At 46.5% G+C, this 72,089-nt stretch overlaps 3 non-coding genes across 3 annotated transcripts; all 3 read left to right on the top strand.

Annotated features, from left to right (window-relative positions):
- Nucleotides 1-32,289: 32,289 nt before the first annotated feature.
- LOC138474918 (U1 spliceosomal RNA) lies at nt 32,290-32,451 on the top strand. Its single transcript, XR_011269139.1, has one exon. It is a non-coding gene; the product is annotated as a U1 spliceosomal RNA (small nuclear RNA).
- Nucleotides 32,452-39,783: 7,332 nt separating this feature from the next.
- Nucleotides 39,784-39,945, top strand: LOC138474917 (U1 spliceosomal RNA). The gene has a single exon (XR_011269138.1). It is a non-coding gene; the product is annotated as a U1 spliceosomal RNA (small nuclear RNA).
- Nucleotides 39,946-47,280: 7,335 nt separating this feature from the next.
- LOC138474922 (U1 spliceosomal RNA) lies at nt 47,281-47,442 on the top strand. The gene has a single exon (XR_011269142.1). It is a non-coding gene; the product is annotated as a U1 spliceosomal RNA (small nuclear RNA).
- Nucleotides 47,443-72,089: the final 24,647 nt, after the last annotated feature.

Genomic DNA, 72,089 nt, shown 5'->3' with positions numbered 1-72,089 from the left:
TCAACAAGGTGACAAAGGCACCGTAGTCCTGGAGTACCGGATTATTGTTAGTCACCAAAGGGGAGGCCCAGGCCAAGGCATTACCGGTTAGGTTCGAGATCATAAACCCCACCTTGGTGTGGGCGCTAGCAAAAGAATGTGGGCGGAAGGCAAAATATATGGCACAGGATTCAAGGAATTCCTTGAGGCGTTTTGGCGATCCATCATATTTTCCAGAGGACAGGGGCATGGGGGGGAGATCCGTCTCCCTAGATTCACGAGCCGTAACCATTTGTCTCAGAGCGGCGTTTTCAGCTTTAACATTCTGCAGTTCTACGTTCATTCCCTGCACTGCTTGGATCAGCTCTTGAAGCTGTTCAGGGGTAGCCATGTTGTCTTTCAGGCGTTGCAAACTGTCACCGCCAAGCTCCAAATCGTCCTCTTCCTCTCCTAACTCCAGCCCTCCAACCACCTCCTCACCTGTAGAGCTGGTCTCCTCTGGCTGTTCCAACCTTTTCTTCCACCAAGCTGTTTTTTTTGTCGGAGGATAGGGCCTGCCCCGGAAAGAAGCCACCCTGACCTGGTACAAAGTGGGGACTTCCCTGCCGGAGCAGACAAAGTGGGGGAAAAAGCCCAATGGCATAAAAAAACCCCAATCCAAGCTGGTGTGAGCGGGTACCGTCGTAGAGTAGAAGCCGGAAAAGCAGGTTGAGCGGTTGAGATAAACCGAAGTAGAAGGGAACTGAGCGTCGGAGTGAAGGAAGGGAAAACAATAGGAAGGCAGGATGGAACGGAGTCAAACAAGCAGTCTGGTAGGGAAAGCCAACTGGGGACAAAACGAAAGTACAGGAGCAGGAGTGCCGGCTGAGGAAGTATTGACAACGGCAGAGTTAGTAAAACAGGAGTACAGGGAAGAGGAGTGTTGACAACGGCAGAGTTGGCAAAAATAGCAGGGAGTGAAAGAAGGCGAAGAAAAACACGGAGGAAAACCGTAGCGTCTCACCCGAAGCCTGACGCGAGAGGGCTGCAACGCGCAGGCTTCCGGGTGAGATGGGAAGATAAGGCGCTCCGCGGCTGACGTTGCGGAACAACTAGACCGCTCTCCCAGTACGCGGCGAGACGCGATGGGCTGCTAATGGCGGCGCAGTCTCCACCGCGACCATATCCCCCAATGCTGACGGCGCATGACACTATGTCATCTGCTGCCCCAAGTATGCAGGGTGGGGAGGCTGCAGGGGCAGCTGCAGCTCCATCCGCCCCAGCTCTGACTCTCCCAGCCAGGACAGTGCCAGTCCCAGTCCATCAAACTGATGTTCCCCCTGCCAACATTACCCTGCAACTAATGCCTGCATCAAGACCTATGGTCATTGTGCATTCCCACACTCCTACTACCCAGTCCACTGGTGATTCTGCCCCTACTGACCAGAGCGGCGTAAGCCACTCTGGCTCTGCTCCATCTTTAAAGAAGAGGAAGAAGGGTGCTCTGGCATGACAGGCTGAGACCCCAGACACGGCTACACACTCCGGTACCTCAAGGAAGCCTTGCTTCAATGATCCGGAACTTGATGCACTTGTGGGCTATGTGTCGGCACATAGCCACAAAATGCTGGTGACTGCAGGGTGCAAGACCACACCTGGTCAACGTAAGGCACACTGGCAGACCATCGCCGACCGCATACGTGCCCTTGGATTTGTGAGGCGCACAGCTGATGATTGCTACAAGCGGTGGAATGACCTGAAACGCAGAACAAAGAACAAGCTGGCCTCAAATCATGCCGTACTCTGGTGACTGGCGGTGGGTCTCCACAAGAGGACAACAAACTCACTGAACATGAGTCTGTTGCTGGGGCCTTCGTCACAGAGGAACAGATCCAAGGTGTGGGAGGACTACCTGATTATGATGCATTGTCCGGTGAGTGCCCATGCATGTGTGTGTAATGCATGTGTATGTTGTTTGGGTGACGGGTTCTGATTGAGTGCCAGGTGAGGGTGTATGTGCCTGAGTGGTATGGGTCACCCATGTGCTTCATCCAAAACATTCAGCGGCCTTGGATTTGGGTGTGACAGTATCCCTTCTGCCCACATTAGTAATTTGGCTCAACATTACGGCAGTTGCCCTTGAAGTGGCATCTTGCAACAACATTGTTTGTATTTTTCAGTGTTCGTTCAGGCTGATTGTTTCAATTCTCCCACTTTTGCTACGCATTCCTCAGCCCTATTGTCACATTTGTGACATGCTTCTGTCATTGATGAACCCCACATTGGACCACATGTCTTACCTTGTTAGATGAATGATTTGACCATTCAGGCTAATTGAGTATTGGCCTGATCACAGGAATTTCTGGGGTCTGTTTGAATGTGGAACATGATAGTTGTTTCCTGTCATGTTGAAGTGACAAACCATTGATGTGTACATCGGCCTGCAATCACTGTATTTTTGTACACTGGATGTGTTGCAGTGTGTGGCACATGCCTATTTTGTCACACTATGTAGCATTTTTCATCTCATCATGTCCATCTCACATGGATGGCTCACAGTATTCATTCACTGACATATGTATGTACTTGTGGAATGTACCATGGCTATGGTACATGCCATCTGTGTGATGGCATGTGTCATGTATGTGTATTGGAAATGCCACTCACAGGCCAATGTGTGATGGCAGTGCTACCCAGCATGCTGTAAATGTGTTGCTCTTCCATGTTGGTGTCATCAGTGTCTGCCTTTTGCCTCCCCTTCAAACTCAGTGACAGTGCATGCAAGGGAGGGTTATAGTCATGTGGGACATGTGTAAATCATGTACTGGTTCTGTAGCTTGTCAGGCCTATTTGTATGCTATGGTGCTAATGCCTGTTTCCATTTTTTGTCTTTCATGTTTTTGCAGGGGATGACGCACTTGATGCTGTTGAGGTTGAGGGGATGGTGCAGACCCAGGAGGAATCTCAGACACGACCAGGCACCAGTGGGGGACGTGGTGTGGTGGTGGGTGAGAACCCAATCTTGCTGCAGACCATTCTGTCGAGGGGTGACTCTGGGTGCACCTCCCCCGACCTCTATTCAGGTGCTGATTCGGATGATGAGACCTATGTGGCGTCGCAGGTAAGTGTTCTTGGCAGGGATTCTGTTCTGTCCAACCCACCTGTACCAGGGGTAGAACCCTCTATGGGGATGTCAGTGTTGGTAAGTCCGCCTTTGGTGGTTACGGATGCAGGGTCACACTCCACAACATCTGATCCTGTTCCTGGGCCAGCAGATCAGAGGGGAATGCAGTCCTGCAGCCTCAGGCAGTGCCGGCACAGCAGATCGCCTGCCCCAACCAGGTGTGGTGCCCACTGACGCGGTGGCCGTACGCCACCAGGTAATTCCACATGGGAACAATCCATTTACGGTATGGCAACCCAACAAGCAGCATCAGTTGAGATGATGGCTCAAGCAATGGAGAGGGTGGCCACTTCCATTGTCCCCCCTTAAAGGCAGATGGAGCTACTACAGCAGGCAACAGACTCCATTTGCCAATCACACAGGGAGGACATGTTGGCGTCCAACAGGGACAGACGGGCGGCACTCTACGCCAATCGATATCAATAGTGTCCCAGGGCCACAGGGAAGCCCTGAGGGTAGAACTCCATCACCTCAGGGAGACTCTTGTTGACCTTGAGGCTTCCACTAACTTGAGGACAGAACAGCAGCTGGAGCGGCTCACACGTTCGCTCTCAGCTGAGATGTAGGCAACTCGGGAGGAGATCCGGGCATCACGCCAGGTGCTGCATGGGAATCTCCACACTAAAATCCTCCGGAACTAGACCTTCCACACCCGCATGCTTGCTGCCATGGAGGACCATACCAGGGCTTTGCATGGGCTGCCTCCCATAGCACCACCACCTCCTGTGGCAGCACCACCTCCTGTGGCAGCACCACCTCCTGTGGCAGCAGCAGAGGGTGATGAGAGCGACAGCAGCAGTTCTCCCACATTGGCATAGCCGTGCAGGCCATGACCCCATGGAGGTGTTTTTTTTCCCCAATATCCACACAGGTGGGTGTTGGTGCGCACCCTGTCCTCGGACCTCCTGGGTGGCCTCCCCCCCCAGCCCCCACATGGCCATTTTTGATTTTTTTTTTTTTGCAGTGTGTTGCCTTGTGTGGCTCCCGTGGGCATCCACTGTATTTCGGCTGGGCACATGCAGGCTTGTCCTGAGTTTGGGTTAGATGCTTGGGTTCGTGAGACACACACCCCTCCTGCTTCCCGTTTCCATGGGCTTGCAAAGGGTGTGCCCAAGTGACATTGACTTACACGGTGACGTCGGACTCCCATGAGCTGTGTGGGCAGTCTGTAGTCAATACTGTGTATACATTCCTAGTGGATATTGTTGTTGAATTGTACACTGCATGGTGTATTGCTATGTGCTTGTGCATCCATGTCTTTTGCCTAATTTGCAGGTTAATTCCTCATGTCTTCACAAGGCTGTCTACTTTGGAGATGGAGTTCATGTTGTAAGCAGTGCACTTGGACATTTGTGTGGCAGCAGCACTGTACAGTTGGAAGTGGCTGATGTGCTGGCATGATCAGGTTGTAAGACTACCACTACTTTAACTTAGTACTGTCATGTTTATGCTATGTTTGAGGTTGTGTAGCTGCATTGTATTGTTGGTAAGTATTTGGTGTGTTGTTAGTTCTATATTACTGGGAGCATATTGTGTGTGGGCACTTTCCATTAAGTACACTGTACTTTGACACTTGTGTCATGTTTTGGGGATTGCCTTGTTTGCTCTCACATAGCATGACATGCCATGGTGTGTTGGGTGGCGCTGCTGGGGAGGGGTTCGGTGACATGGCACTGTTGTCATGTTGTATTCTGCAAGGGGGTAATGATTTTTGCAGCATAGAAGTGTGTCTTTTGATGACACAGCATTGGTGGTGTTTGTGTAGGTAGGTAGGGATGCACACAATGTAACACTTCCAGGTGACCAATCTCAGGCTGGTATGGTTGTGACAGTTGACCGTCCCTTATGTCATCATCATTGATTGTCAGCTGGTATGTGCCAGGGCTGTGTGCACTCCACAGGGGTGTGATTTTAGGTGAAGTAATTAGCCACCAGCTGCGTACGGGCTGCCTCACCCCGTGCCCTTTCCCCTCCCATGTGCAGCGGGCGTGCATGTGGTTGGGGATGTGGGGGCACCAACATGTCCACGGGCAGGCTCCGGCATGTTGCAACATTGTGCAGGACACATGCTGCCACTATGATCCTGCACACTACTGGGGGAGCGTATAACAGCTGCCCGCCAGAACGGTCAAGGGAGCGAAAGCGTGACTTGAGCACTCCGAATGTGCGCTCCACTATGCCCCGGGTTGCAATGTGGGCTGTGTTGTATCTTACCTCGGGTGGCGTGGTGGGGTTCCGAATTGGCGTTATCATGTGGGTGCTCAGAGGGTAGGCACTGTCCCCTGGGGAGGTGGTGATGGGTATCATTAGTGGGGTTGTGACATTGCTCAGTATCTGACATGCAGCATGTGCTGTGGCATTTATACTCACCGAGCAGCCATGTATCGCCATGCCGCCCAGCTTCTAGGTCCCGGTTTAGGGTTGACATTCTGTAAATAAAACTGTCGTGGGTGGACCCTGGATAGTTGGCATATACTGAGGTGATGATTCCCTTGGCATCACATACTACCTGGACGTTGATGGAATGCCAGTGCTTGCGGTTTCTATAGATGTGCTCTGATGCCCTTTGGAGACGTAGAGCCACATGGGTGCAGTCAATGCCACCTAGCACTTTGGGGAAGTGCGCCACCCCGTAAAGATCCTGGACGACAGCCTGCCTTTCTGCAGGTGTTCTGGGCAGGTATATGTGCCTGCGGACTGATGGGCGTGCAGTCATGACGGCCAAGACTTGGTGTAGGCAGCGTGACTGCGTGGCCTGTGACGCCCCCCCCCACTATAGCAGTTGTCCGTTGAAATGATCCAGTGGCCAAGAAGTGCAGTACATTGAGGACCTTATGCAGGGGGCTGAGTGCTTGGGAGCACAGGGTGGGTGATGTGAGGTCATCCTCCCACTCACTGACCAGGTTGAGTATTATGTGAGGTGGAAACCTGTACCTCCCATACACCTGGTCATCAGGCATCCCAAAAAGGCTGGTCTGGGTGTAAAAATTCTGGGCCTGACTATCCTCCTCCTCCTCCTGCGGTATCCCACGACCACTGCTGCTAGGAACGGTATATTCATCCTGGCGTCTGTGTTTGTTTGTTGTTTGCACGCACTTTTATGCTGCGTTGGTCCACGTACGCCTGCTTCCTGCTGGCGTACGTGTTTCCTGATTAGCGCATCTTTTTTGGCGCACGCCTTAGCCCCGTTCGATTCCATGAATACATGTTTTGAACGTGCGTGTGGGCGTTCCATGCACTTGCCTCCTGTACTTCCCCCGTGATGCCCACATTTTCACGAGTTGTTCCCCATTCTGCGTGTCACGCCCCCTGTTCCTCCTACTTTTGTTGTGTGCGCCGCGCTATGTGCGATTTCGCTGTGCGCTTAGCGCATGCTGTTTGGAGACGTGTGCGCCACGCAGAATTTTGACACACATCCTGGGATTTTCACGCGCACGGACTTCCATGAATCGCTGTGCGCGGGTTTCGCTGCGATTTTCGCACTGGCACTGCGATTCGCACGCTTTCGCACGTTTGCGCTGAAAATTTCAGTGCACATTAATTCCATGAATCGGCCTCATAATTGGGAGTGAGCGCTTCCCGAGAACAATTACTATTAACCAAAATAAATTCCCACCTTTCACAAGCAGGATGAGGCCATACAGCATTTTGTTTTTGTTTAGTATTTTTTCACTGGAAATGCAAATTGATTCCTCAGGAATTGCTGTCCCAACGGCATTTTCATGGCCTAAACCGTCCTATTGCCGGGTGCTTTACATAGACAAGATATATTGTAGGTATTATCCAAATTGACCTTTTACAATTGACCTTTTGTCCTAATTGACCTAATTATAGTGGTCCTAATTGACCTTCTGCAGAATTGACCTTTACATTATTTTATATATGCATTAGGTTGGTTTTGGATTATAAATAATATAAGGGGATTTGGTGGAGGGTTGCAGTTTTTTTTTGGATTGGGTAGGTGGTTGCAGGTGTTTTTCCCTGCATATATGTCCTAATTGACCTTTTAAATTAGGCCAATTCTCCCGAAGGTCAATTGTGAAACGGTCAATTAGTATACAACCATATTGTTGGCGCTTTCTGTGTTTTCATCGCAGGCATTTTACACGTTATCATTTTAACCATGTAGTTAGCACCGCAACCGTTTTTGCCGTTTTCCTTTTACTACATATATGTGGTTTATATGGGGTAAGGATTGGGGGTGGTGGATTGCAGGGACCCCCCCCCCCATTAAAACATTGTGAAAATTCCAGCAGTGAAAACTACATGGTTAAAATGACAATGGGCCTCATTACAAGTTTGGCGGTAGCCTTGCTGGTAAAACTGGCAGGCTGCTGCCAAACTTGCGATTTTTTCTGTCACCCGCAAATGGGCAATTACCGGGCCATTCCGGCCCGGCCGGACCCGGTAATTGCCCTTTCGTGGATATCGGAAAAAAATGCTCCCCATACCCATTTGAGCCTCATAGGGCTCAATGGGAATAGGGAGGTCTGATGCACCGGCACCATTCAGAGTGGTGCCGGTGCATCCGACATGCTCTGCTCGTGGGTGCCGGACTGGCCGCTAGGTCAGACCTGGCGGGCAGAGAGGCACCCGTGAGCACAATCCGAAGTTTGCCAGTGCGGTAGCAACAATGCTGGTAGCTTACCGGCACCGTTACTACCAGACCGGCAAACTTGTAATGAGGCCCAATGTGTAAAATGCCAGTGATGAAAACATGTGGAACTACAGTAGGTAATGCATTAAACCGGGTGATGTTGGGGAAGGACGCAGACAATCTTTGATGGGGCCGACACATGTCTGGGGTTACTTGTTCTTCCATGCAAAGGAGACGTGGACTTGCAGTTTGGGCTGGACTGATAAATGGTGGTGTAGAAGTTTGCTGAATTCAATGGAAGTAGTTAAGATTTATTCTAAACCTTCTATCCATCACATTTTGTTGTGCCACACCAGAAACCATACAGATATTAAAAACATCTTTGGTAGTACAGTATTTACAGCTCTATGCAGACATGCAATCCAGTGTTAACGGTGGCAGAACCACAGTGGTGGGAGGGGGGGCAGTGATAGCACCATAAGGCGCTTGGCTTCCGTTCCTCCTGTGAGAAGAGGTGGTGCTTGAGGGTGATCATGAAGTCAGTCACAGTAGGAATGTCCTTCATTTATTTTATTTTATTTATTTATTGGATGTTTGTAAGGCACCTCTACATCAATTGGTGTTTCAAGGCACCACAAGACAAAAAAAGGGTGGGAACAAGGGAGAAAGACAACAATAAAGGTCCTACTAGACCTTGTGACATCCGGATAGTGCACGTGCAGTATCAAGAAGTGCAAGAGAGTGGGGAGTGCATTCAGCGCCAATGTGAAGTGCCAGGGTGGGAAGGGAACATCAGGGTAATAGGAGGGAGTACAAGTGCAAGGAGGAGCAGGAGGGGGGAACAGGGCCAAGGTGAGTGCTAAGGGAGGGCCACGAGGGCAAGTGCCAGGGAATTGCAAGGTATGTAGGGGTGAAGGTTCCAGTGCTAAGTGCGAAGAGAAGGGTGGACTGGGTGGGGGGGGCTGGTGCCCAGTAGAACTCATAGAGAACCAGACAGCCAGTCACTGTGGCAGACAGGGGTGTTAGCAGGGGAGGAGGAAAGGGAAGGAAGAAGAGAAAAGGAGGCCTTGAGGAGCTTCCGGGAACATAAGGAGAACCTGCTCAAGCCTGAGAGGGGCAGAGAGACAGTTCTAGAGGGAGGCTCCTGCGGAGGAGAGAGATCTACCCCCCACTCTCTGCTTAGAGAAGCGTCTGATCTGCAGAAAGGTGGAGATAGAGCACCGAAGGGCTCTAGCAGGGAGGTATTTATGGAGATATAGTTGGATGCAGCAGTGTCCCAGGACCCAGAAAGCCTTGTGGATGATGCAGATGGTCTTGAACTTGATCCTAGCAGCAACCAGGAGCCAGTGGAGAGATTTTAGGGCTTGGGAGATGCAGTCCTCGGGCCTGAGACCAAGGATAAGTCTTGCAGTCCTATTCTGGATTAGTTGAAGGGGGCGAAGTAGGATGAAGGAAGATTGAGGAAGAGGCTGTTGCAGTAGTCCAGCCTAGAGAGGAACAGAGCTCTGGAGACAATGGATTTCTAGGGGAAGGTGAGGAAAGGGAGGATGCCTCTGAGGAGGTGCAGTTGATGTGAGGAGACACAGAGAGGGAGGAGTCAAAGATGGCAGTGAGAGGGTAGGAAAAAAGGAGGGAGTTGAGGTCCCAATGAGAAGGATGTCAGTCTTGCTGGCATTAAGCCAGGGTTCTTTGGAAGCACACCATACCTGACTAGCAGTAAGATAGTCAGGGATGAGAGAGGAAGAGGAGGAAGTAGAGGGAAGCGTGAAGGAGAGCTGTGTGTCATCTGTATAGCACTGGAAGTGAGGAGGGAAGGAGGGGATCAGGTGGGGCAGAGGGGCAAGGTAGATGTTTAAGAGCCAGAGTAAGAGGATAGAGCCTTGAGGCACACTACAGGTGGTGAGTTAAATAGCGAAGAAAAAAGGGCCAAGTTGAACCTGGGAAGGTCGTTCAGAGAGGAATGATATCAACCAGTACAGCACCAGGCCTGTGATGCTATGTTCATTTCGTGAAGGGATGGGTTAGCATTGATCGGGTTCAAGAAACACAAAGGAGCAAAAGCAGAAGCCAGAACTGGGAATGTCAAATACAAGGGGACGACCAGCATGAGATTGATTAAGGGAGGTTAGTCCATGAATCTAATCAGAATCTGCTGTGAATCTGATTTGAGAGGGCTACTGAATCCATTGGCAATGTTGCAGTTGAATGCTTCTCATTCTATAACCTTGGAATCATAAGGAAGGAGTGACGCAGTTCAATAGTTGGGTATGATGTTGGAGCCATGGGTGGGTTTCTTCAAGACAGGCATAATGGTGGCATCGTGCAACAGGCAACTACGATACCAGAGGAAAGTGAAGGGCTCAAGAGAGGTAGTAGCAGGTCAGGCTTTATAATGCTTGGACAACAGGAAGATTCCCCTCTACTATTTTTGCTGTAGAATTATGTTGAATTGTGGCAGTGTGGGAGAGAGCCCTTTTTGTTGGAGACTCCTGCAATTTTCAGGAAACTTGGTTGGCAGGTCTGCGGTCAACAGGTGGTAAAGCCTGGTGACACCGAGTGTCCTAATCTGGAATCAACTTCTGTATTCTCTTTGGGCAGAAGCTGGATTAATAGGCTGTAAAAAGCTTTTTAAAACGTTTTTGTTCTAGTAATATATTGATCTCATTGTTTCTCACTATATTGGTTGTTCATACACTGTTTTCCGTTCGAGCAGCAACAATTTGTCACCAGCCAGTTGACAGTGCTTTATTGCCTTACAGTTGTTGACTCTATAAAGACTGATATTAATGCCATTGGGAGGGTTCATAACTGTGTATTAAAGAATTTAGAGTAACACATGGAAAGCAGCTACTCACACGGCATTCTGTACTCTGGGCACTTGGTACCTCATACAGCATTCAATGGAGATAGGAAAGACGGACACATTTCAACAAAGCATTAATTGTGGCAAATTAAATCAAGGGCCTCTTTAGGTGCTATGTTCAAACATTTCTACACTGTACACAAGTTTTAGGCACAAGGATTTTGTCAAGTGACCGAGCACACCGAGATGGAATGTCTTGTGATGATCATAACAGAGACAACGCCAGAAACAACAATAATTGCAACTTGCAAAAAGCAAAATACATAGTCTGAAATTGATGCTTATTGTACTTTAAATGCCTTTTGGACGTTTTTGTCTGCATTGTCAATTTGAGTTGTGTAAGAACAGACTAAATCAGTGACTCACACCCGAAGTGTGCCTGAAATAAACCTTTAATGTGTCTAGCAATAATTGTATAGAATTCTAGAAAGACACATTTTTTGTTATCCCTGCTCTTTCTTATTTAGGGTCACTGCTCAAAGTGTTACACTTGTGGAACCCCCATTTTATTTTTTTAAAGAGGCCTGAACAATAAAGCCAGTCACACCAGACACAAAGAGCCACATGGCGCTGGCCCCAGCTCAGTGGCTTCCATGAAAGATTTTGTTTTTGGGGATGGCAAGGGAGACCACAGGAGTAGCAAGGGAGATCTCAAGGGCCACAGGTGCAACCCGTGGTGACCTCCAAATGACGGACCTGGCACGCAGTATTATTTAAAACACAAGCAGACTTCTCTTACTTGTTATCTTCGCTTGATAATTCTGTCATCCAAAGCGCCAGATTTCCTATTCTTCCTGCATGAAGATTGTGGACCAATTCAGTAATGGAGGGATGAAGCGGGACATTTCCATGGCTTATCCCCTGTTGTTATGTGTCGCTTAAAAGGCTATATGAACTGATATGTTTTTTGGGCCTTTCCCGTAGATCTAGCCTCATGGCTACTTTTACTATAGTCTTATCGACCTTTGGATGGGTGATTATTGTGGGATAAGCACCAGCCCCCTACTTTTGATAAGCATTTAAATTACAAGCTTGGGTGATCTGGAATGATTTTAACTTGAGCATACATTCTGCCCAATTAAAAAAAGAAAATAGTTTATTTATATGTAAATTAACAATTTCCATTTGCTTTGTTAAATTGGATGTTCCATGCAGGGTCGTTGCTAGGTCTGGAAAAGATCTGGGGCTATGCTATTGTCAGGACAGTTGTTACTCAGGGCTAGCTAGTATTTTGGTTGTAGTCCCTGAGCTTCTATCTGGGGCAACAACCAAAAGACCAGGGGCTATAGTCCCCTCAGCCCCTTCCCCCGCCTCTGGTTCCATGTAACATTGCCTGTGAAACCCTGCTTGCTGTGCCCCCTCACCCCTGCGCACACACTCATACCCTGTTCCTGGCACCGCCATCCTCCAACTGGTGCCGCCAACCTCACTTGCTTGCCCCAGAGTTGCTGCATCTTCATCTTCTGCCTTCCTGAAAATTCCCAGTCCATTGACCAATCCCTTACTTGTGTGGCCACTGCCACTGGCCAGCCCTTGCCTGACCAGGGTGACTTCTTTCCTGCCCCACATCACCAGGCACACACCAGGATCATGCTGCACAAAGTTCATGGGCGAGGAGCTGAAAGTACTGCTGGATGGAGTCGTTAAGGAGGCAGTGCACCTCTTAGGTCCCAGACGACAGAAGATCTTGCAACAATAGTGCAACAAAATTTGGAAGGCCACCCTGACAAACGTAAATGCTGCCGCAACATCACCTAGTGTGGTCCAGATCCAGAGGCGCTTGCGAGAACAGAAGGGGCATGTCTGTTTGATGGTCACCACCAGTCACCTTAGAGACTGCCTATCCGTATAGGGTGACTCATCACCTCCAACCCTGGACCTATGGCAATGGGAGGAGCATTGATGTAATTGTCCTTGTGGCAATTGTGGGAGTTGAGACTGGTGCCGAATTGGGTCCACCGCATTCATGGTACATAAACATCAAACACCTCATAGTTAAAGTGTGTGTGTGTGGCAAAGACCTTCAAATCCTCACAGAGCTGGGCACAAGCTCTTGAACAACCCTCCACCACTCTGCGTCTATCAAGATGGACATATTCAATCTACAGAAACAACATATACACCTTCAAGAGTTCTAGCCAATGTGCACGTGCCTGTGTCCACATAGTGCTACTTCCCATGTACAGTTGGGAAGATGTTGACCACATGGGGTGAAACAGGTGAATGTGCACACCTGGCGAAACTCATGTACCCAAATACTCTCTGGAAGTCTCATTGATTAATAATAGTTGTCACATTACATTCCAGTAAAGGATTGATCAGAACCAGTGGCTACACCACTTCACATCATCTCCAGGGATATGGAGACAACATTGACTGTACCCCTTTTGGATATATGAATGTGTCCACACCTACATGTAGTTCCAGTTATTCCCATGTAGTCAGAATATGAGCAGGCACATGCACCAATGAATGGGGTATCCGCAGGCCACTATTTTCACAGCATATAAACATTAATGTCAGCCTAAAACAAGACTGTGCTTTAGCCTCTGTATTATATAATTTATATGTTGCAGACATGGGGCTTGCACTTAAGAATGTAAATAGTTATCCGTCGAAAAATTGGCGGCCATCACATACAATGGCTCACATATGCAGATGACACTGGGCTTCTGGATCTTATTCCCATAGTGCGGTACAGATCACTTTATGCTTCCTATGAGTATGGTAATGAGCATAACCTGCAGATTAACATTAACAAGACCAACGTTTTGGTCTTGGGTGGAAGGTCCACCAAAAGCACCTAATTTAAATTGGAACCAACTAGAAATAGTGAAATAGTATCCTTATTTGGATGTCACAATAATTAACCATCGTATTAGATACTTTTACGAATGTGCCCTTCAGACTAATGCAGTTCCTCAAATGGAATGTCATCAAGAACCTTGTAGGGAGGAAAAGGGGCTGTTCCATAGAAGGCTATTTAAAAATGTATAAACAGAGTGTGATACCTCAAGGGCCCTAAGGCCCCGAGGTTCCCAAAGAGAAATGTATAGCTTTGCTGGATAAGTTGTTTGGCAAACTTTGGAAGGGAGTTCTTAGAATCACTCAATCTGTAACCATATAAGCTATGATGTGTGAACTGGGTATTACCTCACTACTTACACTTTGGAGAACTCAATGCTGCAAACTATACTTTAAATGCATAGACATGAAGGACCCAGCAGACACCTCAAAGCATTTGATCTACCTACACTCTGTGATCCACCAAGGTAACCCTGCCCTCATTGAGCTGGAGAAAATGGTGGTAGCATTTCTCCAGAATATTTGGTGGACTCCCAGTATGACAGAGCATCTGATACTAACCTCCGACTATAGAACATTGAAAGAAAAAGCCATTGAGTGGGACCTGATTAAGAATATAGAAACCCTTTGCACTAAAAGACGCTATGAGACATATGTCCTTCAGAGTGTTACGATCGGTAAACCAGGTACACATCTCATCAAATTATGGTTCTTGGGAAGACATCCCCGGGAGGAGAGAAGAAAATGGCATTTCTGTATAAAGGAAACAGAAAATGGAAGACACATCTTAACCTCCTGCCCGCCCCGGTTCCCGTATTAATAAGGGATATAATAATAGACTTTCTGATTTGGATAGGGCTACAACTGATCAATTGCGGTCAACAATATAACCAGATGTATAACTAGTTATCTATAGCGTGGCTTATTATGTATGGAAAAGGGCATTCGAATATCACAAAATGTAAGGTTAAACAATTTTATAAAAATCTCAGAGATTAGAGGTTAAATATTTGAAATGAAGGATAGTTTGGAATGTATCTTCACTATTAACTGAGCCATAGATTAACCTTCTGGTTATGTCTTTTAAAATGGGACCTAAATGATCTGTTATATGATCTATGTCTATTTTGTTTTTTCTTAAAATGTAATGTTTATATAATTTTGTATTCTGTGTAAAACATTATGGTAACTTAAAACACATAAATAAATTAAAAACGAAATAGCAGCAGTGAAATGTATGGCTGATGCCACACTGCTCTCCATGTGTCAAGCTGCATCAGGTGTAGGTCAGCTGTTAAAGGTGTGAGTAGCTTACAATGGAATCACATAGATTCCCCACACTTGGGAAAAACATCACAAGCTCCATGGAAGTCACATGTACATGTGCATTCGAGATAGGCACCTGTGGTTGCAGATGGTGTAGATGGCAATGGCCATTTTGTCACAAAACTTCTAATTTTCAGTGTTTCATTTTTTTACTCCAGAGATAATAAAAAATGACAGAATCTGCGGCTACCAGTATTTTTCCCATGTTTTACTAGGACAAATTGTACACAACTGTATTTGTGCAGTGTATACCACATGGGGCTGGCTAACCCCTGAATTTAAGTGGTTAGGTGCAAAGTACACAAATTACATTGTAATGCAACCAGGAAATATATTGTAGCATGCAGGGGTGAGGAGACAGAGGTGGCATTTCAAATGTGTTTTTATTCAACGAAAGAAGAAAACACCTACATTTCCCTAGTTCTAAAGGGGCCATCCCTTCCTAACCAAAGAATAACTGGAGTGTTTGTCGTCATGGTGGATGTCAAAATTAATATCCGTTTCTTGTCCAAAAAACTTGTCTACTCTAGCCCTACCACTAAACAACACAAACAAATCTTAATAGTACCAGTAGAATGACTCCCTTTTCCTGGTCAGGCAGGGATCAGTCCTAAAAGCAATATTCAAGAGTATTTGTTTTAGCTCAATTCTTATTTTTGAAGATAATATGCAGGGGAATGACTCCCTTCTCCTGGCTTCACAAGTTTACAACCTTTAGCTTCTGATTCAACAAATACCACCCAGGAGAATGACTACTTTCTCCTGTCTCCGTGACTCAGAGCGTTCTTCTATCTGTTTTTCACGAAAGTTCTTATGAGCCCTTCTAATTCATTGCAGGCTTCTCTGAAAGCTCTTTTGAAAGTACTGTACTCTTTTTGTCTGGCTTTGAAAATCTTGTCCCAGTTACTGAGATGAGGGAAATTGCTCTGGTTACTACTGGAACAGTTACTGACATGAACGAGATTCCTTCCAAGATGTTCTCTCCAACTGTTTTTATCTTCAATGTGATTACCGGGACAAGGGAGAGCCTAGCCAAAGCTTTCTTCACAACTCTTATTCTTAATGTGATTACTGAGATGAGGGAGATCACTCCCAAGGCATCTTTCGTAGTTCTTATTCTTAATGTAATTACTGGGACGAGGGAGATCACTCCTGAGGCTGGCTTCACAATTCGTATTCTCAATGTAATTACTGGGACGAGGGAGATCACTCCCAATTCTTATTTTCATAGTAATTACTAAGAGTAGGGAGATCACAACTGAGGCTTACTTCACACGCCCCCACTCTCCTACCGGGTGTCCCGTAGCTACCGTTACCTCTACGTAGGTCGGAGCACATCCTGCTGGCACGTCAGGCTTCTGTGTTTCCAGACAAACCTTGATCAAATTCGTTCTTCTCTCTCTGCAGTCCTGCTGTATATCTGCAGGTGTTCTAGACAGGCAGTATTGTGATTGTTGTGGGACTACCCGGTCCACCTCCTTAAGCTCACACCACTGTCTCCCAGATTCCAGCTTTCAGCTCATCTTGTCCTTTGGTCTGTGGCTGGCATCCTACCAACATCTGGATTGCTCCTGCAATGTCTCGTCTTCTGTCCTGGTTTGAATCTCCAGAGCGGCCCAGGCTTCACATCTGGCTGTTGCTCGCTTTAGTGAGTCCTTACTTGCTTTTTATCTTATTTGGCTAGAACCTCCCGAATAGAGAGCTGTAGTCCCCAAGCAGGCTTACATGTGTCCTCCTCTTGTCTCCTTGGAGCCACCTAGTACCAATATCTTTGACAAGAGTATTTTGTGTAACTCCATGGGTGTTCCTCTTCTTTTCAGTACCTTTGTAGCACAAATCCTGCTTAGACTAAACAGGAGTGTTCTTCTTTTCTCTTTTTAAATTTGTTTGATCTTTTATTGATTAAAATTAATTGAACCTTCACAATGAAAAAAACAATTAATCAAAACTGACAAAAACATGCAATTCTCAAAATCACAAACACAAAATGTTGAAAAGGTGGCAATCAAAAGAATACAGTCAAGTAACTTTTATGCTTTAAACCCAGTTAAAATTGCTAAAATAAGATAGAAGAACAGAAAAGAGAGAAAGTAAAAACAACAAAAAGAAAACAGGCACCTAATCATTACTACTTTCCATTCTTTTTTGTACTTCCTGTCACAGAGTTCCCCCCTTCTCACCTGAGACCAATCCTTGCTGGACTCCGTGGGCGGTGTCTTCTTGCGGACAGACGTGGACTTGAATAAGGCTGAGCGAGTCTCTTCCGACTCCAGCGTGCGTTTAAGATTCCGGGATGCAGCAATCCGGGGATCCGGGAAACGAAGAAGACGTGCTGATGGCGCACAAGTCCAGGAAGCAAGAGGAAAGGGCAAGGAATGGAAGTAGAAAAGCTAAGCACCAGGAAAGCAATACAGCGAACTACGTAGCACACGTTTGATCACTACTTGGCAATAGCATTGAGACGCGCGGAGCCGCAGGGGTGCGGTCTATTAGTAGAATACGTTACGTCCAACGTATAGACCGCGGAAGGCGTGTCACGCTGGACGGCCATGTTGGGAGTGTCAGGGAATGCACGGCCCGTTGCGATAAGGACCAGGAAGACAGAAAGGGGCGCGCCCTGTGGGTCATATTCATATATTCATTCAAATTCAAACTCTAGAAAAAAATTAATCCTTGAAACCACTAAATTTGTCTCTGGACCAGAGGTACATTTTCTCCAAAAAGATTTGCTGTCAATGTCCCTACATGTATCAAGGAAACTCTTAAAATGCAAATACCTCCTAGATCTCAAATTCGGACATCTAACTACAAGGTGTACTAATGTTTCCACCAGCCCTTCCGTGTGGCAGAATCTACACCATGCATTGTCTCGGTCAACAATTTTCCTTCTGACCATGACCACTTTAGTCACTAATAAATTCCATCGAAATCTTATGATGTCATCTCTGATTTTATTACTGGATAATTTTATAATATAAGAGGCCGGTGTCCCTCTGCTTCTGTGGGCACTGCTAAGCTGCCTAAGGGACACATAACCATGCATGTTTTCTATATTATTGTACCAGTCACATTCAAATAGTTCTTTTAGTGTCCTGACAGGGTCTTTGGCCAGATCATTCCTTGTATGGTGTCTTTGATTTAGTAAGGTTTCACCACGTTTGGTGAAATCATTAAGGATGTGCACAAGCCCTGTATTCATCTTCTTTGAAATTGCATGCTACATGGTGTTCACGCTCGGCTGGAGAAGTTTCCCATAAAGGGCCAAAATACGCCATTGGCCTTGTGCTTTTAAAGAGATGTGGCCAAATTTACGTTGAATCACAGCCACAGGGTATGAGTTTGGAACACCCAATACCTTCCAACAAATTATACCTTCTATCAGGACTACGTGCTCAAGTGCCCAGTCATCAAGGAGCTCCATGCCATGAAGCAATTTAGGGCTAATTGTGCCTCTCGTGAGAACGAATGACAGGTACAAGGGAGAATCTACAGTATTTGCTCTTGATTCTTCGCATTTGTGGTATGTAGAAGTCTGTTTTCGCTCTCAAGAGTTTCTTAAGATGCAATCTATCCGGAGAACTTGTGAAAGGAAAGCCAAGGTAAGTAATTAAAGAGACCTGGTCCAGAGCGATGCCATTGATTGAGCAGTGCAACTGGGTCCTACGTTTATTATTTACTAGGGACATGATCTGTGTTTTGTTTGGGATTTATCATTAAATTGTTTCCTCTGGCAAAAGCCTCAAAGGCCTCCAAGAACCTCCACAAGTCAGTTTGAGTGCGAGCTATTAAGATTAAATTGTCTGCGTAAGCCATCCAAAAAACTGCCAGGTTCCCTATTTTTGGTGGTGCAAATGATACTGCTTCTAGCTTCTTACCAACTTCTGCTGTAAATAAGTTAAAGAGGTAGGGTGCCAAAATGCATCCCTGGTGCAAACCATTGGCAGTAACTATCTTTTCTGTTAGGGAACTTTCCTGATTCAATCAGCCTCTCACATTGGAGCCCACATGTAGCTTCTTTATTAGATTTAACAGCCCTCCAGCAATGCCCCACTTTGATAGCTTTTCCCACAGGTTAGTTCTTATGGTTCTATGTTATTTTGCAGTGGGATTTTTCGTCGCAGGACTTCTCTTCGCCGTTTTTTTATCGAAAAAAACTCATGGTTTTTTTTGTTTTAATTATTCCCTTTCACCCACAAATATTTATTTAATTTTTAACCCCCCCCCAAAAAATAAAAAACAATGATTTTTTTTCCGATAAAAAAACGGCGATGAAAAGTCCTGAGATGAAAAATCCCACGGCAAAAGAACGGTATACCGTTCTTACAACCATGTCAAAGGCATTTGAGAGGTCCAACACCACAACATGAATGACGGGATCCTTTCCCCGATTAACGAGCTCCTGAAGACTACTTAAAAGGAACCCATTAAAGTGGGTACTATTTGATTTACGAAAACCAATTTGAAGGAGTGGAATCAAGGAATTGTTACTCACCGACATTTCTAGGTGTTTTAGTGTTAGACTTGCAAAGATTTTACTGTACGAGTCTAACAATCGAAATCGGGCGGTAGTTTTTTGGTATACTTCTACTACCCTTTTTGAAAATTGGAATAATATAAGCTGTACTCCAGGTTGGGAGAAAGAAACCCGTCTTGATGATTTCATCTCACAGAATTTTCAGGATTCCATCCCCTTTTAGTGGTGAACCCTTAAAAAGCCTATTCAACGTTTTGTTAGGACCTGGTGCTCTTGAGTCACTGGCTTTCTTAATAACCTCTAAGACGTCTTCCATTTCAAAGGCAATGGACCCCACTAGTTCAGTCGCTTCCACTGTTTTGTGTCTTATTCAATTACGCTCAGACACAGGCTCTCCGTAAAGATGGCTGAAATGGGCCACCCAATCTTTTTCAGACACACAGTTGATTAGGTTATCCCCAAATCCCTTTTTTTAGTCGCTCATTCTTGTCCAAAAGGAGCGAGAATCCTTCCCTTGCAGGTACCTCAATATTGCCTCTGAACTTACCTGAACTAGATAGGCACAGTGATTTCTTATTCATTTTTTTTTATTTTTGTCAGACCTTCTTTCGTCTTGTGGCAGAATCAAAGTCAGTGGTCCATTCTCTCTTTATTTTTCGAATGGCATACCTCATCGGCTTTTTTGTGTGGCTACTGTCTTGTCATAAATAAGGGAATTTTTATTGGTATGTTTTTTCCATTTCCCTTTTGTATTTTCATTCCCCAAGATGGCGCCAATGGTGTCACTTACAAATCTGAGAAATCGTCATAAGTAAAAGTTTGTAACTTCCATTTATAGATGGAAGTTTCAACGATCACTCTGATAGTGTTATTCACTGAGTCTATTCTATGTTGGTTCCATGCTAGTCTGTCATTACCAGGATTTAACACAATTTCTTTGCTGTAGTGTACTCTTTAATTGCTATTAGGGCACTTAAATACAACTCTCAGCAGACAATGGTCACTCAAACCTGTGTTCATTATTTCACAATCACTAGATATAGATATCATGTATTGATCTAAATATATGGAATCCAAGGCCCCTTTTCGCCTACCACAATTCCAAGTAATATAATTACCTTCTTCAGATTCATTGGAGCTATTTAAAAAAATAGAGACTCACACTATTGAGACCATTTTCCCACTTTGTATCATTATATGGTGTACCTATAGCAGTATGAGAGGACATTTCCCCCATAGCTAGAACCCTTATAAAGTCAGCATCTTCCTGTGCATAGAGGCAGGCCAAATTAAGGTCTCCATGTACAATTACATGGCCGTCCCTGTTATTTAACCTCCAGTTGATGATGAGATCAGTAAGGGTTGCCTGAAACAAATCTATTTGGCTCACTCCCTCATGCCAGTAGATATTACAAACAAGCAGGAACAAATCACTACACACTTTTGCGCCTTCCCACTCAGTAGCCTGTATTCCTGTATCTAAACTCCTCACAAGCTTGATGTTACAGTCAGTTATACACATAGTTAAAAGGCCCCCCCTTGAGTATCCCCCTGGGGCCCTTCGTTGCTCATTGCATGGCTACAGTGTACCCGTCCATTGCGGGATATTCCATCAGCCAAGTCTCCTGGAGACATATTATTTCTGAACTTCACAATAATAGCCCTTTGTCCACACTTGTGAAGAGCTAAGTAGGACCTCTGGAATTCCATGAAGTTAATTTGAGAGTAGAATGAGCTAGAGCCGAGGTTAAAACTGCTCGACATCTCGAGTGGACTTGAGGGTGGAGGCAGCCCATCCATGACCAGTCTCTCTATACCTTCCTCTTGCTACCTCTCCTCGACAAGTAATAGTTGGTTAATCCCTTGTCCCATAGTCAACGAACGTGCAGTTAGAAACAGGTGATTATTATCCTGGGGCAAATGCTTTTTAATGTGCTTATCCTCCTCCCAGTAGTGGTGATCATGCTCTGTCTCCAGGGTAGTGATATTGAAACCAATCCGATGCAGCATTTGTGCTTCCCTCAGAATGAGATCATACACCGCTCTTGAGTCAAAACCCAGCACCACTTTGTCATTTCGACCACCTTCAGGGAACTGCACTCTGTCGATGTCTCTAGCTGAGATCATACACAGACAGAGGCTTTCTGAGAACAAAGACAAAACTACAGATCCATTAAGGACAAGGCCTCTTTCTCTGAACAAGTCACCTTCCAGAACTAGATGGTAGCGGGCTCTGTTTTTATCTTGCCTTCGTTGAGTGCCAGCTTCCACTCTGGTTGCAACTTGTTTGTGACCTCTTTGTATGGTCCTTGTAGTTCCACATTTATGGTCACCATGCACATCACTACCTTTAGATCCCTTCAGGACTGAGTGCGCTGGGTGTGACCATTTATTGCCAGAAAGGTTCACATGGTTATAACTGATCTTGCAAAGTTTGTCGTAGATAAACTGGGCCCCATTTATGTCAATGGAGTCCCGTGGGGACCCTTCATGGAGATTCCTGCATTTCCGAAGTCTGCTCGCAGAGATCTCGTGAGCATAGGTAGATTAAAGACCTGCCTCAGAGGGCAACAGGACATTGCCTGAGATGACAATGATTTTCTTCTCTCATCCAGATGTTCAGGAGAGGCGACTGTCCCGAAACCTCAAAATTTCACCATACAGCTTTCGTCCCTTCGACGGGCCGGTTGGCTTGCATTGGAAGTTCATCATAGTGTTGGCTCATTCTTTTGTGACTAGTTCTAACATTATGAACTATGGGTTCCTCATCCGTCTGAATGGACTTTACTGTTGATGGCAACTACTTTGCGTGCCTCAATGGTCCAGTGGTGAGTCGCTCACCAGTTATGGGGACAGTTGGTGATGTTTCGGCATTCAGAGATCCATTGAATTGAGTTGACATTGATATGATATGATGATATGATATGGCATTTGTAACGCACCTATACACAAGTGTTTCAAGGTGCGACGAGGCAAGGAAGGGGGAACAGAGGGAGGATAGAGACAACAATCCTACTAGGCCAAATGACATTGAGATCGTGCAAGTGCAGGGGAGAGGGGTAGGGGAAAAGTGCCAGGGGAAAGGGGAGGGGGTAGTGCAGTACATGGGATCAAAACAATAACAAGAAGTTTGGGCAGCAGGTGGAAGGTGCAAGGGTAAATGAAGACAGCAGGTGTACAAAAGTGCAGGTAGGGGGACTGTAGGGTTACACATACAGACCCAAGTGAAAGGGTTGCCAGCAGGCAGTGCGGGTGTGCAACTGGACGGGCAGGGACCTGGGCCCGAATCAGAGGGTAGCCAGGTCACCAGTGCAGTATCAGAGAGGAAATCAGAGGTGGAGTGGAAGAGAGAAAGCAGAAGCAAAGAGGAAGGTCTTGAGGTGTTTCCGGAACCGGAGATGGTTCTCCTCAAGTTTCAGAGAGGCAGGGAGGCTGTTCCAGAGGGAGGCCCCAGCCGAAGAAAGAGATCTACCACCAACCTGTTGCTTGGAGAAGCTACTGACCCTGATGGAGTTGGAGGTGGAGGAGCGAAGAGCTCGAGTAGGAAGGTATTTGCAAAGAGAGAGTTGGAGGTATTGAGGACCCAGGCCCCAGAAGATCTTGTGGGCAATGCAGAGGGTCTTGAACTCAATCCTTGCAGCCACTGGGAGCCAATGCAGAGATTTTAGTGCTGGAGAGATACAATCTCTGGGCTAGAGGCCAAGGACAAGTCTCGCAGTCCTGTTCTGGATGAGTTGCAGAGGGTGGAGAGTAGAAGCAGGCAGATTTAGAAAGAGGCTTTTGCAGTGTTCCAGCCTAGAGATAACCAGAGCTCTAGAGGCAGCGAGCTTGTGAGGGAAGGAGAGGAAAGGAAAAATACCTCTGAGGAGCTGCAGTTGGTAATTTGACTTCTTAAAGACGTCAGAGATGTGAGGAGAAAAGGAGAGTGTGGAGTCGAAGATGACCCTGCGGTTCTTAGCCTCACAGGTGGGAGCAGGAAGAGGGCCAAGGGAGGCTGACCAGAGAGTGACAGGAAAGGAGGGTGCAGGTCTGCCGATGAGGAGAATCTCCATCTTACTGGCATTAAGGCAGAGATCGCTGGTGGCACACCACTCCTGGATAGCAGACAGACAGTCAGGTATGAGAGAAGGATAAAAGGTGGCAGAGGGGAGCCTGAAAGCGATCTGAGTGTCATCTGCATAGCACTGAAAGTTGGTGCAGAGAACGGCGATGCCGTTTTCTTGATTGGGACGAGTTGTGTGGGTTGAACCAGAGTCAAAATTATTACCCCTCTCGGGCAGCTGTTGACATCCAAGTTGCTAATACTGGCCGATCTAACAGGCTGTGTAATCCACAGACTCAATTACAGTCACTTGGGGCTCATTGCTTTGTGCCGCTAATACAGGTACTGTGTTCTTGATCTTTTGAAGTGGAAGCAGTTCTGGAATGGTACGATTTCTTGCGTAATTCTCAGCTTCACCTGGAATTAAATGTTGGCGACCCTTTCCTTTTTTCATTTTGTTTTTCCTCTGGTTGCTTGCTTTTTTTCCTCGGCCCAGTAGGGACACCCCCTGTGTAGTTATATTGACCTGCGCATGGAACTACAAGATACCAGCTTTATTCCTCTATTGGGCCAAGTTGTCTGAGGTATGGTCGTGAGTAATGTGTTTATTTGACTTATTTGTAAGTTGAACATGACAACTGGCTTCTTGTTCTATTTATTGCCACTTCTTGTGATAAGTCCGAGTTCACCTGTGGGGTGCTCAGAGGTGGCTTAGGTGGGTGTGATATGATATGATATTTTATTTATATCGCGCTCATTCACAAGTGTTTCAGGCTGTGTGTATGATGTAACCTTTGCAGTTACACCGTCTAGGTTCTTAGGAATCAGGCTCGAAGTTATCGAGTGGGAGCATATTTCGGCTTTAATCTCTTCTTTATTTATTTATTTATTTTTAATGTGATATAGTTTTATAAACAAAAACTTTACACATAATTCAACATAAAAACTAATTACACAATTTTTAACATAATTTACACATAAGACATAATGTACACATAAAAATTACTTTCTTATTCAGTTTCAAAGTTGCACATTTCTCCAAGTCAGCATCATATACACCGCTGAATAACTTAATCTAATGACTTATTTTCTTGCTATTTCTTGCTATTTCAGGGGTGGATTGTTCTTTAAGTTTTACTTTGACCATATTCCATACTCTATAAAGAGCCAGATGTAGACTTGCATTCAGGGTATTAATACACATATACCAGAAATCTTTTGATTTAATGTGATCTAAATTATGCACATACTTGCTATAATGCTTCATATAGATGGTACTCAGTCTGGGGCATAACATGAGGACATGTCTTGCCGTTTCAAGGGCAGTTTTATTCTTACATATCCTACAGAAGCGCTCTGATTTGGGAATAGCCCTTTCAGGGCCAAGGACAGTTAGGACTGGAAGATGGTTAATACGTAGCAATAATAAGAAACGTCTTAAATTATCTGAAGGGCATAAATTCAAATATCCTTGTGCCTTTCTATAGGTATAGAGTATGTGGGATATGAACCCATAGCTGTGTAGGCTTTCAAGATGTTTGAAGTTATTTTGCCAGTCCCAGATTTTTAAGCGCTCTCCCATTTGATATTTCAAATATTCGAAGTTCTCACTCCAATTAGGGGTCCACTCAATCCTCTTAAATAGTATTGTCATTTCTCTTACATACTTAATCTGCTTATTCCCAATTATCTCTTCTTTCATTGTCAACAGGAGAGGATTGGTAGTGCTCGTATGCATCTTAATATAGAGTTCAGCTCTTTTCTTTAAGACTAGAGCTTTTAAAGAAAGTAACCCCAATTCCAATCTTAATATCGCCATTGGTATTCCTTGTGGAAGACCCAATAGCCTACGCCAAAACCTACCCTCCAATACCTGGAGCCATTCAAGATTAAGATGGGTCAGAGCTTCCAGTCCGTAAGTAACCATTGGCACCAAGCATTGAATGTAAAGTTGGCGAGCCGCCCAAATAGAGTAACCACTCTGCTTGCAAGAGAACTGGGAAATCATAGCGGTTAATTGTGCCGCCTTTATTTCGCGATTTTGTATACAAGATTGAAAATTTCCTCTGGAGTCAAATTCCACTCCTAGGTATTTATAGGTATTTATAGGAATGTGTGTATTCGATTTCCAAACCTCTAATCATCATTCTCGGGCGGCTCACCTTACCATGACTGTAAAGAATCAGTTTTGTTTTCATATGATTTATTATAAGTTCATTCTCCTCCGCATATTTCCAGAGCCTTTTCATAAAGCCTAGCCATGGTGGAAATGATCTGGTTAATCTAGCCAAGTGCAATTAGTGCTTGCGCATCATTCTTTGATGTTTGGTGAGTTGAGCGATAGTATGAACTTCGCCTAGAGGCTGGAAAGGAGGTTGAGGCACATGAGTTACTTGTGTCTCCCTCTTGCTCATGCTCAGTCGAGTCCGAGTAAAATGATGGAGAAAAATGTCCACGTTGTTTGTTCACCAGTTCTTGTCTCTCCTGTGGACCACTTAACTCATCCTCTGAGAAGGAGTCTGAATACACATCTCCCCGAGGGAGTATCCCAGCAGGAGAATGCAGGTTCCCTTCTTTATTCAGTAATTTGCCAAAGACAGCCAACAGAGAGGATACTGCCAAGGTCTCCACTCCTGCGACCGGAGTGCCTGGTTGAGACTGTACTATGCTGGCCGGGGGTGAGTTGGAGAGGGGCATCTCTGTTGCCATTTCTAGCATATGTTTGAAGTGATCGGTTACAATGTTTGGAGAGGCTCCTAAGACCAAACATATTGCCCTTACACCAACACTAGGTCACTTTGTTTCAACACTCCAAAGGGGCGCCAATCAGTGCTCGTTCGAAATCAGAGGCACTCTCAGGTACAGAGTAATTATCAGAATATGTTAGAATAACAGTGATTAAAGTTACTCACCACTCAGACCCATATTGATCCACTCGCTGATCCTGTTTTTTTTTTTTACCACAGTCTCGCGTGCAGCTGAGCAAATAAACAACTGTAGCTGAGTCAAAAATAAATGGAGACCCTGCTGCGTCTGTCGACTCCCAAAGACTCCACAAGACTCAGCGTACAACTCTGCAAAGCTCTGCATTCCTCTTTCCTGGTGTGAGGAAACAGCAAAAAGACTCTGCAGCAGAATGACTCCACAAGTCTCAGCGTACGACTCTTCATTTCAATACCCTAATAATACAAATCCTGTTTAGACAGAGCAGAAACATTCATATTAAAGATAGCTGGTCTTACAGGAAGAAGAGAAGGAGTACTACAATAGTATACAGTAGTATTGTCCACCTATACCTCAACAGATCTTAAGGGGGTTATAGTCTGTGGAGAAGTAGGATTAGGGAGTTCCATCATGGAACGGAAGTCCTTGTCCCCATAGGGGGAGTCTCTCCTTTTGAGGACCTCTCACTTTTTACCACGCCTAGGGTGACTATCAGGTAGTGGCCTTACCTCCCTAACCTCATTGGGAAGGGCTCCCCCTTGGGGAGAAGTGATTTGATGCCATGAATCGTCACAATAGATATCTTTTCAAAACATGTTAAAACAAAAGTGAATAATTATAGTTCTATTTTCCACATCCTGAATGGAAGAATACTAGCCTCTAACTGTGCTCATAGAGGCACAGATCCACCTCACTGATGAGGCCCAACAAGGCTGAAACACGTGTATGGGGTTGCTGTTGGTACTCTTGTTTGAAGGGAATTGCCATAGCATTTCGGTGCTGGACTGGCCATGTGGGCAGGACAAAGACTGATATGCAAATGGGTATTTCCCATCTGTGAAAGGTACAGTGAGCAAAAAGCGATGGCTGCGAACTCTCAAAGTGGGATAAAAACCACAGAACAGGTTACCATGCCATGTTCTTTCTGGAGAGGGGCGCCTGCTACCTTTTTTTGAAAATAGTCTCTGTATGCAAAGTAGTTGAGGTCTCAAAATCTCTATTTATCTCTATCATACTTTCAGCACTTAAAGACATGCAATAAAAGAAATGTTGCTGTAAGTTTACTGCCGATAATAGTTGTTTGGCAGAAACATCCAGTCTGCTGTTTTGTATGATCTTAAGAAAAACGGAATATTCACAAAACAGCTAAACCTTTATTTTGTGTCAAAATAGCAGACATCAAGGATATAAAGGAAGTGGTTTACTTTGTGGCTCTGTTTACTTGTCTTGGAGGAGGGCAGACTTGGTAATTAACTGGCACTTTTGTGATCCGACAGAAGGAAATGCCCCATGAAAGTTCTAATCACCTACCCCTTCACTCACAAAAGACTGTACTGATAACAGAGAGAGAGAGACAGTTAGAACAAGCAATTGTGAGGCATTTGATAAGATGCTGTCAGCATAGCAGTGCCCCAGTTACTGAGTACATTCCTTATCTTGTCCACCTGAAAGCTCCTCCAAATGGGCATCACATCACCCACTCTAATCATCCTTCTCTGAGCTTTTCCTCCCTTGCCAGATGGTGGTAAAGACTTTTCTTTAAATGTTTAAAATGAAATGTTAAAAGCTGTTACGTGAAGGCTGCTGCTCAGCAGTACATGAAAATACTAGTCAGTACTTCTACCAAAGAAAATTGCCACCTCGGGTCATTAAATCAATGAAAATCATATTTTGCTCTAAACCGGAAGGCATATAAATAACCCACAGACATTGAACCAAGTAAAAACCCAACATTTCTTGGAATGCACAACACATGCCTAAACTCTTGTCCACACCAAACACACATGTGTGTACATGGTACTGCAGTCTGTGGATGTAGAAATGAGGGTCCATGTGACATTCAAAGGGGTGGCACAATGCCGTCGCCTCACAACCCATTTGCAATCCAAAATGTGTTGCATCCACTCACTGTAGGAGGTGCATTTGTATGTGAAATTGTTGGATGACCATACAACAGAACCATGCTACTTCTTACCTGCATGATGTTCACACTTCTCATATGCTGCAGGGCTAAGGTCTATGAGACATGCCTAAGATTGTCTGATTTGAGCCCTCATGACCAGTGTAGACACACCCACTGCCCTCTCTCAACACTAAGGTTTCAACCAATTTAACGGTTTTGTAGATGATACAGAACTGGGGGCGGGAAGGAAAAAGTGGCCCATCAAATGCCTGCATTCGTGCCTGTGTACACACACGGGAGAAAATAAAAAAGGAAAGAGTCATGCCATGTCAAATCACTGCAGGAAACTGCAACAAAAGGGGCCCACAAGTTGCTTGTTTACAAACCGAGCCATTGCTGGTGTGGTGGCTCAGGGGCACCACGTTTGTCTTGGAAGCTAGGTAACACAGAGCATTACAGGTTTGAATCCTGGTCCCATGCTTAGAGACCGGTCTCCGGCATTAAGCAGGATACAAAAGATTAATAAATGAAGGGAAGGGGAAATATTACTGGCAGCTGAGAATCAGAAGAGGAAATGGGTGGAAACGATAGGCTATGACAGTGCTGGCCATTTTGGACTGGAACTTATGGGGTCACGGAATGGGAGCATCATTTCTGCTTCCCTTTTCTTCTCCGTCTTCTACAAACCACAGACTTACTGTCAGCATGCTATTAAATGAAGATCAAAAGCTATGGATTGCCATGAAATCTCCCTGTCATTGGCACCTGCAGAAAGCAGGGAGATACCACAGAAATCCATTATAAAGTTTCCTTGGAATGTGCAGATGGCATTTACAACATGGCACCACAAAGTGTAAGAACAGGGTGTCAAGGTTTCCTCTGTGCTTTGTAAATGACAACAACATCATGGAAGGGGCCTGTTTACATGTAAAAGCTGATGTAAATGGGCACCTGTTTGCCATGTACTTCTACTTCCACAACAGCATCCTATAGAGTAACATGCAGTGCGGACGAGTGTGTTTCTGTGTTACACTGTCGGTGACAAGAGACAACCGTCTGTCTTTCATGGCTTTGGGGAAAGGCGGTCGTTATTCTTCAAAAGCACAGCTGTACAAGCGATAGCGAAACGAATGCGGACAAGTGTGCTTCTGTGCAACAGTCCGTCTTTGCTGGCATTGGGGAGAGGCCAGTGGAGTAACTTTGCTGAAAATGTTGGGGGGGACCCCAGCCAAATGAATGAGGACAAAATCGTGTGCCATGAAAGTTGGGGGGGGGACAAACCCCCCTATCCCCTCTAAAATTACGCCCATGGGAGAGGCAGTCCTTATTCTTCAAAAACACAGCTCTACAAGCATGAGCAAAGCGAGTGCGGACAAGTGTGTTTCTGTGTGTTCCTGTTGGAACCGAGACTCAAGCAAGGCTTGGCAGCAATATATCTTCCTGCGAAATGGACCAGACGGCTCTTGAGGAAGCAGCGCGCACTCAGCGCGTATTCAATACATGCTTCAAAGCCACACTGTCCCATTATATATGCTCTCAATGACGAGTAATGCTGTTTGGTTATTGGGTCTGTCTGTAGTTTGTCTTATCTAAACTGCAGTATCTGCAGAAAATCGATTAGCTTGTTGGAGAATCAAGCTCGGATTCAGGTGTGGAACTGGTTTGCATTCAATAAATCCGCATACCTAAACACACTTGCAATTAGACCCAAACTTGTGCAAAAGGTTTCCAAAAACACTCATACCTATGGAAAGCAGCTGAGAGAAGCTGAGTGAATAGGTGCAAACAAACTCCGACAGGCTGATTAATCTTTGCCAAAGTCCCTCCGAAAAGTTGGGAGCAAATGTGCTATAATTTAAGGAGAGGCCAGGAGGAGGAAGTGCCCTTTGGAGAGATGACTTGAAAGCACGAGAGCTGGAGAGTATGCCAGCGCCAGGGGGCCAGGAAGTCAACAGCCCTATGTATCATCCTATTATTCAAAATGCACTGAATGAGGATTCTCCTGATCTGGATACTAGCAACGTTATGGCCATTTTACCCTCAAGTCCTTGTCCTCATGTGTCCCAAATGGCTCAAATTCTGCAGAACAATCTAGACCAAGGTTGTCCAACATACGGCCCACGGGCCACAATGCGGCCCGCCAAGCCATTTTATGTGGCCCGCGAGGCCGTATGTTGGACACTCTTGAGTTAAAAAAAAATATACATATATATTTTTTTTTTAAATGTGCCTGTGCGCAAAACTGTAACTTCCTCTGGTGACCCCATGGGGTCAACAGAGGTAGTTACAGTCCTCAGCCACGAAGCGTTAATTTATTTATGTATGCAATGTTTGTCGGATATCCGACAAACATTGCAGAAATAAATACATTTGTCAAGAAGATCTTGGAACTTGATGATGGAGGAAGGAGAGACTAATTTGTATCACGGCATAGTGAGGGTTACCTCGGGAATACCATTCATTTTCAGTGAGCACGGGTCCATACAATTGCCCAGTACTCCCACAAACTATGAACAATGGGATTAATATAGTAGCAATTACTTTGCATTTAAATATCCCATTTCAGGCAAGTAGGACCCACCATGCAAGAGAGGAACGGGCTCCGGCCCAGACATGCCCGTTCCTCTCTTGCATGGTGCTCCGAGGGGCAAAAGGCGAGCCGAGATGAAGGGAGGAGGTGGTGAGGTGAGGAGAAGAGAGTGCTGGCCCGGGCGAAGGATTATGTGGACAGGTGCTGTGCAGGAGTTCCTCTCGGCGTGGGCAGCAGAGTGGATTCCTGAACCTCTGATTAGCCGTGGGCCGCTGCTCAGAGGGCAATTGTGCGGAGTTACTTTCAAGGTTTGTCATCTCTGGACATATGTTTAGCAGGGGTTGCGGCGACACAGCCTGTCTGCCCCAAAAATCGTTCTTTTGAATTGCGAATGTCACCGAAGATGAACCTTTATCGGCTGAGAAACTTAACCTTTGCAGTGCTTTTTTTCCTCGTCTCAAGACAAAGAACAACAGCGGGAGCTCAATGACGTTTACCTCTAAGCACAGTGCAGACTGATGAAAATGTCCATGCATTATACCAAGTACATTGGACATTATAGATGTGGCCAGTGGGGTATCAAAGCATGGCGAATACCACATGTACAGCACAATATGTTACCCTAGTAGTGCCCCAATAACACACTGCAACCTGCAAATGGGCCTCAGTGGACCACCTGCCAAGGTTTCTGGAAGTTGCTTATGATCTTGATCTGTGATCTATGATATGATCTGATATGATAGGTTATTTATAACGCGCTTAATACCCATGCAGCAGTGATTCCAATCATAAAAGTGAAACAGGCAAGCCCAACAGGTATAACTTATTTTCACTCTTTTGGTAGTGCAGTCTGAGGGCAGCCTATACCCTTTAGGAGAGGTGTGAGCTGATACAGTTGCAACACAAAAAACAATAGTACTATGTTCCCAAAATACCTTAGTTCTTGTCTTTCAGATCTCAGCAGAGCCAGGCTTTTCAGCATCAGACCAGAAGCATGGGTGCCTTTGCGCTGGGCTGGGGTCAAGTCGGAGAGCAGCAGCGATGGGGCCCCAATGATGCAGTCCTGTTTGGCAGTGGTGCTGATTTGCGGGTAGAAAACGCTGGGAACAGTAGGCCATGCCAAGTGGATGGCACTGGAAGACTCAGTGACCTCTGGGCCCACACAAGGGAATACTTGCCATTGGAGCTGTGCAGGCTCGGCTGACACAACACGGCATATGGTTACGGCAAAGATGTCAAAGCTTCAGCATCGTCATTGAGCATAACTCTGAGATTCAGGGGTGGTGGAGCGTCGAGGTCCAGGATGATTATGATGGTGGCAATGGGGCCAGCGCTGAGCAGCTCCTTTCAGGAGGGCCATGGGCCTGTGTGGGGCCGACAGGACAGTGGGCAGACTGCAACAGGCCTGCTCGAGCCATCCAGCTATTTATACAAATCTCGGGCTGAGCAGGCCCTGATGGGAGAAAGGAACTGCGCTACAATCTGCTCTTCTGCTGGGCTCTGGGTGCTGGAGCTTCCCCCTACACGCGGGACAGGCAGCTCTGCAGATGCTCGGAGATCCCAGGGGGTTGTGGGGTTGGGGCTGGGTCAGGGCCTGCCTTCTCACCCTCTCTTAGCGGGGCTTCCCAGAACTGACCCAACCCCTGCCCTCTTGCATGCAACTCATACTTAGCTGGCAGGGGAGAATCTGATCTCAAGGGCAGATCTCCCAGGGTGAGGCTTACCCATTGCACATCGGATTTGCTGACCCCTGCTATGTTCCCAAATGTGGGATACACGACTGCATTATTTCTGGTAGTGGGGTACTGCGTTTGTGCTGTCCCCCCGATTTATTGGTGAAAGAAAAGGTAAAGTGTGCACTAGACCGGCTAGGTTGCATACTTTAAGATTGTGCTTACATTGCGTTTCTTCAATTAGGTTCACCTTTGGGTGATCGCTTTTCCACAATTTATCTGTTGAATTGAATTATGCTTCTTTCATCACCACAGAAGTAATGTGTATTACAGAGATAAGCTTCCATATGTATTGGGCACACTGCACATGCTCAGGCAGCATCAATCATGCTTTGTACAGGACAATGCTGGCCTAAATTGGGAACAGCCAGCATAGACATGTTGCTACAGAGGCATTTTTCGGGCACAACCAGCATGTCAATGTGTTACAAAAGTGATACTGCTGTCTTACACTGTGGACACATTGATCATTAAAATGTGTTGTGTTGTAAAATGTTCTTTTCTGCTGTTGGTGACATGGAATGTTCATGTTCCCCTTTAGAACTGATTGTAAACTTATGGCTTTTTGGTCACATTTTCTGCTGTAAAATGCACCATTTCAACCCCATATTTGAAAAAAAATTCTTGGGGGGGACCCCCCCAAACCCTCCCTAGAACCTTGTAGCTCCCTCGCTACGCTTGGTCGCCCCCACTATTTCAGAAAAATATTAACACATAGACACTGAAAGAAATCACAAGCAACTAACCTTTGATCACTGCCCATGACACCAAAAGCTATCTTTGGGACTGCATGGCTATCACTGCCTGTGATGCTATTGTGTCAAAGGTCACACAGTATCGCTTTTTAATATACTGCTTTGGTTGAGGTTGTTGACTTTTGGCTCGCCGGCCCACTGGGTGACAAAGTTAAAGCTTCGGCCCCACATTCAAAAAGGTTGGACAAGCCTGATCTAGACCATACTGTATCAACCTCATCTATTAAAAAAACTATTTCTAAGGGTGTCATAACTAAAAGAATACTGAGTGAAAGTCGGGGACATCTTAATCCTGGACAACTCACTGGCGGTTTCTCCTGGGGCAGAGGAAGAAGTGAACCTTTTAGAATCCACACATGATCGAAGGGCTGGAGTGGAGGATCCAGGGGAGACATTGGATAAAAGGGAATATAGAGGGATTTTGTAGGAACCTTTGACCCTAGAGTGTGGACAGAGAGATAGGGAAAATCTCATGGATACACAAATAGGGGAACAAAGCCCAATGGAGCGGAATAAGGCTCCCTCAGACTCCACTTTATCGGCATTGAGTTTTGTCTTTGGTAAGTGTGTTTGAACTTCTGAAGATGGAAGTACATTCATAATCTGGAATGCTACTGGAACTCTCCCAGGAGGTGGGAACCTGGGAATCAGCAATGGTAGGCTTAAATGGCATAATTAATGACTCAGTCGTCAACAACATATTGCTCTTGAAGAACGAGAGTGACCAGCAGCTATCAATGGGGAAAGAAATCCAGCCATATCTGGTTAAGTTTGATCACGAGCTTAGCCTAATTAAAACAGAAGTCAGAGAACTGGGCAATGCCTTTAATGGGTTTAAAGGGTCCAATCCAGTTGTGCCGCTAGAATTCTGTCCATTAGACGATACCCACCTCTCTCATTCTACATTGGATGAATTTATTAGATTGGCACAACTGGGGGATAACAGAGGATACCATTATGACAGGAGAAGATGATAACAGAATACTGGCAGGATTTGATCACCACTCGCAAAGCGAGGTAGCAGTCATCAAATGGTCAAGCTCCTGATCCAGTAACCCAAAAGGATTCAAAACTAAGGAGTGACATCAGTAAGAAAAAATGCCAAAAGAATGACAAGTTAAAGGATGCAAGCCAAAGGAATGCGGTGGATCAAGACATATCGATACTTACCAATTAGTCAAAGAAAACCAAAAATAAGAAACAAGGTAAACAAAAGGCTTCTGGGAAAAGGAAGTTCTTTAAGGCCCTGAATAAAATGGCAGAAAAAAGCTCTGTAGAGAAAATTAGTACAAACACCACTAGATGCTATAAAAAAAGAAAAAAAAAACACTGTACATTCAACTCCCTTCAGATATTGCAATCTCCATAATAAATCTGAGTACCTCCAGGGTATGAGATGTCTCCTTCCCCTCCCACAGATGAAAACCAAAACTCATCTGTGTCCAACCATTTCTTATTATGAACAAAGCAAGAGAAGTTCTTGTTTCTCAGGACAGTCCTGCAGGGGCAGACCATTAGCAGATGTTTTACATCTGTGTGGATCTCAGGTCACATAGGTTACAGATTCCATCAATTTCTGGCCCTTTGTTTCTTATTCTTAGCAAGTCTCTGGTGACAACAAAATTCATTCTGAATCTTAAAAAATTAGTGCACCAATAACGGCTTGAAAATCTAACAAGATATCGTCTGCCTGCAGCCCAGCTTTGTAGTTCAAAACAAAAGTTCCAAAAAGGTGTTGTAAAACAAGTAAATGTTCCACAAAACTCAAGGGGATGATTCCCTTTTCCTAAAGTCTTTCCAACTTTATGCTGAATTGTCTCTGCCTCTTTAATGGTCAAGAAAGATTCTTATATTTACTTGGCAGGCTTGACTCTCAGGTCCGGCGACAAGGAAGGATGGCCTGGATTCTTTTCCAAGCCGACTTGAGGGTCCCAGACCCTCCGTGAGCAGGTACTGCGATGAGGAAGATTAGCCTGGTTCTCTCTCTCAAGCTGTGCTGGTCTTCCTCTTAAATGCTGTAGGTCCCAGTCCCTGTTCTCGGTACCCCTCATTGGTCCACTTTCCTGCCGAGTAGGGTATGCAACGCTTTCGTTTTCACCATTTTCTCTCTCTGTCTTCACTGTCACCCCTTGGATTACTCTCCTGTCAAGATCTCTGAGTGTCACTAATACTTATGTTATTTATTTATTTGGATTTGTAGAGCACACTACAGCCCAAAGGCATCGAGGCGCTATAACAGAATTTAGGAAGGCTTATTAAGGGTTACAGTGAAGCCGCTCAAAGAAGAACTTGGTACATTACAGGGTAAGTTGTCACTCATACATCAATACATGATTAAGGTTACAGCACTGAAAAGCAGCAAGCAAGTTCGGATAAATAGAAGTCCAGTGTGACTCAAACAAATAGTCTTGTTTTGATGGCCTTGCAAAAGGCTGAGTGAGAGTCAGTTAGCCTGATGTGAGGCGGGAGGACGTTTCAATGTGTGGCGGCCATGGTTGGGAGGCTTGTGCTGCCAGCACAGGCTTTGCGTGACCTGGGAACAGTTATCTAGTTGGTGTAAGGAGTTCTGGAGGGCCTGAGAGTGGTAGGTTTGGATAACCTATGAACAAGGTGGGGGGGGGGCCTGGTCGTGTAGACATTTGTGCGTGAGGGCAAGGGTTTTGAAGATGATTCTTTTCCAATGGACCTTTCTTCTGAGCTCTGAAATGTGATTTCTACGTGAGAGGCCAGTGGCGGCCCCGAGGGAGTTGTTTTGAACAATTTGAAGCTTGGCTACATTTTTGCCTGAAGTTCCTACGAGGAGAACGTTGCAATAGTCCAGTCTGGAGCCAATTACAGCCCTGGCAATGGTGAGGCAATTTTGCTGGCACAGGAATGGTCTCACTGAGTTGATGAGTTTGGAATGGTATGCTAAGGTAGAGGCTATGGCGTTCACTAGCCTATTCATGGACAGATTAGGTTCCAGATATACACCCAGGGTTTTAATTGATTGTGACACGGTGATGGGGGTGGTGTCAATGGTGAAAGAGGTGTATGGAGGGTCAAGCTTGCTCAAGGTGGAGGGGGAGCCAACCAGCAGAAGCTCTGTTTTCTCACTGTTGAGACAGAGCCAGTTTTCTGCCATCCAGGACTGGATTGTTGTGTAGATGGAGTTGAGGGTGTTTTGGTCAGACAGGTAATCAACCGATAGGGGGATAAGTACCTGAGTGTCATCAGCATAGTTCGTATATGAGATACCCACGGCGTCCAGAATTTTAAATAGAGGCCTCGTGAAGAGGTTGTACTGGATGGGGGCAATGTAGGATCCCTGAGGAACATTTGATGATGCTTGGGTTGGCGCAGGAGGAATCATAAAAGACCTTCATTGCTCTGTCCTGCAGGAAGGAAGTTATCCATTTACATGCACTGGGGGAGAAGTTGGCATTTGAAGTAAGGTGATGGCAGAGTGTCTTGTAGTCTACCAGATCAAAGGCCGCTGAGAGGTCCAAGAGCAAGAGGAGCGCTGGGTTGCCTGCGTCTCTTAAATCATCGATCTGTTTTTTTAGGTCCAGGAGGGCGGTTTCACTCCCATGACAGGGCCTGAACCCAGATTGCTGTAGTCCTAGAAGGTGGTTGTCTTCTAGGAATTTCTGAACTTGCAGGTAGGCTGCTTTGTCCAGAATTTTTAACAGGAAGGGAACGGTAGTGATAGGCCTGTAGTTACCTGGGATTGATGGAGCGAGACAAGGCTTTTTCAGGAGCGGATAAAACGCATGCTTACTTTAAACCCACAGGGACATAGCCAGAACGAAAGGATGCGTTAATAAATGCAATGATGATGGGTGCTAAGGAAGTGGCACCATCCTTGATGACTTGTGCTGGGCAAGCATCACCTTTGCAGTTCGAGGGTTTAATGGAGTGGAGGAGTGCAAGGACTTCCAACTCACTCAGGTCTTTAAAGTCGAACAGGGGGGATTGGCTGGAGTTGGTAGCTTGTGTTGGGGCGGCCTGATTGTCAACAATCAGTTTGGTGAGGGCCCATTGTTGGGCAAGGATTTTGGCCTGTAGAGTCTCTACTTTATTCAGCATGGCAGACTGAATAGTGTTACACCAAGCTTCTTCCTTCACGAGAGGTGAAGGTGGGGCGGCAGGCATCTCCAATTCTCTGAATATGGCGAAGATCTCTCTAGTTCCAGATTCAGCATTAGCTATCCTTGCGTTGAAGGAGGAGGCTATAGCGTTCGTGATGGTAGTTTTGCATTGTTTATAGAGGGCTTTAAATGCAGCTTTGGTCGTTTCTGTGGGGCTGTTATTCCAAGTGGTGAGTGCAGCCCTTTTTTGGCGCTTAACTGTAGGAGTTCCTGGGTGAACCAGGCATTAGAGTGCTTGATCTTTTTGCCTTTTTTCAAGGTGAGTGGTGCTACTAAGTCAATGGCCTGGGTGATGACCTCCTTGAAGTTCATATTATTCATCATGCACTGAATGAGGATTCTCCTGATCTGGATACTAGCAACGTTATGGCCATTTTACCCTCAAGTCCTTGTCCTCATGTGTCCCAAATGGCTCAAATTCTGCGGAACAATCTAGACCAAGGTTGTCCAACATACGGCCCACGGGCCACAATGCGGCCCGTCAAGCCATTTTATGTGGCCCGCGAGGCCGTATGTTGGACACTCTTGAGTTAAAAAAAAAAAAATATATATATATATATTTTTTTTTAAATGTGCCTGTGCGCAAAACTGTAACTTCCTCTGTTGACCCCATGGGGTCAACAGAGGTAGTTACAGTCCTCAGCCACGAAGCGTTAATTTATTTATGTATGCAATGTTTGTCGGATATCCGACAAACATTGCAGAAATAAATAAATTTGTCAAGAAGATCTTGGAACTTGATGATGGAGGAAGGAGAGACTAATTTGTATCACGGCATAGTGAGGGTTACCTCGGGAATACCATTCATTTTCAGTGAGCACGGGTCCATACAATTGCCCAGTACTCCCACAAACTATGAACAATGGGATTAATATAGTAGCAATTACTTTGCATTTAAATATCCCATTTCAGGCAAGTAGGACCCACCATGCAAGAGAGGAACGGGCTCCGGCCCAGACATGCCCGCTCCTCTCTTGCATGGTGCTCCGAGGGGCAAAAGGCGAGCCGAGATGAAGGGAGGAGGTGGTGAGGTGAGGAGAAGAGAGTGCTGGCCCGGGCGAAGGATTGTGTGGACAGGTGCTGTGCAGGAGTTCCTCTCGGCGTGGGCAGCACAGTGGATTCCTGAACCTCTGATTAGCCGTGGGCCGCTGCTCAGAGGGCAATTGTGCGGAGTTACTTTCAAGGTTTGTCATCTCTGGACATATGTTTAGCAGGGGTTGCGGCGACATAGCCTGTCTGCCCCAAAAATCGTTCTTTTGAATTGCGAATGTCACCGAAGATGAACCTTTATCGGCTGAGAAACGTAACCTTTGCAGTGCTTTTTTTCCTCGTCTCGAGACAAAGAACAACAGCGGGAGCTCAATGAAGTTTACCTCTAAGCACAGTGCAGATTGATAAAAATGTCCATGCCTTATACCAAGTACATTGGACATTATAGATGTGGCCAGTGGGGTATCAAAGCATGGCGAATACCACATGTACAGCACAATATGTTACCCTAGTAGTGCCCCAATAACACACTGCAACCTGCAAATGGGCCTCAGTGGACCACCTGCCAAGGTTTCTGGAAGTTGCTTATGATCTTGATCTGTGATCTATGATATGATCTGATATGATAGGTTATTTATAACGCGCTTAATACCCATGCAGCAGTGATTCCAATCATAAAAGTGAAACAGGCAAGCCCAACAGGTATAACTTATTTTCACTCTTTTGGTAGCGCAGTCTGAGGGCAGCCTATACCCTTCAGGAGAGGTGTGAGCTGATACAGTTGCAACACAAAAAACAATAGTACTATGTTCCCAAAATACCTTAGTTCTTGTCTTTCGGATCTCAGCAGAGCCAGGCTTTTCAGCATCAGACCAGAAGCATGGGTGCCATTGCGCTGGGCTGGGGTCAAGTCGGAGAGCAGCAGCGATGGGGCCCCAATGATGCAGTCCTGTTTGGCAGTGGTGCTGATTTGCGGGTAGAAAACGCTGGGAACAGTAGGCCGTGCCAAGTGGATGGCACTGGAAGACTCAGTGACCTCTGGGCCCACACAAGGGAATACTTGCCTTTGGAGCTGTGCAGGCTCGGCTGACACAACACGGCATATGGTTACGGCAAAGATGTCAAAGCTTCAGCATCGTCATTGAGCATAACTCTGAGATTCAGGGATGGTGGAGCGTCGAGGTCCAGGATGATTATGATGGTGGCAATGGGGCCAGCACTGAGCAGCTCTGTTCAGGAGGGCCATGGGCCCGTGTGGGGCCGACAGGACAGTGGGCAGACTGCAACAGGCCTGCTCGAGCCATCCTGCTATTTATACAAATCTCGGGCCGAGCAGGCCCTGATGGGAGAAAGGAACTGCGCTACAATCTGCTCTTCTGCTGGGCTCTGCCTGCTGGAGCTTCCCCCTACATGCGGGACAGGCAGCTCTGCAGATGCTCGGAGCTCCCAGGGGGTTGTGGGGTTGGGGCTGGGTCAGGGCCTGCCTTCTCACCCTCGCTTAGCGGGGCTTCCCAGAACTGACCCAACCCCTGCCCTCTTGCATGCAACTCATACTTAGCTGGCAGGGGAGAATCTGATCTCAAGGGCAGATCTCCCAGGGTGAGGCTTACCCATTGCACATCGGATTTGCTGACCCCTGCTATGTTCCCAAATGTGGGATACACGACTGCATTATTTCTGGTAGTGGGGTACTGCGTTTGTGCTGTCCCCCCGATTTATTGGTGAAAGAAAAGGTAAAGTGTGCACTAGACCTGCTAGGTTGCATACTTTAAGATTGTGCTCACATTGCGTTTCTTCAATTAGGTTCACCTTTGGGTGATCGCTTTTCCACATTTTATCTGTTGAATTGAATTATGCTTCTTTAATCACCACAGAAGTAATGTGTATTACAGAGATAAGCTTCCATAAGTATTGGGCACACTGCACATGCTCAGGCAGCATCAATCATGCTTTGTACAGGACAATGCTGGCCTAAATTGGGAACAGCCAGCATAGACATGTTGCTACAGAGGCATTTTTTGGGCACAACCAGCATGTCAATGTGTTACAAAAGTGATACTGCTGTCTTACACTGTGGACACATTGATCATTAAAATGTGTTGTGTTGTAAAATGTTCTTTTCTGCTGTTGGTGACATGGAATGTTCATGTTCCCCTTTAGAACTGATTGTAAACTTATGGCTTTTTGGTCACCTTTTCTGCTGTAAAATGCACCATTTCAACCCCATATTTGAAAAAAAATTCTTGGGGGGGACCCCCCCAAACCCTCCCTAGAACCTTGTAGCTCCCTCGCTACGCTTGGTCGCCCCCACTATTTCAGAAAAATATTAACACATAGACACTGAAAGAAATCACAAGCAACTAACCTTTGATCACTGCCCATGACACCAAAAGCTATCTTTGAGACTGCATGGCTATCACTGCCTGTGATGCTATTGTGTCAAAGGTCACACAATATCGCTTTTTAATATACTGCTTTGGTTGAGGTTGTTGACTTTTGGCTCGCCGGCCCACTGGGTGACAAAGTTAATGCTTCGGCCCCACATTCAAAAAGGTTGGACAAGCCTGATCTAGACCATACTGTATCAACCTCATCTATTAAAAAAACTATTTCTAAGGGTGTCATAACAAAAAGAATACTGAGTGAAAGTCGGGGACATCTTAATCCTGGACAACTCACTGGCGGTTTCTCCTGGGGCAGAGGAAGAAGTGAACCTTTTAGAATCCACACATGATCGAAGGGCTGGAGTGGAGGATCCAGGGGACACATTGGATAAAGGGGAATATAGAGGGATTTTGTAGGAACCTTTGACCCTAGAGTGTGGACAGAGAGATAGGGAAAATCTCATGCATACACAAATAGGGGAACAAAGCCCAATGGAGCGGAATAAGGCTCCCTCAGACTCCACTTTATCGGCATTGAGTTTTGTCTTTGGTAAGTGTGTTTGAACTTCTGAAGATGGAAGTACATTCCCAATCTGGAATGCTACTGGAACTCTCCCAGGAGGTGGGAACCTGGGAATCAGCAATGGTAGGCTTAAATGGCATAATTAATGACTCAGTCGCCAACAACATACAGCTCTTGAAGAACGAGAGTGACCAGCAGCTATCAATGGGGAAAGAAATCCAGCCATATCTGGTTAAGTTTGATCACGAGCTTAGCCTAATTAAAACAGAAGTCAGAGAGCTGGGCAATGCCTTTAATGGGTTTAAAGGGTCCAATCCAGTTGTGCCGCTAGAATTCTGTCCATTAGACGATACCCACCTCTCTCATTCTACATTGGATGAATTTATTAGATTGGCACAACTGGGGGATAACAGAGGATAACATTATGACCGGAGAAGATGATAACAGAATACTGGCAGGAGATGATCACCACTCGCAAAGCGAGGTAGCAGTCATCGAATGGTCAAGCTCCTGATCCAGTAACCCAAAAGGATTCAAAACTAAGGAGTGACATCAGTAAGAAAAAATGCCAAAAGAATGACAAGTTAAAGGATGCAAGCCAAAGGAATGCGGTGGATCAAGACATATCGATACTTACCAATTAGTCAAAGAAAACCAAAAATAAGAAACAAGGTAAACAAAAGGCTTCTGGGAAAAGGAAGTTCTTTAAGGCCCTGAATAAAATGGCAGAAAAAAGCTCTGTAGAGAAAATTAGTACAAACACCACTAGATGCTATAAAAAAAGAAAAAAAACACTGTACATTCAACTCGCTTCAGATATTTCAATCTCCATAATAAATCTGAGTACCTCCAGGGTATGAAATGTCTCCTTCCCCTGCCACAGATGAAAACCAAAACTCATCTGTGTCCAACCATTTCTTATTATGAACAAAGCAAGAGAAGTTCTTGTTTCTCAGGACAGTCCTGCGGGGGCAGACCATTAGCAGATGTTTTACATCTGTGTGGATCTCAGGTCACATAGGTTACAGATTCCATCAATTTCTGGCCCTTTGTTTCTTATTCTTAGCAAGTCTCTGGTGACAACAAAATTCATTCTGAATCTTAAAAAATGAGTGCATCAATAACGGCTTGAAAATCTAACAAGATATCGTCTGCCTGCAGCCCAGCTTTGTAGTTCAAAACAAAAGTTCCAAAAAGGTGTTGAAAAACAAGTACATGTTCCACAAAACTCAAGGGGATGATTCCCTTTTCCTAAAGTCTTTCCAACTTTATGCTGAATTGTCTCTGTCTCTTTAATGGTCAAGAAAGATTCTTATATTTACTTGGCAGGCTTGACTCTCAGGTCCGGCGACAAGGAAGGATGGCCTGGATTCTTTTCCAAGCCGACTTGAGGGTCCCAGACCCTCCGTGAGCAGGTACTGCGATGAGGAAGATTAGCCTGGTTCTCTCTCTCAAGCTGTGCTGGTCTTCCTCTTAAATGCTGTAGGTCCCAGTCCCTGTTCTCGGTACCCCTCATTGGTCCACTTTCCTGCCGAGTAGGGTATGCAACGCTTTCGTTTTCACCATTTTCTCTCTCTGTCTTCACTGTCACCCCTTGGATTACTCTCCTGTCAAGATCTCTGAGTGTCACTAATACTTATGTTATTTATTTATTTGGATTTGTAGAGCACACTACAGCCCAAAGGCATCGAGGCGCTATAACAGAATTTAGGAAGGCTTATTAAGGGTTACAGTGAAGCCGCTCAAAGAAGAACTTGGTACATTACAGGGTAAGTTGTCACTCATACATCAATACATGATTAAGGTTACAGCACTGAAAAGCAGCAAGCAAGTTCGGATAAATAGAAGTCCAGTGTGACTCAAACAAATAGTCTTGTTTTGATGGCCTTGCAAAAGGCTGAGTGAGAGTCAGTTAGCCTGATGTGAGGCGGGAGGACGTTTCAATGTGTGGCGGCCATGGTTGGGAGGCTTGTGCTGCCAGCACAGGCTTTGCGTGACCTGGGAACAGTTATCTAGTTGGTGTAAGGAGTTCTGGAGGGCCTGAGAGTGGTAGGTTTGGATAACCTATGAACAAGGTGGGGGGGGGGGCCTGGTCGTGTAGACATTTGTGCGTGAGGGCAAGGGTTTTGAAGATGATTCTTTTCCAATGGACCTTTCTTCTGAGCTCTGAAATGTGATTTCTACGTGAGAGGCCAGTGGCGGCCCCGAGGGAGTTGTTTTGAACAATTTGAAGCTTGGCTACATTTTTGCCTGAAGTTCCTACGAGGAGAACGTTGCAATAGTCCAGTCTGGAGCCAATTACAGCCCTGGCAATGGTGAGGCAATTTTGCTGGCACAGGAATGGTCTCACTGAGTTGATGAGTTTGGAATGGTATGCTAAGGTAGAGGCTATGGCGTTCACTAGCCTATTCATGGACAGATTAGGTTCCAGATATACACCCAGGGTTTTAATTGATTGTGACACGGTGATGGGGGTGGTGTCAATGGTGAAAGAGGTGTATGGAGGGTCAAGCTTGCTCAAGGTGGAGGGGGAGCCAACCAGCAGAAGCTCTGTTTTCTCACTGTTGAGACAGAGCCAGTTTTCTGCCATCCAGGACTGGATTGTTGTGTAGATGGAGTTGAGGGTGTTTTGGTCAGACAGGTAATCAACCGATAGGGGGATAAGTACCTGAGTGTCATCAGCATAGTTCGTATATGAGATACCCACGGCGTCCAGAATTTTAAATAGAGGCCTCGTGAAGAGGTTGTACTGGATGGGGGCAATGTAGGATCCCTGAGGAACATTTGATGATGCTTGGGTTGGCGCAGGAGGAATCATAAAAGACCTTCATTGCTCTGTCCTGCAGGAAGGAAGTTATCCATTTACATGCACTGGGGGAGAAGTTGGCATTTGAAGTAAGGTGATGGCAGAGTGTCTTGTAGTCTACCAGATCAAAGGCCGCTGAGAGGTCCAAGAGCAAGAGGAGCGCTGGGTTGCCTGCGTCTCTTAAATCATCGATCTGTTTTTTTAGGTCCAGGAGGGCGGTTTCACTCCCATGACAGGGCCTGAACCCAGATTGCTGTAGTCCTAGAAGGTGGTTGTCTTCTAGGAATTTCTGAACTTGCAGGTAGGCTGCTTTGTCCAGAATTTTTAACAGGAAGGGAACGGTAGTGATAGGCCTGTAGTTACCTGGGATTGATGGAGCGAGACAAGGCTTTTTCAGGAGCGGATAAACGCATGCTTACTTTAAACCCACAGGGACATAGCCAGAACGAAAGGATGCGTTAATAAATGCAATGATGATGGGTGCTAAGGAAGTGGCACCATCCTTGATGACTTGTGCTGGGCAAGCATCACCTTTGCAGTTCGAGGGTTTAATGGAGTGGAGGAGTGCAAGGACTTCCAACTCACTCAGGTCTTTAAAGTCGAACAGGGGGGATTGGCTGGAGTTGGTAGCTTGTGTTGGGGCGGCCTGATTGTCAACAATCAGTTTGGTGAGGGCCCATTGTTGGGCAAGGATTTTGGCCTGTAGAGTCTCTACTTTATTCAGCATGGCAGACTGAATAGTGTTACACCAAGCTTCTTCCTTCACGAGAGGTGAAGGTGGGGCGGCAGGCATCTCCAATTCTCTGAATATGGCGAAGATCTCTCTAGTTCCAGATTCAGCATTAGCTATCCTTGCGTTGAAGGAGGAGGCTATAGCGTTCGTGATGGTAGTTTTGCATTGTTTATAGAGGGCTTTAAATGCAGCTTTGGTCGTTTCTGTGGGGCTGTTATTCCAAGTGGTGAGTGCAGCCCTTTTTTGGCGCTTAACTGTAGGAGTTCCTGGGTGAACCAGGCATTAGAGTGCTTGATCTTTTTGCCTTTTTTCAAGGTGAGTGGTGCTACTAAGTCAATGGCCTGGGTGATGACCTCCTTGAAGTTCATATTATTCATCATGCACTGAATGAGGATTCTCCTGATCTGGATACTAGCAACGTTATCGCCATTTTACCCTCAAGTCCTTGTCCTCATGTGTCCCAAATGGCTCAAATTCTGCGGAACAATCTAGACCAAGGTTGTCCAACATACGGCCCACGGGCCACAATGCGGCCCGTCAAGCCATTTTATGTGGCCCGCGAGGCCGTATGTTGGACACTCTTGAGTTAAAAAAAAAAAAATATATATATATATATTTTTTTTTAAATGTGCCTGTGCGCAAAACTGTAACTTCCTCTGTTGACCCCATGGGGTCAACAGAGGTAGTTACAGTCCTCAGCCACGAAGCGTTAATTTATTTATGTATGCAATGTTTGTCGGATATCCGACAAACATTGCAGAAATAAATAAATTTGTCAAGAAGATCTTGGAACTTGATGATGGAGGAAGGAGAGACTAATTTGTATCACCGCATAGTGAGGGTTACCTCGGGAATACCATTCATTTTCAGTGAGCACGGGTCCATACAATTGCCCAGTACTCCCACAAACTATGAACAATGGGATTAATATAGTAGCAATTACTTTGCATTTAAATATCCCATTTCAGGCAAGTAGGACCCACCATGCAAGAGAGGAACGGGCTCCGGCCCAGACATGCCCGTTCCTCTCTTGCATGGTGCTCCGAGGGGCAAAAGGCGAGCCGAGATGAAGGGAGGAGGTGGTGAGGTGAGGTGAGGAGAAGAGAGTGCTGGCCCGGGCGAAGGATTATGTGGACAGGTGCTGTGCAGGAGTTCCTCTCGGCGTGGGCAGCACAGTGGATTCCTGAACCTCTGATTAGCCGTGGGCCGCTGCTCAGAGGGCAATTGTGCGGAGTTACTTTCAAGGTTTGTCATCTCTGGACATATGTTTAGCAGGGGTTGCGGCGACATAGCCTGTCTGCCCCAAAAATCGTTCTTTTGAATTGCGAATGTCACCGAAGATGAACCTTTATCGGCTGAGAAACGTAACCTTTGCAGTGCTTTTTTTCCTCGTCTCGAGACAAAGAACAACAGCGGGAGCTCAATGAAGTTTACCTCTAAGCACAGTGCAGATTGATGAAAATGTCCATGCATTATACCAAGTACATTGGACATTATAGATGTGGCCAGTGGGGTATCAAAGCATGGCGAATACCACATGTACAGCACAATATGTTACCCTAGTAGTGCCCCAATAACACACTGCAACCTGCAAATGGGCCTCAGTGGACCACCTGCCAAGGTTTCTGGAAGTTGCTTATGATCTTGATCTGTGATCTATGATATGATCTGATATGATAGGTTATTTATAACGCGCTTAATACCCATGCAGCAGTGATTCCAATCATAAAAGTGAAACAGGCAAGCCCAACAGGTATAACTTATTTTCACTCTTTTGGTAGCGCAGTCTGAGGGCAGCCTATACCCTTCAGGAGAGGTGTGAGCTGATACAGTTGCAACACAAAAAACAATAGTACTATGTTCCCAAAATACCTTAGTTCTTGTCTTTCGGATCTCAGCAGAGCCAGGCTTTTCAGCATCAGACCAGAAGCATGGGTGCCATTGCGCTGGGCTGGGGTCAAGTCGGAGAGCAGCAGCGATGGGGCCCCAATGATGCAGTCCTGTTTGGCAGTGGTGCTGATTTGCGGGTAGAAAACGCTGGGAACAGTAGGCCGTGCCAAGTGGATGGCACTGGAAGACTCAGTGACCTCTGGGCCCACACAAGGGAATACTTGCCTTTGGAGCTGTGCAGGCTCGGCTGACACAACACGGCATATGGTTACGGTAAAGATGTCAAAGCTTCAGCATCGTCATTGAGCATAACTCTGAGATTCAGGGATGGTGGAGCGTCGAGGTCCAGGATGATTATGATGGTGGCAATGGGGCCAGCACTGAGCAGCTCTGTTCAGGAGGGCCATGGGCCCGTGTGGGGCTGACAGGACAGTGGGTAGACTGCAACAGGCCTGCTCGAGCCATCCTGCTATTTATACAAATCTCGGGCCGAGCAGGCCCTGATGGGAGAAAGGAACTGCGCTACAATCTGCTCTTCTGCTGGGCTCTGCCTGCTGGAGCTTCCCCCTACATGCGGGACAGGCAGCTCTGCAGATGCTCGGAGCTCCCAGGGGGTTGTGGGGTTGGGGCTGGGTCAGGGCCTGCCTTCTCACCCTCGCTTAGCGGGGCTTCCCAGAACTGACCCAACCCCTGCCCTCTTGCATGCAACTCATACTTAGCTGGCAGGGGAGAATCTGATCTCAAGGGCAGATCTCCCAGGGTGAGGTTTACCCATTGCACATCGGATTTGCTGACCCCTGCTATGTTCCCAAATGTGGGATACACGACTGCATTATTTCTGGTAGTGGGGTACTGCGTTTGTGCTGTCCCCCCGATTTATTGGTGAAAGAAAAGGTAAAGTGTGCACTAGACCTGCTAGGTTGCATACTTTAAGATTGTGCTCACATTGCGTTTCTTCAATTAGGTTCACCTTTGGGTGATCGCTTTTCCACATTTTATCTGTTGAATTGAATTATGCTTCTTTAATCACCACAGAAGTAATGTGTATTACAGAGATAAGCTTCCATATGTATTGGGCACACTGCACATGCTCAGGCAGCATCAATCATGCTTTGTACAGGACAATGCTGGCCTAAATTGGGAACAGCCAGCATAGACATGTTGCTACAGAGGCATTTTTTGGGCACAACCAGCATGTCAATGTGTTACAAAAGTGATACTGCTGTCTTACACTGTGGACACATTGATCATTAAAATGTGTTGTGTTGTAAAATGTTCTTTTCTGCTGTTGGTGACATGGAATGTTCATGTTCCCCTTTAGAACTGATTGTAAACTTATGGCTTTTTGGTCACCTTTTCTGCTGTAAAATGCACCATTTCAACCCCATATTTGAAAAGAAAATCTTGGGGGGGACCCCCCCAAACCCTCCCTAGAACCTTGTAGCTCCCTCGCTACGCTTGGTCGCCCCCACTATTTCAGAAAAATATTAACACATAGACACTGAAAGAAATCACAAGCAACTAACCTTTGATCACTGCCCATGACACCAAAAGCTATCTTTGGGACTGCATGGCTATCACTGCCTGTGATGCTATTGTGTCAAAGGTCACACAATATCGCTTTTTAATATACTGCTTTGGTTGAGGTTGTTGACTTTTGGCTCGCCGGCCCACTGGGTGACAAAGTTAATGCTTCGGCCCCACATTCAAAAAGGTTGGACAAGCCTGATCTAGACCATACTGTATCAACCTCATCTATTAAAAAAACTATTTCTAAGGGTGTCATAACAAAAAGAATACTGAGTGAAAGTCGGGGACATCTTAATCCTGGACAACTCACTGGCGGTTTCTCCTGGGGCAGAGGAAGAAGTGAACCTTTTAGAATCCACACATGATCGAAGGGCTGGAGTGGAGGATCCAGGGGAGACATTGGATAAAAGGGAATATAGAGGGATTTTGTAGGAACCTTTGACCCTAGAGTGTGGACAGAGAGATAGGGAAAATCTCATGCATACACAAATAGGGGAACAAAGCCCAATGGAGCGGAATAAGGCTCCCTCAGACTCCACTTTATCGGCATTGAGTTTTGTCTTTGGTAAGTGTGTTTGAACTTCTGAAGATGGAAGTACATTCCCAATCTGGAATGCTACTGGAACTCTCCCAGGAGGTGGGAACCTGGGAATCAGCAATGGTAGGCTTAAATGGCATAATTAATGACTCAGTCGCCAACAACATACTGCTCTTGAAGAACGAGAGTGACCAGCAGCTATCAATGGGGAAAGAAATCCAGCCATATCTGGTTATGTTTGATCACGAGCTTAGCCTAATTAAAACAGAAGTCAGAGAACTGGGCAATGCCTTTAATGGGTTTAAAGGGTCCAATCCAGTTGTGCCGCTAGAATTCTGTCCATTAGACGATACCCACCTCTCTCATTCTATATTGGATGAATTTATTAGATTGGCACAACTGGGGGATAACAGAGGATAACATTATGACCGGAGAAGATGATAACAGAATACTGGCAGGAGATGATCACCACTCGCAAAGCGAGGTAGCAGTCATCGAATGGTCAAGCTCCTGATCCAGTAACCCAAAAGGATTCAAAACTAAGGAGTGACATCAGTAAGAAAAAATGTCAAAAGAATGACAAGTTAAAGGATGCAAGCCAAAGGAATGCGGTGGATCAAGACATATCGATACTTACCAATTAGTCAAAGAAAACCAAAAATAAGAAACAAGGTAAACAAAAGGCTTCTGGGAAAAGGAAGTTCTTTAAGGCCCTGAATAAAATGGCAGAAAAAAGCTCTGTAGAGAAAATTAGTACAAACACCACTAGATGCTATAAAAAAAGAAAAAAACACTGTACATTCAACTCGCTTCAGATATTTCAATCTCCATAATAAATCTGAGTACCTCCAGGGTATGAAATGTCTCCTTCCCCTCCCACAGATGAAAACCAAAACTCATCTGTGTCCAACCATTTCTTATTATGAACAAAGCAAGAGAAGTTCTTGTTTCTCAGGACAGTCCTGCAGGGGCAGACCATTAGCAGATGTTTTACATCTGTGTGGATCTCAGGTCACATAGGTTACAGATTCCATCAATTTCTGGCCCTTTGTTTCTTATTCTTAGCAAGTCTCTGGTGACAACAAAATTCATTCTGAATCTTAAAAAATGAGTGCATCAATAACGGCTTGAAAATCTAACAAGATATCGTCTGCCTGCAGCCCAGCTTTGTAGTTCAAAACAAAAGTTCCAAAAAGGTGTTGAAAAACAAGTACATGTTCCACAAAACTCAAGGGGATGATTCCCTTTTCCTAAAGTCTTTCCAACTTTATGCTGAATTGTCTCTGTCTCTTTAATGGTCAAGAAAGATTCTTATATTTACTTGGCAGGCTTGACTCTCAGGTCCGGCGACAAGGAAGGATGGCCTGGATTCTTTTCCAAGCCGACTTGAGGGTCCCAGACCCTCCGTGAGCAGGTACTGCGATGAGGAAGATTAGCCTGGTTCTCTCTCTCAAGCTGTGCTGGTCTTCCTCTTAAATGCTGTAGGTCCCAGTCCCTGTTCTCGGTACCCCTCATTGGTCCACTTTCCTGCCGAGTAGGGTATGCAACGCTTTCGTTTTCACCATTTTCTCTCTCTGTCTTCACTGTCACCCCTTGGATTACTCTCCTGTCAAGATCTCTGAGTGTCACTAATACTTATGTTATTTATTTATTTGGATTTGTAGAGCACACTACAGCCCAAAGGCATCGAGGCGCTATAACAGAACTTAGGAAGGCTTATTAAGGGTTACAGTGAAGCCGCTCAAAGAAGAACTTGGTACATTACAGGGTAAGTTGTCACTCATACATCAATACATGATTAAGGTTACAGCACTGAAAAGCAGCAAGCAAGTTCGGATAAATAGAAGTCCAGTGTGACTCAAACAAATAGTCTTGTTTTGATGGCCTTGCAAAAGGCTGAGTGAGAGTCAGTTAGCCTGATGTGAGGCGGGAGGACGTTTCAATGTGTGGCGGCCATGGTTGGGAGGCTTGTGCTGCCAGCACAGGCTTTGCGTGACCTGGGAACAGTTATCTAGTTGGTGTAAGGAGTTCTGGAGGGCCTGAGAGTGGTAGGTTTGGATAACCTATGAACAAGGTGGGGGGGGGGCCTGGTCGTGTAGACATTTGTGCGTGAGGGCAAGGGTTTTGAAGATGATTCTTTTCCAATGGACCTTTCTTCTGAGCTCTGAAATGTGATTTCTACGTGAGAGGCCAGTGGCGGCCCCGAGGGAGTTGTTTTGAACAATTTGAAGCTTGGCTACATTTTTGCCTGAAGTTCCTACGAGGAGAACGTTGCAATAGTCCAGTCTGGAGCCAATTACAGCCCTGGCAATGGTGAGGCAATTTTGCTGGCACAGGAATGGTCTCACTGAGTTGATGAGTTTGGAATGGTATGCTAAGGTAGAGGCTATGGCGTTCACTAGCCTATTCATGGACAGATTAGGTTCCAGATATACACCCAGGGTTTTAATTGATTGTGACACGGTGATGGGGGTGGTGTCAATGGTGAAAGAGGTGTATGGAGGGTCAAGCTTGCTCAAGGTGGAGGGGGAGCCAACCAGCAGAAGCTCTGTTTTCTCACTGTTGAGACAGAGCCAGTTTTCTGCCATCCAGGACTGGATTGTTGTGTAGATGGAGTTGAGGGTGTTTTGGTCAGACAGGTAATCAACCGATAGGGGGATAAGTACCTGAGTGTCATCAGCATAGTTCGTATATGAGATACCCACGGCGTCCAGAATTTTAAATAGAGGCCTCGTGAAGAGGTTGTACTGGATGGGAGCAATGTAGGATCCCTGAGGAACATTTGATGATGCTTGGGTTGGCGCAGGAGGAATCGTAAAAGACCTTCATTGCTCTGTCCTGCAGGAAGGAAGTTATCCATTTACATGCACTGGGGGAGAAGTTGGCATTTGAAGTAAGGTGATGGCAGAGTGTCTTGTAGTCTACCAGATCAAAGGCCGCTGAGAGGTCCAAGAGCAAGAGGAGCGCTGGGTTGCCTGCGTCTCTTAAATCATCGATCTGTTTTTTTAGGTCCAGGAGGGCGGTTTCACTCCCATGACAGGGCCTGAACCCAGATTGCCGTAGTCCTAGAAGGTGGTTGTCTTCTAGGAATTTCTGAACTTGCAGGTAGGCTGCTTTGTCCAGAATTTTTAACAGGAAGGGAACGGTAGTGATAGGCCTGTAGTTACCTGGGATTGATGGAGCGAGACAAGGCTTTTTCAGGAGCGGATAAACGCATGCTTACTTTAAACCCACAGGGACATAGCCAGAACGAAAGGATGCGTTAATAAATGCAATGATGATGGGTGCTAAGGAAGTGGCACCATCCTTGATGACTTGTGCTGGGCAAGCATCACCTTTGCAGTTCGAGGGTTTAATGGAGTGGAGGAGTGCAAGGACTTCCAACTCACTCAGGTCTTTAAAGTCGAACAGGGGGGATTGGCTGGAGTTGGTTGCTTGTGTTGGGGCGGCCTGATTGTCAACAATCAGTTTGGTGGGGGCCCATTGTTGGGCAAGGATTTTGGCCTGTAGAGTCTCTACTTTATTCAGCATGGCAGACTGAATAGTGTTACACCAAGCTTCTTCCTTCACGAGGGGTGAAGGTGGGGCGGCAGGCATCTCCAATTCTCTGAATATGGCGAAGATCTCTCTAGTTCCAGATTCAGCATTAGCTATCCTTGCGTTGTAGGAGGAGGCTATAGCGTTCGTGATGGCAGTTTTGCATTGTTTATAGAGGGCTTTAAATGCAGCTTTGGTCGTTTCTGTGGGGCTGTTATTCCAAGTGGTGAGTGCAGCCCTTTTTTGGCGCTTAACTGTAGGAGTTCCTGGGTGAACCAGGCATTAGAGTGCTTGATCTTTTTGCCTTTTTTCAAGGTGAGTGGTGCTACTAAGTCAATGGCCTGGGTGATGACCTCCTTGAAGTTATTGGCGAGTAGTTCAGGGTCGTTGGAGAAGGGAGGTAGCAGAGAGGGCACCCGGAGGTGTTGGGAGAGGTTGTCATGGGTGAGCTCGCGGGAGCTACGGGCAAGTGCCGCAGGGAGAGGGATGGTGGGTTTAAGGGGTCCTTTAGAGGTGATGATGTGAAATAGAATACATGGTCGGACCAGGGTACAGGGGTGATCGTTGGGGGGCTAAGGGAGCAGTTGTGGTGGGCAACCCAATCTAGGGTGCAGCCTTTAATGTGAGTGGGGCTAGAAGTGTATTGTGAGAATCCCAGCGTGGAGAGCGCTTTCTCAAGGGCACTGGCATGAGAGTCGTTGGGGTCGTTCAAACCAAGGTTAAGATCGCCTAGTAGCAGGATTGTAGATGTTTTTTTTAGGTTATCTGAGAGAGAGTGGGTCAGGGCATCCTGAAAGTCGCTAGAGGGGCCAGGTGGGCGGTAGACCAGGTGGAAGGTAAAGCTGCAGTTGTGAGAGAAATTGAGTTTGAGCAAGAGGTAGTCAGAGCTTTGGTCAAGGTCCCTCTGAATCTTCCTAATTGAGAGAGTTTCCCTAGCTATGACAGCTACCACGCCCCCTCTGTGGGTAGTACGGTCTTGTCTGAAGATGGTATAACCAGTTGAGATGTCAAGGGGTAAGGCAGGTCCAGATGTGTCGGACAACCAGGTCTCGCTAAGGAACAGTAGGTAAAGCTTATTGCTACTGATAAGGTTGTGCACGTCCAGGGCATGGACTGGTAGAGAGCGGGCGTTGATGAGGGCACAATGAAGTGGGGTATCCGCCTGGGGAAGGGGAGTGGTGGTAGGAGGTAGTGAAGCCTTGATAGATGAGGAGGGGATGATGTCATCAGAGGTAGTGAGGGATCGATTTGTAGAGGCAGCATGGGGAGTGGAGTTAACTGTGGCGGAGCAGGGGAGGCTGGTGGTGTTGGCAGGACAGGAAAGGGGCACATTCGCAAATATACTTGAAGCAGCACAAGAAGGGTTGGTGGTAATCACATCACCTGGCATGGATACATTCAAGGTAGTACAAGGTAGGCTAGCAGCAGTGGCATTACTATGAACATCAGTTACATTGCATAGCAAGGATACAGGCATGGTAGTACAAGGTAGGCTAGCTGCAGTGGCATTACTATGAACATCAGTTACATTGCATAGCAACGATACAGGCATGGTAGTAAAAGGTAGGCTAGCAGCAGTGGCATTACTATGAACATCAGTTAGATTGCATAGCAAGGATACAGGCATGGTAGTACAAGGTAGGCTAGCTGCAGTGGCATTACTATGAACATCAGTTACATTGCATAGCAAGGATACAGGCATGGTAGTACAAGGTAGGCTAGCAGCAGTGGCATTACTATGAACATCAGTTACATTGCATAGCAAGGATACAGGCATGGTAGTACAAGGTAGGCTAGCAGCAGTGGCATTACTATGAACATCAGTTACATTGCATAGCAAGGATACAGGCATGGTAGTACAAGGTAGGCTAGCAGCAGTGGCATTACTATGGGCATCAGTTACATTGCATAGCAAGGATACAGGCATGGTAGTTCAAGGTGGGCTAGCAGCAGTGGCATCACTGTGGGCGTCAATGACATTGGCCCTCATTACAACACCGGCGGTAACCAATGGCGCTATTAGCACCATGGTTGCTGCCGGTATTGTAACGAGTCCGCCATGGTGCAATGGGGAATTACCACCCGATTCCAAGGTTGGCGGGGCGGTAATTCCCCATGCAACATTGGCCCTTCCCCATTCCCATTTTTGCCCCATAGGGCTCAATGGGAATGGGGAAGGCGGTAATTACGGTACCGCAAATTGCGGTACCGTAATTACCTTCAAGGTCCCTTTGCGGGTCCCTACTTTAACGGCTGGTCCAGACCAGCCGTTAAGGTCGGGAGCCGCAAAGGGACCTCGTAATTAGGCGCTAAGGGGTTGATGGTGCCGTAGCCTTTTACGGCGCCGTTAACCCCTTAGCCCCAGGGTCGTAATGAGGCCCATTGAGTAGCATGGATGCAGCAGTGATGGTGCATGGTGGACTGGTGGCGGCGGTATCATACACCGTATGATCAATTTCTGGGAAAGTGTCAGGACGGGACAGCGGGATATAATGGACTGTGCCCAGTGACTGGGAAGTGGCCGCTGTGGTGTACATATTCGATTGATTGAATAAAGTTACTCCCGTGGCAGGGCAATGAAGTTTACCATCGCTGCGGCTGATGCGGTTACATTGGGTGTAGGGGGTTGCGAGTTAGCAGGGTGAGCAGTGGCTGTGACGGTATCAAGTGGCAATGCACTTAGCTGAACGGGACGTGTGCATTTGAATGGATGCCTAGCGTGATCCTTGGAATGCGGCCTTGCGGTTGGAGGATTCAGAAGGAGTGGGCCGCCTAGCAGCACAAACTTGGTGCGGCTGAGGGGGGGGAGGTGAAGCAGCCACTTCGGTGGAGGTGAAGCAGTCACTTCGGTTTTGCAGGATATGGCGGAGCTGGGGGATGCAGAGACTAGGAGCGGGGAAGCCTAGCCCTAAGGCGTGCCATTCTACAAGTGATGTTAGGACAGGAGGTAAGTGGGGGGAGCCAGTCCATGCGGGCGCAAAGTTGCACATTCCTGTAGGTAACCAGGAGGCTGCGCGCAGGCTCAAGAGTAAAGGTCGAAGCAGGGCCCTTACCTTTAGCATTGGCAGTGGCGCTGGTTGCCTGCGTTGTCGAGCAGCGGAGAGCTGCTGAGAGGGAACTTGGCCTTTCCTCTCAGCATTCGCTATGCGGCTTCACCTCGCGGCGCGCCTCCCCTCCATTTAAAGCAGGAGGGGAGGGCCTGCTGAGGTGTGGCCGTCAATGGGGACGACGTTGGAAGCTGATTTGTTGTCTGGTGGTCATTGAAACCACTCCGGCGGCCATTTTCTTATCGGCGAATGCCTCGTGGGCCGTTGTGCACACGGGCACAGTCCTCTGGTGCTCTGGAGGTTCTTTTCTGCTGCAATCAGCTGTGTTGGAGGGGAGATGGTGGTGATTCCCTCGCAGCAGAACTGCTGAGAGGGAACTTGGCCTTTCCTCTCGGCCTTCACTTTGCGGCTTCGCCTTGCGGTGCGCCTCCCCTCCATTTAAAGCAGGAGGGGAGGGCCTGCTGAGGTGTGGCCGCCAATGGGGACGACGTTGGAAGCTGTTTTGTTGTCTGGTGGTCATGGCAACCACTCCGGTAGCCATTTTCTTGTCAGCGAATGCCTCGTGGGCCGTTGTGCACACTTGTAAGCTTTGTATTCCTCTTTATTACTGTTTGGTTTGTATTTACCCAACATGGGTCAGAGACCCTCTTCACTTGATTGCTCTCACAGTTCGCTTTATATGATCTTTCTTTAAGCCACAGCCTTGGCTTACTCTCCTGCCACGGCCTGTGAGTATCACTTGGATATTCAACGTTTGTCTCTTTATCTGATCTCTCTTCAAGCCACAGCCTTGGCTTGCTCCCCTGCCAGGGTCTGTGAGTAAAACTTGTACATGCAACATTCTTGTTTCTCGTTGTCACTGTTTGGGATCTGCTTTACCAATATGGGTCCCATACCCCCTCCACTTGGTGTCTCTGCCCCTGTGAATGTTCCTTCTGTGCTTCATTTTGGGACTTCTGCTCCCTCTGGGTCTCCCCAACCCTGGGATTAGTCACCCTGGTACCTGCAGGGTCTCAGCCATCACCCCCCGGTTATTTGCGGGTCTCCCAGCAGCTTTGGCAGCCTCTCTGGGTCACTGGGCCCTTTCCCAGGTCATCCGTGTGTCTCCTCTGTGGTTCTGCAGTGGCTTCTCTGCCCTGGTCCGACACCCGTCACTGGCAGATTTCCTTCCTCTTCTCTGGTCTGTCTTCTGCTTTGGGGGCCTTCCATGAGTGCGCTTCTTCTCCGGACACCGTCTGCTTCTCTGCTCTTCTGGTCTGTGCATACGTTGCCAGACTCTCGGCCCATTCAGAGCCAAAAACGAAGATGCCATCGTTCTCTTCCCTATCTGCTTTTGAATGACAGCTGACAAATAGCATCATCCAAAATACTAGAGCATCTGCATTCGTTCTTGTCAGTGATCTTCATTAAGATTGGCCTCTTCCTCCTCCTAGTAGTTCCTAGCTGGGATATGCTACAAAAACACATGGGGGCATTAGGTAGTGTGGAACTGGAGGGTTCTTGAGGGAAGGTCGGAGGGTCAAAGGAGTACTGCGTTCTCCCGGAATGGTCACTACTCTGAATAGGTTCCTCCCTCCTCATGAGATCCTCCCACTGAGTACCAACCTCAGGGGCACTAAAGGGTAGTGGCCTCACCTCCCTGACCTCATGGCAAGGGGCTTCCTCATCAAAAGCAGTGATGATACCTCGCGATTCGTCACAATATATATACACATAATCAAATGTAAAATGAATATTCTAGACAGAATTGTATCAGATAATATTGTGGATTCCCTAGACTAAATCCTTCCTTCTCTGTTTTAAATAACTGCTACAGATGGCCATAACATCTACAAATTGTTTTTTTACAATTCTTTATTAAATCTCTAAATGACTGTTCTTGGAAGGCTGAGATGGTAGGAACTAAGGGGGTCCCTACAGCTCTATCAACTTACCCGAGTGCTCCATCCATCCAATTCCAGGTGTTGCTAGTCGCAGAATGTTGTCATGTATTCTTAAGCACGATATCCCCTACTGTCTAGGTTTTTCTAATCTTTGAGGGAAACCTAAAGGCAATCACAGTTTCTGGCTAGCTCACTGAGAGAATTGCTAAATTATCCTCTTCCTTTTGTCAGCTGCCTGATCTTAACAGGTTTTCACCACCAGTCTCTCCCCACTCTGTAACCCTCCCTTTCCATCTCTGATTCTCCCTCTACAACTCTCTGCTCTCCTCCCTCCAAGATATTTGTACTCTCACCCTCTCTCTGTCTTGCTTTGCTTGCCTCCTCTTGCCCACTTTCCTTTGTTCCTCTCACTATATGTTCCTCAGTTTCCTACTATTCACCCCACTCTCCCTCTCTCTACTGTCAATCCACTCTCTATACCTCTGTATTCTATTCTTAACACATTGGATTATGCCTTGCAGGAGTACAAAGGATGAGTAGTGGTAAAATGCCCACTCAGTACTTAAAACACAACAAAATCATAAAGGCTAAACAGGGACAATCAGAGATATACCTCCTTTACCTTTTGTGGTTATGTGGGCCAAGGGAAGGCTACATTCTCAAGACGGGTGTGAAGGTGAACCAATTGAGACCCAAAAAACACAGTATCAAAGTCCAAAATAAAGGGAATCTCCAATCGAGTATCTATAAAAATACAAACACTTTAATATAAAAACACCATCTGCTACAACCCTCCAACCCCAAAGGAAAGAACAGATGAGATGCAATATACTTAAGAAAGTAGCACTCTGCGTTTATGTAAAGGAGTGGTAGGTAAGGTACTAGCACTAAAAGTATATTGGGTTGAAAACAGGAGTGATTGTGACCTAACCAGTCTCAAGAGTCCCAAGTGGACCATGGGGACAGTTCAGTGTCACAGCACCTGGATTCAGTTCTCGGTGGGCTGGCACATCAGACCCAGGTTTTAGGGTTGATGTGAGCTGATCAGGCTCAGTTGGGTATGTAGGATCACGGGGGCCCTGGCAGGAAGCGTGCATCGAGTAGGGTGAAATGCGGGTGCTTTGTGCAATCGAACGGCGGTAGTACAACGATGCAGATCGGAGCAGATCCAAGAACGCTTCACAGTTGGACAGGTTGAGTCAGCTTTGGTCGCTGGGAGAAGTCGTGAGAGACGCTACAGAGGTTCGAGTTGGCAGGCAACAGCCGTTATTTATTTATTTATTTAGCATTTGTAAAGCACGCCTAACACGTAGGTATCTGGGCGCTGGAAATACAGGGTGAAAAACATTTAAAAGTGTTACTGCAGGCAAAATGTGATACGGTCATTCAATTTACAGGTGTGTCTTTACAGAGTTTACAATAATTACAGGTTAAATATACAATTTACAGTGTACAAAATGAGGGTTCTCAGTGTTGGTTCTAGTACAGTATATGAGGATAGGTATACAGTATGCAATGAGGCGGTTTGCAGCAAAGGTGTGAGTACTACTGACTCGGCGCGAGGAGCCACGATTTGAGTTTTCTGCGGAATGAGGAGTGGGATGGATCCGATCTGATTGCAAAAGGGAGAGTGTTCCAGCCTTTTGCAGCTACAACCGAGAAACTACGACCCCAGGCTTTAGTTCATTTGAATTTGCGCACAGTGAGAAGGTGAGCTTTTGTAGGGTTACCAGTCAAATGGTCGAAAACATTTGGTCGACAGGACAATTGGTCGACACCATTTGGTCGAATGCCTAATGGTCGAATTTTTTTTTTTTACCCATTTTTTGGTTTTTTTGGGGGGGTCCCCCCCCCAACCCCCTTTTTTTTCTTTTTTTTTTTTTACCCACACGAAAACCCACAAAACACATATATATATATATAAAAAAAAAAAAAAATTCGACCATTTGGCATTCGATCAAATGGTGTCGACCAAATTGCAGTCGACCAGTTTGTTGTCGACCAGTTGACTGGACACACTTTTGTAGCGCGTTTATGCTTAGTGCTTTGTATTGGGGTGAGCAGGTTGGTTAGATATTTGGATGCGGTGTTGGTTAGACATTTATCAGTAATTTCCAAAGTTTTGAATCTGATTCTGTCCTGGACCGGCAGCCATCGTGCATTGCGTCTTTTCTTCAGAGATATGCTCTCTTCTGGGAATGTTTAAGGCAGCTCAGAGGGCATTGTTTTGTGTGACTTTAAGTTTTTTTATGCTAGTGTTTGAGGTGCCAGCCAGTAGAACATTACAATTGTCCTGTTTCAACAGGATGGGGGCTCTGGCTAAGGTCAGGCAGCTGTTGGGTGAAAGGTATGGTCTAGATGCATAAAGGCAGCTGTCGGGTGAGAGGTATGGTCTACACACGTTAATGAGTTTAGCCACGTAGGCTGCTGATGAGTCTGTTGCGTTGCCTTGTCTGGTTAAGGTTAATGAGGAGTCAAGGTATACGCCCAAGGTTTTGACTTCTTTTGAGACAGTGATAATGTTCCCGTCTATTCTGAATAATATGTATCTGGGGTCAAGTTTTTTTAGGGTTGTTTGTGTGCCAACCAATAGTAACTCGGTTTTATCATTTGTCGTTTAGACAGAGTTAATGTTGGGCCATCCAAGATTGGATCATTTGATATAGATTATTGAGTAAAAGAAAGTCTTTGTCGTAGTCTCCAGAGAGGTGCAATAGGATCTGCGTGTCATTCGCGTAATTGGTGTATGACACTCCACGTTCATCTAGGCGGTCGAATAGAGGCTTATTGAATATGTTGTACAATATTGGTGACATGCACGATCCTTGGGGCTAAATCAACCATGTCAGTTGGGTTGGAAGATGACTGGGTGTACTCAGTGATGGGGCCTAGCAGGGGGAGCAGGTTGGTGCGTTTGATATTGCGAGTATTCCTTGCGAGAGATGCTGGTGGCCAGATGTGGAACAGTTTTGTTCGAGGTTTGTTTGGTGAAGGTGAAGGTAATGACGTTGTGGTCTGACCACGGGCAGGGGGAGTTAGCTGTGATGTTGGTTCACACATTCAAATCGGCAAGCCAATCTAGGGTTCGGCCTTTGTCTTGAGTAGGCAGTTCAATGCGCTGGGTGAGTCCTTCGGCGGTGATTGTGTTTTGTATGACAGTAGCATTGGGATCTAGGCTGTCATAGAGGCCAAGGTTAAAATCGCCTAGTATGATTATTCCGGATGAAGGCTTGGTATCCCTATATAGAAGTAGAGCTATGCACTCGTCGAAGGATTAAAGTGGGCCTGGTGGTCTATAGAGGACGTGGATGGTGGTGGTAGCGGTGTTGGGAAAAGAGATTTTAAGTGAGAATAGTTTCCCTGAACAAAATGGTTGGTTAGCTAATTCTCTGATGGACAGGCATGATTTGGCAATCAGGGCGAGCCCCCCTCCTTTGGCTGAGGTTCTGTCTTTCCTGTATATTGTACATCCCTCTGGGATAGCTAGTGAGAGTGCTGAGCCTGCTGCTGTATGTAGCCATGTTTCTGTGAGCAAGAATACGTCAATTTTGTTATTGGTGATAAGGTCGGAGATGTCAAGGGCATGGGTTTGTAGTGACCTAGCTTTGATAAGTCTGCCTTTGATGGCTGTGTCATTGGTGGTAATGGTCAGTGTAGTGTCGGCGTCAGGCGAGGCAGTAGTGACTAAGGAGGGTATACAGACATCTATTACACTTTCTGTTGCTGGAGCAGGTAATTGGGCACTATCTCTAATGCATGGGACAGGCAACACAATTGGCTCAATGGGAGCGGAATGCACTTGGGCACTATCTCTAATGCATGGAACAGGCAACACAATTGGCTCAGTGGGAGTGGAATGCAATTGGGCACTATCTCTAGCGCATGGAACAGGCAACACAATTGGCTCAATGGGAGCGGAATGCAGTTGGGCACAATCTCTGGTGCATGGAACAGGCAACATAATTGACTCAATGGGAGCGGAATGCAATTGGGCACTATCTCTAATGCAAGGAACAGGCAACACAATTGGCTCAATGGGAGTGGCATGCAATAGGGCACTATCTCTGGTGCCTGGAACAGGCAACACAATTGGCTCAATGGGAGCGGAATGCAATTGGGCACTATCTCTGGTGCATCGAACATGCAACACAATTGGCTCAATAGAAGCAGAGTGCAGTATTGCTGGGACAGGAAGCAGGCGACAAGTATAGCTTAGTTGGTGCACAATGCAGTAGCCCAATAACATTGATTCCGGGAGCATGCAGAATAGTTGTCTCCATTTGGTACTATTGGAGCTGTAAAGAACAGGCAGTGTATGTAGCTCAGTTGGAGCAGAATGCAGTTGGGCAGTAATGCTAGAACAGGAAGCAGGCAACAAGTATAGCTTGGTAGGTACAGGATGCAGTAGGCCAATAACATTGATTCCGGGAGCATGCAGCATAATTAGCACAGTAGGAGCAGAATGGTCAAAATGCAGCATAATTAACACAGTAGGAGCAGAATCGTCGAAATGCAGCATAATTAGCACAGTAGGAGCAAAATGGTAAAAATGCAGCATTATTAGCTCAGTAGGAGCAAACTGGTCAATATGCAGCATAATTAGCACAGTTGGAGTAAAATTAACAAAGTGCACCTGCGGAGTAACGCTGATGCCAGGAACATGCAGTGTGATAAGCTCAGCAAGAGCGGTAGGCAGTGGGTTAATGTTGCAGGTGTGAAGGAAAGTCAGCTCGGTTAGCGTGTGCGCGAGCTGGGCTGTTTGAGTTGGTAGGTGGGGCTTGCCACGAATCAAGCTCCGGGGCCGGTTTCACCTCTGCAAGTGATCGGTTGGAGCTGGGTAGCTTTGCAGCGACTGCTATGCGGGATTTGGAGTTGGCAGAGTTGACTTTGCTCAAGCCCATTGTCATGGTGCTGAGAGCGTTGTAGGTGGCAGCTTTTGCAGGTGTGCCAGAGCTGTTCAGAGGTAGGTGGGACGTGTGCATGTGGGCTATGTGAGGATCGGTATGAGAGAACCCACTGTGTTTGACGGCAGTGATCGAGTTCGCAGTTTTTCTTTTTTTGTTGAACTGGCACAGTGTTTTTGGAGCAATGCCAATGCGCAGCTTAGCGCATGAACAAAAGTCGCAAGAGCAGCATTGCAGCATGGTACCGTAGGGGTTGATAGGAATGGAGCAAACTTTGTAGTTTGTGGAGTAAGCAGGATTTGCCGCACATTAAATGTTGTGCAAAGGTCAGAGACTGTGGCCTTAGATGTAGTGGGGAGCAGTGTAGTGATCAAGTAGCTGCCAGAGGTGCGGCAGGAGCGGCTCTGGAGGTATGATTTAGGTGCTGATGCACTGGTAGTTCTCAGTGCTAGGCGAGAATTGCATGCACTTGTGGTGCATATGATGATGGCAGAGTTTGCTACTGCTTGGTGAGACTGCAAGCCGTTTACCTTATGTGCAGTGTTTATGGGCGGTTGAATGCAGGTTTGGTGTGCATGGAGTCGGCTGGTTAGTGGTAGGGCAGGCTTCAGGGCCAGACAGGAAGTGGCCTTGGGAGTAGGCCATCTTTGCCTGCCGTAGCTCCGCCATTGGTCCATTTACAGGCTGCAGGTGCCGGTGGCAGACTTCTTTACACATATTCCATGCAACCTTGTTGAAGTGGTAATTGAGGGTGTGCCGAAGTGCAGTCAATGAGGTGGCGGTTCTTGGGCTAGCGGGGGCAAGCCGTGGTTTTAACCCCCTGTGAGAGTCGGCGAGTGACCCTCCAGAGATTCGGTTTGGGGCTCTGGTGTTGAGGAGACACTTCGAACCTAGCAGGCGACTAGGGCACAATGCAATGTCGAGCTGGTGTAGATACAGTGCAATAGTTTGGCTGGTTAGAGGAACACAGTCACCAGCACCTTCCCAGCTGTTCAGGATGCGGGGAACACGGAGTAGAACAGGGAGCTTTGGCTGGTCTGGCCCTCCGATTGCTGTGAGGCCTTTGCAAAGGACTCAAGGAGAGGATGCTCCAATTCAGGGTCTGCTCTTCTGGCACAGAAGATCTGTTGCAGAGTGGTTAGTCCTGGTCCTCAGCATTGGTCACTCCCGATGTTCCCTGGGGACAGATCTTGTTACTGTCTTGTTTGGCTCCTTCTTCACCTCTGGCAGAGGGCTTCGAACAGTGCAACTGTCCCAAAGGAAGTCCAGGTGAGAATGTTCTGAACGTCTCTTCGGCCTTAAAGGATCCTTGAAGGACAGAAAGAATTCTGCTGCAGGGGTGCAATAGACGTTCTTTTAAAGGCACAAGTCCTCAGGTGATTGGTCTAAAGCTATCCTGCTTTAGGAGACCAATCCCTGCTCCTGTCTGGAGTGGATTTTGCCCATTTGATTCTGCACCCGAAGTACTTTTGCTCCAGAGGAAGCAGAGGAGACAGGAAAGGGAAAGAGAGATAGTGCCAAACAAGATGGTGGAAGGCTTCTTCCAGTATGCAGAGCACTCCTGCCTATCCTGCTCCTGCCCCCTTCGCTCCTACTGACAACATACACCTTTGGATATGCAGCACCCTGGTGTGAGGTGCTCCTCCTGAATGGGTGTGCTCCTTTGAAACCTGGGCTCAGGACAGCTTCCTGCAGTGCGGCTGTCTCTGGGGGAAGGGCTTACCGGCCATCCCAAAGAGAATAAAAGAGAGGCTGTGCCCTCTAGGTTTCTGTCCTGCCGTGTGTCAGTATCAGCCTGTCTGTCTCCAAATACACATTCTCTTGCACAGCAGGTGTGACTCACAGGAGCTGACACATGTGCCAATTGCGATGTGGCAACGATGATCATAAGTATTGCCATGCGCTTTGCCTAAAAGAAGGCATAGCTTATTCTTGGAGATTACACTTCCACCAGCATGGGGTGCTCATGATCATCATAGTTTGGGTACAGGGGGCATATCCTAAATGTAACCCCTGTGCTGCAGTGACTTTGCTGTTGCTGTGGCAGCCGAGTGAAATCTTGTGATCTTTGAACCTGCTCTGCGCCAGGAGCAGATCGGGTGCAGCGGATCAGGCTACTGATGCAGCAGGGCACAAGTGCCCTATGCTTTTGACATGGAATTGCAACAAAGGGGGATCTGGTTAGCAGATTACCCCTTTGGAGAAGGAATCACCCGCATCATTTAATTTACACATTTTTTTAAAAGCCAGGGCTTTGCACCCTTTCCAGATGGCAATTCATTACAATCTCTTCCAACCATTCCCCCCTTGTGCTTCACTTCACCCTCACCACTACTCTCACTAGCACCTTGCACTCTCTCCACACCCTCTTACTATACACTCTCTCTATGACTGTCACTCTCTCTCTACTTACCCTAAATGCTCTCTCTCTCTCTCTCTCTCTCTCTCTCTCTCTTTTTCTCTCTATCTTTCACTCTCCTTTCACACCTTTTTCACCCTCCTCACCACACTACACTTAACTGTTATCACTCTCTCACACACAATACTTTAACAGCTCTCTCACCAATAGTGCCACAGTCTCCTTACCACTCTGCTCAACCGTCCAACCTCCCTAGTCTCTTGATCCACCACCACTCCACATGCTCTCGCCCAAACACCTTTCAATTGCGTCTGTTCGGGCTGGGCTTTTATAGCCAAGCTTACCCTCTTTCGATACTCCTCCTATCACCCATTGGTGTCCCTGGCCACATTGAAGAGGGAAGGTCGGAATAGGCCCCATCCCAAAAGACCCTCCAGCCGGACGAAGCACCAAAGACAATATAGCCGCTGATCGTACGAGCTCACACCAATCCCCACTGCTCCCACGATGAATAACTATCACAAAAAATACACTCTTAGCCGACCTTAGCTGACCAATTACGGGGTCCGCACACTGTAAAAATTAGTAAATAGCAATTTTCAGAGATATTCCAGGCCTGACACCTGACATCGCCTTGTCCAATGATCTAACCTCTATATGGGCTTCCATAGGGGAACTACCACTCAATATTCAATCTGGAGTGGAGTTTTCTGGAGAAGGGCCCAGAGTGTGACGCCGTTGTGACACAATTCCTCATTAAAACTGGCCTGCGAGCCAGAATTATTTGAGATGTGCCTGGACTCACCTCCGTGCATTTGATCCCTGTTATTTGTTGGCTGTAATAAACCCAGTTGAACTTGCTACTTGTCTGGGTCATAAATTCCTTTGGGTTGGGAAGAAGTTAGACCTTCCATGAGTTCGGCATCCGTGGACTCCTAGCACGTCACTGTTTGCCTGGGAGTTCCCGCCTAACAAGTTGGTAGCAGAGCTGAAGATTCAAGGTGTCAGCCTGGGCAGAAACTGCCTTCTTCGCCGCCAGACCTGAAGGGCTGCAGGACCTCAGCGGGAATTGCGAGACAACCGTTTTGTGAATTATCCCGCCCGCGATCAGCAGAGAGTCCAAGGCAGACCAGGAGGCCGAGGTGAGCAGGTAACGGGGAGCCAGCGGCTGAGCAACGTCACTGAACAAGGAACATAAGTATTGGTCCAAACAATCAGCAATTAAGTGTGAGGGTGGGTATCACGTGTGCGGGATGATGGAAGCATTGATTGTAATATATAGTAGTGAATAGTGCTCAGTGAATAGCAGGAACACAAGCATGCTAATTGGGACCTCAGCAGAGGTAGAAGTCCCTTTTCTATGTCTAGGGAACGTTTGGTTTTAGAGGTAAAAAGTTCTGGTGATAAACCAGAACTATAGACTTGATAGGCTTGAACCATAGAAGTATGTCAGTAAGGTATTCCTATGAATTGTGCGCTTTAGCTTGAAGCATAGATGTCGGTATCCCCGTAAGGGTTAGCTGGAGCTATTCTAGAATGTGGAAGGTGCACTATTTGGTTAAGTCTCCTGGAGAGAGACATGTCACATGTTTGGCGATGCAACCGGTGCAGTTAGTCACGAGAAATAAAAGTATACTCTGCCCTGGAAAAGTTGGAAGACAGCTATAAGATTTTGTGGGGTTATTGAGGACTAGTACAGGTTTGAAGAACTGGTACATTATTCTATGTGTAAATAAATGATCTACCTACCTGTACAAACTTGGTGACGTCACCCATAGGTCGGTGCAAAGGATGGAGTGTTGTGACGGTGAGGAGCTAGCAGTGCGGATTTGGTATTGGCAGGGAGGTGAACGAGTGGCGCATGCGCAGGTTTGAGGTGGTGTGCCGGAGAATGGCAGCGCTGGTGAAGGAGGGGCTGTACGCGGAGTACGCATTGTAAGGTGCAGAGCCACTGGGGCTCGTAGCAATTGAAGGTGATAACCATTGCATTATTACTTTTTCTCCATTTTACAGCAGAGTATCGAAACCCTCGACTAGAGGTCAGGTAACCAATTAATGATGTATCCGATGTATAATGGGATGTTGGGGGGAGTAAAGCCAATATTACATCTTTGTAAGACCGTGTCACCATATAAAGATACAATTGTAAAGTATAGTATACAGTGGAAAAAGGACACTGAGGGTAAAACAATGAACCCATGGCCACCTAATGGCAGTTTCAACGAGGACGTGCTGCAATCGCTACTGACACACCTACAGAGCACATAGCAAAGAGACTAGCATATCGCATGTCCATATTCCAGTTGTGGCACATGTTCCAAGAGGGGGCGGGAGAAAGGCAATGGATGATGAGCCAACAAGAGGTAAAGGAAGGGTCCGACCCTTCTGCGCCTCCTCCAGCCCCGCCTAGTGTCATATCTGATGATGCAGAGGAGGAACAGGGCATGTATCCTTTAAGGGAACTAAGAGCAGTGGAGGGTTATTCACATCCTACGTATAAACCACCACCATACGCCAAAGACGAACAACAGCGAGTTACAGGGCAGGCCGTCAGCAGCACCGAACTCGACAAGGAGGGGCTGCAGCACACAAAACAGAGTTCGAGGGAATAGAGGCGGAAGAATGGCTAGCAGCACAGATACTTCTGAAATTAAAGGGGACAACAACAGGGGCGGCCGGAGGGGCACCAAAGGCAATAGAGAGCTTGGAATTGGGACAAGGATGTCATGGATAGGCATCGCAGGTGGAGGAGGAGCAACTACAAAGGGACAACGCAGATAGGTTAGAACGTGAGGACAAAGAACGGAGAAGGAAAATAGAAATGGAAGTGCAACAGAGAGAGCGGGGAAGGAAAGAGGACTTCCCAGTATTGGAGAGGGAGAGAAAAGAGATAGTGGAGCAGGACCGAAAGGAGATAGTAGGAGGACAATGGCGGTGAAGGAGAGGGAAGAGTGGGAAAAGAAGGGAGAAAGGGGCAGAGATGGCAGCATGGAGGAAGAAAATATTACTGCAGGAAACACATAAGTATGAGGAGAAAAAGCTAAAGAAGTTAAGGTTGGAAAGGATGGCAAGAAAACGAAACAGAGAGTATGAGGATGCCCGGGTGATAAGGCAGGCAAGTGAACACATTACACTAGAATTGGATAGGAAAAGACAAGATGAGGAGAGGCAAAGGGAATGAGACAGCATACACGTAACTAAAGAAGGTTCATCAGGAAATAGCGCAGCACGCCTATGGGTACGAGAAGGGGAGAACAGATATACATTGACAGATATTGATCTCAATGAAGAACACAATTCATGCCCAATCACGCGAAATCTGAACCTTTCAGAGGGATTCTGTAGCAACATAGACAAAGGGTCTGACACTGAAGACTGTGATGATGAGAGAGGGGGGACAAGCAAAATGTTTCTCGCAAGGTCGGGTGAAGGAACATCATGGGAGTGTAGGTTACCAAACCAAAGGGAGGGAGGACAGCCCACAGAAAAGCAAACACAACACCACACTTCAAACGAGGATGGTGACACCACACCATACCTTGGCAGATTAAGGGACCTCCCAGGGCGCAGGAGAGAAGATGCCAAACTAGCAGAATCCAGAGGACTACTGTTGAGAGCACACAACCTAATACAACGGGCTGCTACATTAGAATGGACACCTGCATTAGAACCGATAGACATGTGCGCAGACGCTGAGGACGAAAGAGGGCCTATTCAGATTAGAAAATATAGACGGACACCACAAGAAACAGCAGAATACTCTGAGATGCCCCTGCTAGAAAGAGGAGGAACAAGGCCACAGTGCGTGCCTTGGAAACACACATACAAGGAAAACATTAAATACAGACTGCCCTCACTAAATGAAGGGGTGGGCAAATGTATTTATGAGATGGAGAAGCTAACAGCAGGGCACAGGCCAGCAGTGGGTGACATCAAGGGACTGCTGGTCTCCATATTGGGTGACAAAGCTGACAACATTTGGAAGAGGGCTAGGTTCCTAGGAGTGACCATACAAAATACAGCCCATGACGGGTCACCATCTGCCAATTGCAGGGCCGCAGTATGGCAAGCATTGTGGACACAATATCCAGACATGTCAGAATGACGATGAGCATCCTGTTAATTACATTCAAAAGATTCAGGAGTGTTGGCGCCTTGAAACTCGAGAGCCGTGGGAAAAAACAATAGCAATCTTTTATCACATCTTGGTACAGGGACTACCAGAGCCTGTGCAGAAAATCTTGAAGAAACTGGTGGGAATGGAAGTAAAGGCCTGGGAGAGATACAGCTCACCATAGTACATCATTGTAGGCTATGGCAGGAGAAGGCAAAACAAAAGGAAGAAGAGAGAAAAGCAGATGAGGCGAAGTTAGTACAAAATAAATTGTCAAAATATGCACTGGAAGGGGCACTTATAACAAACCCCACCTCACAGATACAACCACTGACAACACAGCCACAATTCCAGCCACAGATACCGCACCACACCATGCAACAATATGCACCACCCATGGGAGGAGGATACATGGGAAGGGGCGGGTACCAACAGAGTTATCGGGGAAGGAGAAGTTTCCAGAGGGGCCGGGGTTTCAGATCACAATCACACCAACCTCCAGGGGAGGCCTGGGGGTATAACCAACAAGTGCCCCAAAGACCTGGAGAATTTGCGGGCAGATTCCCATGGCAAGGAAGGGAACCACCCCAGTGCTGGACCTGCGGGCAGCTAGGACACATCTTGCATGCCTGCAGGAATAGGGGGCTGCAACAAGGGTGGGGAGAGCAGGGGCAGCAGGGCTACCAAGGGGGACAGGACGGCTATTACCCCGAAGACATGCAGCAACAAGGACAGTCGCCGAACACTCAACAGCAGGTACCACATCCAGTGCAGACACAGCCTCATGCTGCATGCATAACACCACCCATGACAGCACCACAATTGACAGCACTACTACCCCAATATTTGCAAGCAGCACAACAGCAAATACAGGACCTTCACTCCCCTGAACCCATGGACACAATGGCAACAGTACCTGTCTGAAGAGTGGGAGGGGTCACCATAGTGGGGAAAAACACTTACACAGGGAACAAATTATTGTTGTACCCTCAGCAGGACAGCCCACAGACAAACATATTGTGTCCCCTCCTGTCAGTCACACCCAATCCTGCAGAGGAACCTCCCATCAGGGTGGCGATAGGTGAAAAAACATTTTACTTTCTTGCTGACACTTGGGCGATTAGGTCATGTATTCAGAAAGGGACATTTGCGTTGTCAGGCAATGGCATGAACACTCAAGGATTCTCTGGGGCTCGAGAAGTGGTTCCTTTTACTGATAACATCTCCCTATCTATAGGAGATCATGTGGGGGATGAACATAAAATTAAAACCTGAAGATATTCTGCCGCGGGTGAAGAAATACCCCTGACCTAACAAGCAGATAAAGGCATTTTATATTAATGCCCTCATTGAGAGGGGTATCCTGGTACCATCAGAATCTCTGTGCAACACTGCAGTGTATACCGTATGCAAGGCGAACAAGGGGTCATGGTGTTTTATACTAGATTTACGCCCTCTTAATCACATTGTTGAGGCAGAGTATCTGGTAGCAGCCAACCCTGCAACAATCCTGTGTGGAATTCCTGCGGAAGCCACCTGCTTCACTGTGATCAATCTCAAAAATGCATTCTTCTCAGTACCACTACATCCAGACTCACAAGGTTTGACAAGCTTTATGTACCGCAACCAGAAGTGACTCACCATCTATATTTAACAGAGTAATCCAAATGTATTTCGGGAACATCCAGACAGAAAGTACGGTCTTACAGTATGTAGATGGTATCCTCATTTGCAGTAAAACAGAAGAGGAGTGCAGGACAGACTCAGTACACATGCTCACTGTACTAACAGACAAAGGATACAAGGTAGACAAGGCCAAACTCCAGTACTGTCAAAAGGAAGTACTTTACATTGGACAGCTAATATCCAAAGACGGTAGGAACATTGCCTCAAATAGAGCCTAGACAATACACAACACACCACAACCTAAAACAGTGAGGGATCTGCAGCAGTTCCCCAGCCTGTACAATTATTGCAGAGCATGGGTTTCTGACTACAGCATGTACACAGAACCACTTCTTAATGCACTTAAGGAAGCACAGAAAGGAGCAAAACCACTGGTATGGACATGAGAGATGACTGATGCTTTCAACGAGCTGAAGGAAGCAATATGCATGGCTCCAGTGTTAGGGGCCCCAGACTATATAAAGGAATTCTTCCTGTTTTCATACAACAACAGTGTACTAATGAAAGCAGTACTGACACAGAAAACAAGCATGGGCCATAAGCCAATTGCTTACTACGGTGGATAACTTAACCCAGTGATGAAAGGACACTATCCGTGCAAACAATCATTAGCTGCTGCAGCCTTCACAGTGGAACGAGCTTGAATAATAACCATGGGGGGCACAAACACCTTTTATGTGGAACACGCCCTGTTTGAAATACTGCACAAGCCAAAGAACAACTTGACAACACAGAGAGCATCAGGTTATGAGATAATACTGTCAAAAGCAGAATTGAAGATAATAAAACTATAAATCCAGCTTTATTTATGGCAGACATCTATGAACCAGGAGATTGGGCTCATGAATGTACCAAGAACATAGAGCAATTAACTGAGACACGCCAGGTGGAGGAAGATGCACTTGAGGGTGGAGAAGTACTGTACATTGATGGTTCTTCAACTATCGACCAAAGTGATGGGATCAGGAGGACTGGGGCTGCTGTAGTAAGATTGAAGGAAGACTGGACAAGTGAGGTAGTGGCGAGGGATCGTTACCTCCTCATTACTCAGCACAAGCAGCAGAACTAGTGGCACTAATACTGGCTCTACAACACAGCGTAGAAAAAAGAGTGACAATCTACTTTGACAGTGCTTATGTCACCTCAACAGTACATTCAGGATTGGCCAGGAAGCTCAGGAGAGGGTACAAGAGAGCTGATCCAGTACAGCATGCCCTATTGTTGGGAGAATTGATTGAGGTAATAAAATACCCACAGGAGTTAAAGTTACTGAAGTGCGAAGCACACACTAAAGGAGAGGACACCATCTCAAGGGGAAATGATGCAACAGACTATGAGGCAAAATGCACATCATATTTTGGTGAGATGTGGGAATGAAAGGAGCGGAAAACTGCAACGGGAGGGGTGAAACAGATGGTGATGAAAGAAAGATACAATTATCTATCAGAAACTCAAATAATGCAACTACAGGGAGCTGCACCCAGGGATGAAAAGGAGCTCTGGTTAAAAAGAGGATGTTCAATGTCTCCTACAGATGCCCTATGGCGACAGAACAACACAGGGAAAGTGGTCATGCCTCTTGCATTACTAAAAACAGCACTTACGCAGTTGCATCATCCAACACACACACAGGAAAAGAGGTCATTGCAGCACACATTGGAGAATCATGGTTCTGTCCAAACCTAAATGAACATGTTGCACATTTTATCAGTAACTGTTTAATGTGCCAGCAGTTCACTGCTGGACACACCCTCAGAGTTGTGAGAGGAGCAACACCTAGACCCGAAGGCCCATTCCCGCATCTACATGTTGACTACGTGGACATGATCCAAGTATGTCCCGGATACTGCTACATGATAGTGGTAATCTGCCCAATTTCCAGATGGATAGAGGCTGGGCCCTGTTCCCATGCCGACGCCTGC

The sequence above is a fragment of the Ambystoma mexicanum genome, chromosome 8 (assembly GCF_040938575.1).
Source record: "Ambystoma mexicanum isolate Mex_15411 chromosome 8, UKY_AmexF1_1, whole genome shotgun sequence".
Taxonomy (NCBI): Eukaryota; Metazoa; Chordata; class Amphibia; order Caudata; family Ambystomatidae; genus Ambystoma; species Ambystoma mexicanum.
Note: the sequence above shows the minus strand (reverse complement) of the source record. Positions and strands in the feature narration are given on the sequence as shown.